At 45.6% G+C, this 71,472-nt stretch overlaps 2 protein-coding genes across 3 annotated transcripts; both read right to left on the minus strand.

Annotated features, from left to right (window-relative positions):
- Positions 1-22,659: 22,659 nt before the first annotated feature.
- On the minus strand, positions 22,660-49,872 carry TMEM268 (transmembrane protein 268). Of its 2 annotated transcripts, XM_082631295.1 has the most exons (10): positions 49,772-49,872; positions 46,325-46,511; positions 40,587-40,696; positions 37,673-37,780; positions 36,481-36,630; positions 32,013-32,123; positions 31,119-31,199; positions 29,452-29,637; positions 26,045-26,263; positions 22,664-25,915 (listed from the first exon to the last, which is right to left on the minus strand). In XM_082631295.1, exons 2-9 carry the CDS (start codon positions 46,431-46,433, stop codon positions 26,084-26,086), a joined length of 1,035 nt encoding a protein of 344 aa, XP_082487421.1. In that variant the 5' UTR covers positions 46,434-46,511; positions 49,772-49,872; the 3' UTR covers positions 22,664-25,915; positions 26,045-26,083. The 2 variants fall into 2 exon arrangements, with proteins under 2 accessions (XP_082487422.1, XP_082487421.1); XM_082631296.1 differs by lacking the exon at positions 29,452-29,637 and having other exon boundaries at positions 22,660-25,915.
- A 7,299-nt stretch (positions 49,873-57,171) lies between these two features.
- ATP6V1G1 (ATPase H+ transporting V1 subunit G1) lies at positions 57,172-64,447 on the minus strand. Its single transcript, XM_082628870.1, has 3 exons — positions 64,285-64,447; positions 60,763-60,863; positions 57,172-58,040 (listed from the first exon to the last, which is right to left on the minus strand). Exons 1-3 carry the CDS (start codon positions 64,364-64,366, stop codon positions 57,867-57,869), a joined length of 357 nt encoding a protein of 118 aa, XP_082484996.1. The 5' UTR covers positions 64,367-64,447; the 3' UTR covers positions 57,172-57,866.
- Positions 64,448-71,472: the final 7,025 nt, after the last annotated feature.

The raw sequence follows: 71,472 nt of genomic DNA on the forward strand, positions 1-71,472 counted from the left end.
CTTACATTTATGGTCAACTGATTCTTGACAACAGTGCCAAGACCAAGGCCATTCAATGCGGAAAGAATAGTCTTTTAAACAAATGGTGCTGGGACCACTAGACATCCACATGCAAAACAATGAAGGTGGGACTCCCACTTTAATTCTAACTCAAAATGGACCAAAGACCTACATGTAAGAGTTAAAACTATAAAATCTTAGAAGAAAATATGGTAGTAAATCTTCATGACCTTGGGTTAGGTGGTTGATTTGTTAGATACAACATCAAAAACACAAGCAACAAAAGAAAAAAGGGTTAAGTGAATTTCATCAAAATTAAAAACTTTTGTGCTTCAAAGGACACCAGCAAGAACGTGAAAAGACATATTCAGAATGCAAGAAAAACAGAATGCAAGAAATATTTGCAAACCATATATCTGATAATGGTCTAATATCCAGAATATATAAAGAACTCTTAAAATTCAACCATAAAAAGACAATCCGGGCCTCCCTGGTGGCGCAGTGGTTGAGAGTCCGCCTGCCGATGCAGGGGATACGGGTTCGTGCCCCGGTCTGGGAGGATCCCATATGCCGCGGAGCGGCTGGGCCCGTGAGCCATGGCCGCTGGGCCTGCGCGTCCGGAGCCTGTGCTCCGCAACGGGGGAGGCCACAGCAGTGAGAGGCCCGCATACCGCAAAAAAAAAAAAAAAAAAAAAAAAAGAAAAAAAAAAAAAAGACAATCCAATTTTTAAATGGGCAAAGGAGCTTAACAGACATTTCTCCAAACAAGGTATACAAATGGCCAATAAATACAAGAAAGGATGTTCAATATCATTAGTCATTAGGAAAATACAGATCAAAACCACAATGAGATACTATTCACACTCACTAAGATGGTTAAAGTAAAAAAGACAGACAATAACAAGTGTTGTTGAGGATATAAAGCGAATGAAACCCTCATACGTTGCTGAGGGTAGTGCCACCTTGGAAACAGTCTGGCAATTTCTGAAAAGTTAAAACTGAGTTACTATCTGACTCAGCAAATTCATTTCCAGGTATATATACCCAAGAGAAAAGAAAACACACGTCCATAAGAAAACTTGCATACAAATATTCATAGCAGTATTTTTTGAGCCAAAAAGTGAAGAGAACCTAAATGTCCATCAATAGATGAATAGATGAACAAAATGTGGTATGTCCATACAATGGAATATTATTTGGCAACACAAAGAAATGAAGAACTCATATATGGTACAACCTGGAGGTACCTTGAAAAGGTAAATCATATTGTATGATTTAATTTATATGAAATGTCCAGAATAGGCAAATCCATAGAGACGGAAAGCAGATTAGTGGTTGCCAGGGGCTGGAAGGAAGGGGGAATGGAGAGTGACTGCTAATGGACATGGAGTTTCCTTTTGGGGTGATGCAAATATTCAGGAATTACACAGTGTTGCACAATTCTATGAATATACTAAAAACTACCGACTTGTACACCTTAGAAGTATAAATTTTATGGCATATGAATTATATTTCAATAAGCTATCATTTTAAAAACTGAATGTTCAAAACAATCCAATTCGAAAGTGGGCAAAAGACATGAAGAGACATTTCACCAAAGAGGATGTATGAGTGACTAATAAGCATGTAAAAAAGATGGTCAGGGCTTCCCTGGTGGCGCAGTGGTTGAGAATCTGCCTGCCAATACAGGGGACACGGGTTCGAGCCCTGGTCTGGGAGGATCCCACATGCCCCGGAGCAACTACGCCCGTAAACCACGACTACTGAGCCTGCGCGTCTGGAGCCTGTGCTCCGCAACAAGAGAGGCCGTGATAGTGAGAGGCCTGCGCACCGCGATGAAGAGTGGCCTCCGCTCGCCGCAACTAGAGAAAGCCCTCGCAAAGAAACAAAGACCCAACACAGCAAAAGTAAATTAATTAATAAACTCCTACCCCCAACATCTTCTTAAAAAAAAAAAATGTCCAACATTAGTAGCTGTTAGGAAAATGCACATTAAAATCACAATGAGATACCAAGACACACCTATTAGAATGACTAAAATAAAAAACAGTGAAAAAAACACTGGAGAAGAGGAGAGTTGCTGGTGGAAATCTAAAATGGCGCAGTCCCTCTGAAAAATAACTTGTTCAACAGCAGAGCCCATTCACAATTCCCGAGAAATAAAAATAGAATCTGGGTAATAAAATAAAGTCTAACCTTTTTTTTCTTTTTCTTTGTGTCTCGTCTAGCTTCACTTTCTCACACGATACCATGGGCAGAGAACTCCAGCCGGCACTTCAGAGTTCCTAGTGCGAAAGGGCTTTGCCCGACACTGCAGCTCGGGGCCGTGCAGAAGCGCTGCACACGACACTGCAATTCCAGATGGCTGCGGCAGGCCGAGTGCGGAGAGGCTGCACCCGGCACTGTGATCTGGCGCGTGAGGAGCGTAACCGCGCGAGACGCAGGAGAACTCCGGCCCCTCCCCCCGCTGAAGAGACCTCTACAAAGCAGCCCCGCCCTGATGGCCTGGGGAGTGGGAGTGGGCGGAGCGCAGACTGTAGAGCTGGAGCTGGCAGCTCTGCATTGTTTGATCAAAGAGTAAAACTGGGGCTTCCTTGGTGGCGCAGTGATTGGGAGTCCGCCTGCTAATGCGGGGGACGCGGTTCGTGCCCCGGGCTGGAAGGATCCCGCATGCCGCGGAGTGGCTGGGCCCGTGAGCCATGGCCGCTGAGCCTGCGCGTTTGGAGCCTGTGCTCCGCAGCGGGAGAGGCCGCAGCAGTGAGAGGCCGCAGCGGTGATAGGCCCGCGTACCGCAAAAAAAAAAAAGAAAAAAAAAAAGAAAAAAACTTTCCTTTGCTTCTGAACCCAGGTCAGTCTAGTTATATTGGCGCGAGCGACACTAGGCAGGAAGACCCCTGTTGGGGACCAACTTGGAAGGGCTGGTAACAGTTTGGCACTTTTTTTTTGAACTAAAAGTGGGTTTACCATACAATCTAGAAATTGTACTCTTGGGCATTTACCCCACAGAAGTGAAAACTTATCTTCACCCAGAAACTAGTACATGAATGTTCAGAGTAGCTTTATTTTTTTTCCATAAATTTATTTATTTTACCTTTGGCTGCGTTGGGTCTTTGTTGCTGCGCACTGGCTTTTCTGTAGCTGCAGCGAGCGAGGGCTACTCTTCGTTGCGGTGCACGGGCTTCTCATTGCGGTGGCTTCTCGTTGCGGAGCACGGGCTCTAGGCGCGTGGGGTTCAGTAGCTGTGGCTCGCGGGCTGTAGAGCACAGGCTCAGTAGTTGTGGTGCACAGGCTTGGTTGCTCCGCGGCATGGGGGATCTTCCCGGACCAGGGCTCGAACCTGTGTCCCCTGCATTGTCAGGTGGATTCTTAACTACTGTGCCCCCAGGGAAGCCCCCAGGGAAGCCCCCAGAGTAGCTTTCTTTGTAATGGCCCAAAACTAGAAACCATTCAAATATCTTTCACTGGATGACTGGTTAAACAAACTGTGGTACATCCATACTGTGGATTATGAGTCAGCAATGAAAAGGAATAAACTATTGATACATGCTAGAACTTGAATGAATCTCAAGGAAATTATGCTGAGTGAAAAAAAAACTCAAAAAGATACATGTACATTGTGTGTTTCCATTTGTGAACATTCATGAAATGACATAATTATGGAAATGGGGAACAGATTAGTGGTTTCCAGGAGTTAGAGATGGTGGGGAGAGGGGGTGGTGTGGCTATAAAGAAGTAGCACATGAGGAACTTTGTGGTGATTGTAGTTAAGTGTCTTGGTTGTGGTGGCAGTTACATGAAGCCACATGTGATAAAAATGCAGCTACACACATACATATGAGTACATACGAAACTGGTGAACGGTCGAATGAGTTTAGTGGATTGCACCAATGTTAATTTTCCGGTTGTGATATCATTAGTGATACAAGATGCTAACATTGGGGGAGACCGGGTAAAGGGTTCATAGAAACTCTCTGCACTTGAAGTTGAGACACAGATGTAGAGAACAAACATATGGACACCAAGGGGGGAAAGCCACGGCCGGGTGGTGGTGGTGGTGTGATGAATTGGGCGATTGGGATTGACATGTATACACTGATGTGTATAAAACTGATGACTAATAAGAACCTGCTGTATAAAAAAATAAAATTTAAAAATTAAAAAAAAGAAACTGCACATTTCTTTGCAACTTACTGTGAATTTGTAATTATTTCAAAATAAAGTTGTTTTAAAACCTAAATTTATCCTTATCCAAAATGTACTCTTCCTGAATTCTCCTATTTCACATCCACAGGTGTGAAAGCATCAGCCCAGACTCACCCTTCACTCTCAGTATCAAATAATAATAGTAACAGGCCACATTTATTGAATGCTTCTTCTCTACCAGGTACTACAGTCAGCCCTCCATATCCGAGGGCTTCACATCCACAGATTCGACCAACCACAAAAGAAAATACTCGGAGAAAAAAAAAAATTCCAGAAAGTTCCAAAAAGCAAAACTTGAATTTGCACCTCTCCAGCAACTATTTACATGGCATTTACATTGTATTAGGTATTATAAGTAATCTAGAGATGATTTAAAGTATACAGGAGGATGTGCTTAGGTTACGTGCAAATACTATACCATTTTATATAAGCGACTTGAGCATCCTCAGGTTTGGTATCCTTGGGGGTCCAATTCCCCCTGCAGATACTGAGGGACAACTATATACTTATAACATTCCATGGCTGGTCTGATGTATTCCTCACATCAACGCTATTATAATTCCCATTTTAAAGGCAAGGAAACTGAGGATTAGAGGGGTAAATGACCTTGGCCAATGTCATACAGCAAGTTACCACAGCAGGTTTCTCATGCAGGCAGCCCAACTCCAGAGGCCATACCCTCTGGAATCACCAGATTCAAAATCCACCCACTTATCTTAGGCCAGTGCCTTAGTTCATTATTCTCTACCTGGACCAGGGATTAGTGCAGGAACATGCTAACTAGACTCCTACCCCAGATCTAAGCTTGAATGGTAAACCACCCCAAACAGAAGACTATCTCCTAATTTCCCCATGCAAAGATTTTTTTTTACGTATTTTGGCCAACCTGAATATATAAATGTTTTGTGCTATAGGTGAAATAACCAAACATCTATTTACAAGGATTCAATACAGGATGTGTGTATACAATGGCATATTATAGATTATAAAATATATTAATTACAAATACTGCTATCCTCATTCTCCCATCTTCTGAAACAATTTCATTCAAATGCTTCTCACATATCTCTAACATAAGTATCTTTACAATTTTCACCTAACACAGGTTTCCAGAGTATATTTTCATTTCTAAGTTATTTGAAAAATAGTCCTATTGAATCCATATATAATACTGTCCCTGAAAAGCTAAAAAATACATTTATACAGCATCAAGAAAAGTTAGGTTTTTAAAATTTGTTCTGTAGGTCAGTAATTTTCAATGCTGGCTGCAAGTTAAAAATCATACTGTATTATAAACTTCAAAGTTGCCAAGAGACCACATCTTAATTGTTCTCAACCCAAAAAAGAAATAATTATGTGACGCAATAAAGGTGTTAGCTAACACTACTATTGCATAGTAATCATATTGCAATATATAAATGTATCATACCAACACGTACATCTCAAACTTATACAACGTTATATGTCAATTATATCTCAAATTTTAAAAAGTGTGATGGGGGGAAATCATCTGGGGAGCTTTCCAAAACTATCAATGCCCAGAAATAGTGATTTTACTGGCCTATAAAGTGGGCACTGAGAGGGGCATTTTTAAATGTTCCTCCCTCAGGGCAGCCTTTGCAGAGAATCACTGCTTATGTGTGTAATTAGCCATCGCCACAATTAACTTAGTAGTTCTGTCTTGATTACATATAAGAATCACCTGGAAAGCTTTATAAAAAATACTGATGCCCAGGCTTCACCCATCACTATCCCCAAGGATTCTAATTTATCTGGAGTTAGGCCTGAGGGTATTCCTATGTTTTAAAAAACATCTCAGATGAATCTCACTTGCAGCCAGAATTGAGAACCTTCAATATTACCACTTAGGTGTACTTCTTTACAACTGAGGTTTAAAAGACTGTTTTAACCACCAAAGAATACTTAGTATGGCTTAGGTCACATAGACCAATTGCTCTGTAACCATGGTAACAGATAATCACCAGAACTTGTTTAAACACATTTCATCTGTTAATAAACTTTTATCTTGATGACCATTCTCCTGAAAGTAACCACCTGAACCCCAATCCACCCCTCCAACAGCACATCCAAAATTGTGCTGAAGTTTTGCTGGCTTCTGTTCCTTTTGTATCAGGTGATCTCTAGAAGCATCCAAAGATAGCACTGATTGAGAACATTTTAACCTAATTTGACTTCCCCAAATAGAAATTGGTTGTCCTAAATAAAGGAACTGAGAGTTCCCCAAAGGTGAGAGATTTTGTCAGGATCAAATATAAAATAATTCTTTTCCAGAAAGATAGATTGGGAAGAGAATGTCACTTTATAGATGCACATATCATTAATAACAACCATTTCTTGAATGTTTACTATACCTAGGCACCATGTTAAAAGTTTACCTGACCTCATTTAATTCTAAAAATATCATTTAAAATTAAATAATTATTATTCCCACTTTTTAAAAATAAATTTATTTATTTTTAATTTCGGCTGCATTGGGTCTTCGTTGCAGCGAGTGGGGGCTCCTCTTGTTGCGGAGCACAGGCTCTAGGCGCGCGGGCTTTAGTTGTGGCATGTGGGCTCAGTAGCTGTGGCTCGTGGGCTGCAGAGTGCAGGCTCCCATAGCTGTGGCACCCGGGCTTAGCTGCTCCGCAGCATGTAGGATCTTCCTGGCCCAGGGCTTGAACCCGTGTTCCCTGCATTGGCAGGTGGATTCTTAACCACTGTGCCACCAGGGAAGTCCTATTATTCCCACTTTAAAGAGGAAGAAACCAAGACATGACGTCTATTTGCCTAAGGTTACCACCCTGCTGGGTACGGACACAGAATGTGGACCCAGGTCTTCTGCATCCAGTGCTATACCGCCCCCTTCTGGCCCAGCCATCCTCAAGATGCTTTCACCAGAGGCACCAAGATTTCTATTCCAGGGCCCCAAAGGACAGCATGGCACTGTGGACAGCGGGAAGGACCACTAGAGAGAGGATCAGCAGACATCCTCCCTCCTCCCTGCATTTGCAGTCAGTCCAAACCCCTCTGCCGCCAACATTCTGTGGTTCCCAGGCCCTGTGACATCACAGATAGTTCCATCTCTGCTCTGCCAGCCGCAGGTGAGTGAGGCTCAAAAGTTAGACCTGAGAGCAGGAGGGATATTTTTTCATACTTAAAGGGACAATGTCTCCATCACTCCTGGGCACCTTTTCACTTTGCTCCAGGAAGCAGATGCCATCCCTCTTACCATGACCCCACTGTTTCTCTCTCTGGGTCCCAGTCTCCCCACCTGTGCTAAATGACCTCTAAGGGCTCCTCCAGCTCCAGAAGCCTTCCTGTTTGACCTCATTGATCTTTCTTGTTCTGGTCGAAGTTCTGTGGGATCACTGAAGACCTGAAGTTCACAGCCCACTGGGGGTAACCCAAGGGCCCTTTTCTTTGGCTCCTGCTTCCACCTAGAGGAGGGCTCTGGTAGTGCAGGAAACACCACACCCACCCTGCCCTAACCAAAATCAACTCCACATTTTCATCAGCATCGGCATTTACATTTATTGAGCCTTTACAATGTGCCAGACAGCTGTGCTAAGCACTTTCCATCATTATTTATGTGAGGATTATTTAATCCTCACAACCACATTCTAGGGTAGATACTATTATCATTCCCATTTTACAGATAAGAAAACAGAAGTTCAGGAAAGTTAAATTCTTTTAAATTTCATAGCTAATAAATTGTAAATCCTTAACGCGCTTGTAATTGCTACAGTGTTAAGATCCTTTCCATTTCTGAAAGCATTCAAAAGTTCAAAACTCTTGGCTACCAACACTTAGAGGAGAAAATGGTTCTACTCCCCTCTCTTTCTCAGGAAATTGCTGGGGAGTAAAGATATGAAAAGCATCAGCGCTAGATTCAGATAAACTTATATTTGAAAATATCTGCTGAGCTGCTACTACAGAATGATCTCCAAGATGCTATGTACGTATAAGCTGCTTTAGCAGAAGAGACCTCCACTCAACGTGTGGAACAAAAACTGAATTTATTTCTCATTAAACAAGAGAGAACTATGCTCTGATGACAAAGTCTCTGAACAAAGCTAATGGCTAATATTTAAGGGGTTTGTGGAGGCACTGAGTTCGTGGACAGGTGGTGTTTCAGAGGCAGGAGGTACTGTCTGTGGATGTTACTTTCAGGAGAATGGTCATCAAGATAAAAGTTTATTAACAGATTAAATGGGTTTAAACAGGTTCTGGTGATTATCTGTTACCATGGTTACAGAGCAATCCGTCTTCACTTAGGAGTGTGGGAACTCCTTTTTTATTCTCAGTCTCCCCCTTTCGGCCCTCCCTCAACCAAAGCCTCAGGAGAGACCCTCAGGGATTGTCCAGATCTTCACCACTGTTGTCGACTTTCCTTGAAGACACAGTTACTGTTTTCCACTTACAGAGATCTGATGTTCAGTTTGAGCATCAGCCAGCCTGATGTCTTTTTGTTTCTGTCTTTCAATCCTCTGTGGAGCCAGAAGTTGAAACAGTTGCCGCATAAAAGTATTCAACTCTCTGGATGACAGCCAATGAATGACTGTGAGACAAACAATAATAATTTAAAGTATTTTTAAGAGAGTGTGGAAGGCAGTCTAGAATCATACCCTATATTTCCCAGGCATGACAGAAGAAGATAAATTTCAAATGATACCCTGTGTCTACCTCAAATAGCCAGGTTGCCTTTTCTTTGGGCTTAGATATAGATTAACCTCACCTGTGGTATTAATCAAGGTACAGCATGAAGCGAAAGCAATGGTGCATAATCCCCCGATTAGCCAAAATAAAATTCAAAGGTATTCTATTATCCATTATTACCTGAGCTAAGAATTTTCAATTGCTCAGTTGTGCCCTAGGATGTGGGCTGTGTTGCGTACTGTGTCAGTCAAGGTGAAGGAAAATGAGCCCCTTGTGTTGTCCGCCTCCTTTGGAGGCTCACTGTTCTCAGAAGTCTGGGATATTGATAACGCCATGAAGGATGTTTTTCCCTTCCAACACTGTGTAAGAAACATTGTCCACTGAGGGTGCCCGGGAGTTGCACACTTGGAAAGGTACACATAGTCATCACAAAGAACAGTAGATCTTAGTCCCGGTTGGCATTGAAGAGTCTGATTTCCCAGTAAGAAATAAACCATGTCAACAATCAAGCAGTACTGGGCTTCCCTGGTGGTGCAGTGGTTGAGAGTCCGCCTGCCGATGCAGGGGACACGGGTTCGTGCCCCGGTCCGGGAAGATCCCACATGCCACGGAGCGGCTGGGCCTGTGAGCCATGGCCGCTGAGCCTGCGCGTCTGGAGCCTGTGCTCCGCAACGGGAGAGGCCACAACAGTGAGAGGCCCGCGTACTACAAAAAAAAAAAAAAAAAAAAATCAAGCAATATTACTGTCCACCTCTATTTATTAATTTTCCTTGGGAGTTTAGAGGAAGAACAGGAGAGTGCTGAGCGCTAAGGTCTCCTTAGAGTGGTATCACTGGACAGATTTGGACAGTTGTCCTTTGGCCATTATGGAACATGAGTTCTTCCAATGGTCTTTCTGCTCAAAGTATACACACACACACACACACACACACACACACACACACACACACACACACACGTGTCCTCATCCACAGGCTCCGTATTCTTTAAGAACAGAGGAACTTTTGGTCCAAGAGGGCTTAAAGTTATTTTGATTTCTAATTAATTTTTAGGACTATTTGAAAATAATCGGGAGATCAAAGTGAACATTTCTCATTCCAATTTATTGTATCTAAGTTCACTATTTCAGGTATGAGTCCTTTGCAAGAAAAGAAGAAAAGGTTCCCTTAAGCTGTTGGTATACCTCAGAATGTTCTGAAGTTTATTCAGTCTCCTACTGATTCATCTTGATTTTGTTTTCAATTCTGAATCTTTGCCCAATCTACCCTTAAGAAAGGTTTTACCTTTTGAAATAACTTTTGAAATAATTTTATGTGGTGCATTTTCTGTGCTTCTTAACTTCTCAAGCCCTTAATTTTTTGGAATTATGCGTAGATGGGTTATTGAAATCTTCTGGTCTTTTCCATCCTGCTGCTTTTAAACATTTTGCTCCATTGTTGAAGGTTAACAAGTAAGTTAATTGATACAAATGTGGTAGTCTAGGGCAATACGTAACTGAATAACAGAATCCTGAACTAGACAGCAACTTTCTGTTGTTCCAAAATTTGAGATGATTTTAAATATTTCTCCTCAATTCAGCTCTCACCCAGGTTCTAAATTCAACCTCTCTGGATCCACCTTCTGGTACAGGAGTTTTAGGGGAATATTGTGCAATGTTTTGTTCTCTTTTCTAGAGAAATGCCGCATGAAGAAAGTTTATTTAGGTAGTTAGGGAAAGGAACAAGAGAAGTTTAAGTGGGTGGTAGAGGTAAAGCTAGGTGGAGAGAGGGAGACATGCAATGCAAGTAGGTTTCAGGTTTGAGTAGTAGTAAGATTTTTTTTTCTTCTTTCTGGAGCGACAGCATATCAATCAAAGAAGCCCTCTACTGAGTGGTTGGTGTTTTTATCTTCTCTCTTTTCTACCGCCCCTCTTAAATCTATTATTTTTGACACTGAAAGTTTGCCATAATGGCCATTGTAATTTTAAGTCATCTAGCAAAATTTTGCCATTAATTAAGATAAGCACATCAGAGTACATTCAGTGAGAGTATATATACAAAGCAAGAGTTTTTCCAGGAAGAGGAAGCAACTTTAATGCAGCTGAGACCATGACAAACAGGAAAGAATGCACTACAGTTAGTCAAAACTTTGTACTATGCATGACATCTTGAATTCCTTGGCCAAGGAGAACCTAAAAGGCTTCATATGATCAATGCCCTGGAAATCACTAACTCCAAAATATAGGCTGAGAAAAGTGACTTTTCATTGCTTTACCAAGACAGACGTGCTCATGAAGGTTTGGAGAGACCCAAGGCAAAGTTTTAGCAATTTCCTTTATACAAACTGACCACCAATCTAACAGACCTCCAACCATTAGTTCCCAGGGCTGCCTGGTGGTGGAGGTAGGTCAGACTTATGTTTTCATTTCTTCCTTATGAAGCACTTCCTTCTACACTCAACGTACATAAGGCAATCTAGAACAAAACAAAAGCCCATGAAGCAAGAGTTTATATAAGTAGATGAAGATTGAAACTATAGCAAGCAGCAGAGGAATCAGCGTATTAACGGCAAGCATATTTGCTAAATGGTGCATCTCCAAAACAAAAGATCTAATTGCCTTATATTAACTTCCATTTGTTTATAAATCCTAAGAAAATAGATTCATTAAAGAGAGCTCAGCGAAATATGTCACAGCTCAAATTATGATGAAAAACTCACTTGACAGCAGATCCATAGGACTATTGGAGATTGAAGCTAAATGGGCCCAGAAAGTGCCCCTCTTGGTCCAAGGATCCCACACAATGGGGACATCATATGTGTCTAGTCTGCTGGCTGTATCGAGCCACAGTATATAAATTGTGCTATATTGAATAGCTTATGTGCAGGAAGTTAGAGATTTTGTATTAATTATTAAGAAGTCAAGGGTAAAAGAAACAGGAAGATCAGTTCAAAATCTATCGCCATAATTCAGGCAAGAGCTGATGGTGGCTTGGATGGTATGAGAGTAGAGAAAATGAGAAGCAAATGTCCATGAGTGAGACAACTCACATAGTGAGTGAGTTGGGTATTTTGAGAAGAATTTCCTACAAGGGGGTTTGCCACAGAAAGGGAAGGGAGAACAGGAAGCATTCAGAGACCTGGAGAAGTTGATACACAGTGAAAGGAGTTTGGGATAAAAACAAGGCCTTGTAATTCTGGACCACCCAAACTAGGAAGGTCCTTGAAGAGATCATCTAACCTAACTTCCTCTTATTACTGAGGAGGGGCCTGAGACACAGAGATAAGCATGGACTTACTCAAAGCCATACAGCAAGTTGGTGGCAGAACCAGGACCTACATCTACAAGACTGTGCTTCATCACCATGTTCTCATGGGACCTGGACCAGCTAGAATAGTTTGGAGCCAATGAGCTACATGAAGGGAAGGGAAAGGAAATGCAATGACCACTGACTGGGCCCTTTGTGTACCCATCACCACAGGGGTCACTTTTCATATGTTTAAACCTTTACTTTTTGCAAAGTAGGCACTGCTTTTCCCATTTTCCACATGATAAAAGTGAGGCTCGGGAAGGTTAAGGAACCTATGCCTAGAAACGGGAATACAGATCTCTTTAAAAGCCAAGCATGTTTATGTGGATTTCTGCATGGGCTGGGATTCTGCTGTAGTGGGATCCTACCTGGAGTGTGAGCACAGGTAAAGGACTGGCACTTTTCATCCACAGTCTTATGTTTATTTAGGAAACAGCCCTGCCCAGGGAACTGGGCTCAAATCCAAGATCGGTTAATTCAGTAAGGCACCCCTGCAAGCAAAGCTGGAAGAATAGAGGCTTCAACTCCTTTCCATGGGTAAGAAAATTTTGTATAAAATAGGGATAGTGGCCTTAAGAGAGAGCAACCTAGGCTGAAGGGCTGGGGACTGCTGGCTGTGGGGAGCTACAAGAGATCTGGGAGAGGGAAGGGTTATTATACCTTGGGAGAAGCTGACCCTGTATGACCCCCAACACAGTAAATTTCCAACAGGGCATCTGGAATTCAGGACCCAGAACCCAAGGTCCCATTCCTTTCTTTCATACAGCAGCCCACCAAAACCTGGCCTCGAAGATCTTCTGTTTGTGCTGCAAATGCTGTGAGGAACCCAGTGCCACAGATGACTCCAAGGTCCCCAGTCAAACCCAAGAGCTTCAGCCATCAAAGCGTGGTAGGTACCAGGCAAAAACACCCTGCCTGGCCTCTCGAGGCCTCATTTTGCTCATCCCCCTTCCTGCTGAGATACCCTCATATTTCCTTCAGCTTTTGATTGAATAATTCCAACCTAAAATGAGGTGAAGGTTGGGTGGCTAAGTACCCAAATCAATAAACAATAGAGCTTAAAAATCTTGAAACTTAAAGTGCGATTCATGAACCAGCAACATTGGCATCACCTGGGAGCTTGTTACAGCTGCACTTTCAGACCCTACTCCAGTCCTACCGAATCAGAACCTACGTTTTAACATGACCCACAGGGAAACCTGAACATACATCATAGTCTGAGAATCACTTGTCTAAAGACTATAAAGATAGTAGTTAAGAACACTGCCTTTGGGGCTGGGGTTAGATCCAATCAGCTCTGCCACAGAATTGGGCAAGTCACTTACCCTTTCACTCTGAGCTTCAGTGTCCCTACCTGTAAAATGGGGATATTCACACTGTATTATTACTTTTCAGAATCACTGGGAGGATTAAATGAGGGAATATATAGAAGCACCAAGCACAGGGCTTGCACTAGGTAGGCATTCAACAAAGGTCAACAAATGGAAACTATAGTATATAGGTATTGGCCAGGATAGGATAGGCTCTGCTGCTAAAACAAGTATGCCTTTAAATCTCAATCACTTACAAAACGAAAGTGTATTTCTTGCTCATGCAAAGTCTATTACACATCTTTTTTCATCTTTAGTCAGAGCATCTGGAACACACAGTTTCCAAGGCCACCATGTATAAGAGGAGAGAGAGAGAGAGAGAGGGCATCCTCACCTTCAGTTAGTAATTACATCCTTCTTGATGATCCAGGACAAAAGGTCATAGTGGAGAAGACTGGGGGTCAAAATCAGCAATTTCAGACAGAAAAAAAAAGCATTATTGTTAAGATCAGGCAAAGCTAGGACTGACAAACACACAGTTGGGTGGTGAGTGGTGGGGTCAGGGAGGCTGGTCAGGCAGCTGGCACAATCCCACTAGGAGACAGGACAGTTCAATGGCAGGAAAAAAAATCCTCATGGCATATTTTGCCAGAAATCCATAGCAGGGGCCTTTAAAATACTTCCCCTGAAAATAATTTCACGATAAAAGCCAAGAAACTTAAAAACGTCAGTCCCTTTTTCCAAGATGATAATAATGATAATTACTGAGCCCCAATTACATGCAAGGCACTGTCTAGGCACAAGGGACCCAGCTGTGATCAGATAAGTCCCCTACTGTTTCAGAGCTTACACACTAGAAAAGTGATCTTATTTAATCTCTGTAATAACCCTAAGAAGTGGACCTGATGATCCAGAATGGATATATCATTTTGCAGGTCTGAAAACACAGACAGAGAGAGGTGAAGCAATTTGTTCAAGGTATGCGGCTAGAAAAGGACAGTCATTTATTACAGAATACAGCTTAGTCTGTTGACAAGATTGTATGTTATTCTTTTAAGAATCTAGGAGTATGTCAAAACAAAGCCTTATATACAACAGTGTCATCACAATGGTATTTACGGTAGTGAAATTTGAAAGCAGTCTGAACACCCAACAATAGAACATTGGTTAAATAAATCCTGAATTATCCATAAAATTCTTAAAATTTAGTGACATGAGAAAAATGTTTATGAAATGTACAAAGTAAAATACATGCATAATATACAGGATGTGATGGACTATGTAAAAATATACATAGGCAAACACTGGAACTGTGATCATATCTGAGGGGAGGGGTGTTTGGGGTATTTTTTCCTACTTCATATTCTTCAATATTTCCTAGCTTTTCTATAATGGGTATGCATTATATTTATAAACAGGAAAAAAGTAAACTTTATATTTTAAAAAGAACACATATTTTGAATCCAGTGCCTGTTTATGAGGCAGATAACTTAGAAGACTAGAGGACGCAGACTCAGGTACTCCCCACCCCACAATCATCACCACTGGTTCATGTGCCCTGCTCCAGTTGTCAAAACGCCTTCACCTCTGGTACCTCCTCTGAGCCTCCCCACATGACCACATGGAACTACCACTGCCAGGTCTGCAGAAGGATGAGCTTGACAGACAAAATCTCAAGCAAGATAATGAAGCGTCCCGCGTAATTTTGGGAAAATGCCTGCTCCATCCAGAAAAGAGAACATCCTATTTCAGCAGCAGTGAGTTTGAGGGTGAGTTCCAAACTGGGGTCCTAACACTGACCAGGAACCTCTGGGGGAGGGGGTCTTGTCCTAACGACCAAACCCCAATTTGATACTGAGCTAAGTGGGGTGACAGGAGTGGCAGGACTGCTCCCTTCAGGAAGCTGCAGTCACATTCTAGGACACACTGGACGGAGTCCAGGGGTCTAAGACCTGGCTGCAGGACCCTCTGAGCTGGGAATTACATGAGGAGCAGGAGGTCTGGGAAGAAAGAACACATATCTATACTTTCCTTCTAAGCCCCTGTGGCACTGTCTTACATGTGTATCGCATGTGTTTGTTTGCTTAATGTCTGCTTTGGCCACCAGACGGTAAGTTCCAGGAAGGCAGGGCCTACATCACTTTTGTTCCTCCAAACTCAACCATGTACATGGCAAATAAACATGCCAGAAAATGCTTGTGGATTGAGCGTAGTCCAGCGGGGGGAGAAATGCCTCTGGTTCCTGGACTGTAGCCACATCCAGGAAGAAGAAATGCAGCCCATTGATGGGCACTCACACTGTACCCAGGTGATCTCACATAGCTCACAACCACCCTTAGGCTGGCTGTTAAGAGGTAAGCGTCGTCCAGCCCAGTCACTTCAGAATTCTTGTACCAGCTAAACCCTCCTGGCAAACAAAATTTCAAAGTCCAATTTCTATAAAAAATCAAAGGGGTCCTGCTCTACTCGAATTGGGGGTGAGGGTCTGGGAGCCCCCCTAGCTCCCCTTCCCCCCACAGGGCTCCATGGAGCATAGTTTAAAAAACCCCCTCTCGATGGACTTGAGGACATGGGGAGGGGGAAGGGGGTAAGCTGGGACGAAGTGAGAGAGTGGCATGGACATATATCCACTACCAAATGTAAAATAGATAGCTAGTGGGAAGCAGCCGCATAGCACAGGGGGATCAGCTCGGTGCTTTGTGACCACCTAGAGGGGTGGGATAGGGAGGGAGGGAGGGAGACGCAAGAGGGAGGAGATATGGGGATATATGTATATGTATAGCTGATTCACTTTGCTGTACAGCAGAAACTAACACAACACTGTAAAGCAATTATACTCCAATAAAGATGTTAAAAAAAAAAAAAAAAAAAAAAACCCACCTCTCACTGTATAGAGAAGGCTTTGGCCCACAGTGGGAAGGGAGTTTCCAAAGGCTCAGCAGAGAGTGGTGTTAACGTCAGAACCATGATGGGCCCAATTCTTCTATTTTCCAGGCCACTGCACTTTGCAAGACACCCTGCTGTCACTGAATGCTCCAGTGGGGTACCAATGCGTCCCAGGCCAGGATCCACGTGGCTCACACAGTATTCCAGAATCTGACAATGACCAGGGCGACCAGAACAGTCCACCCAGGCCCAGAGCAAAGGCTTCATTCAGTGTGATTTTTCCCTTTCTTCTTTCAGATGTGAATTCACATGTTTCCAAAAGAGGATTTCACAAGAGAAACCTAAGCCGCTACTCCCAGGATCGCTGGCCGTACCAGCCATGCCTCATTGGGAGACCCTGAACATTCTAGACAGCAGCCCCCTCGCAGGTCTCCGAGGCTGCACAGCTGCTGAAGGGTCTCCGGCAGGAAGGGGGCGGTGAACAGGGGCCATGAAGACTGATTCGGAAACTCCCCAGAGGAGGAGAAGACGTCTGAGCCATCCCTGTGCCGCCAGCAAGAGTCACTTCAGCTCCCGGAGAAGCCACTGCGGAGGAGCTGCCTCCAATTAAAGTCCTTAGTTGCATCTTAGGCCTGGGTCCCTCCTCTTTTCCCCTCTCCCAGCCCTACTTCTGAGATTCCCTTGAATATAGAACAATTAGAATTAGGCATCTCTTATTAAGAGATGAGGTCTGATTCTAAAACACTTTCAGTCACTCCTTACCAACCTAACGAAGTACTTAGGAGAGGCTGGTCAGCAATGGGCAGCTATAAATAGATGCTGGAATAACTGTCTAGAGCTTGAGGGCACAATACCGCTCGCCGACTGTGGACTCAATTTGGTGCTCAGGGTCATAGTGAACACTGGGGCAGGTAGTGCACAACTCTGCAACAAGCAGCCCTATAGTGATGCGATGCACAGCCCATGCAGTTGTAGAAAGCTGTTTGTGCTAAAACGCAGAGCATGCAAACGTAACATGCCGGACACCCCAAGAGGCTTCAACTTTAGCCAGGGAGCCAGGCACAGAAGCATATCACTTCACCTTAGAGACAACAGTTGGGAAACAATAACAATGGGGAATTTTGCAACCAACTTGGGGATTTGGGGAAGGCTTCCTGGAAGAGATGGTGCTTGAGTTTTTTGAAAGTTGAAAGGGAATTAGCCAAGCAAAGAGGAGAGGGGAATGGTATTCCAGAAGGAGGGAACAGAATAAGCAAATGTGGAAAACAGAGACACAAGCTGGCAAGAGTATAAAGTAGTGAACTTCGATGCTTGGAAAGACGAGAGCGAAAACCTAAGCCAGGGTGTTGGGAGAGGTGAGGGGGACAGAGCTTTAAGAGCCTCGTATCCAGAAAAAGAAAGTTGGACTCTATCCAGAAGGTAATGGGGAGCCAGGGAAGGTAATGTTTATGCAACAAAGTGACATAGCCATATTTCTGGGTTTTGCAATATGAACATAGTGAGTTGTTAAGACAACACATTAGCACTCCCTGGGTCTGTCCCCAGCACTGAAGAGGAGAATAAAGGAAGATGATGTCTTATACCACAATAGTATAGATTAAGATTCATACCTACAATGGAAAGCCCATCCTGGCTGCAAGTTGAAGGCTGTGCAATTTGAAGAAGTGTGAGCAATAACGATAACAGCAGTGTATAAATCTGGTATATTTCTCTTCTCAATGCTTTATAAATATCAACTCACTTAGCATAATATCCCAACAAGGATAGTACTGTTACTACTCTGGTTTTACAAATTAGGAAACTGAGACACAGAGAACTTAAATAAGTCTCTGAAGATTACACTAATAGTAAATGGCAGAGCTGAGACTTGAACCCAGGACACCTGATTCCAGAACTGATACTCTTAACCAACCAGTTACACTGCCCTTCACAATGACGGTAGAATGACATTCAGTGATTGCTTTTGGCTCCAAATTGACAGTTCATTGCCTGTTCTTCAAAACTGGAGTTGGGCCCTTTAAATCTTTTTCCCTTGGCAGCTAGTGCAATGTTAGGCTTCGTCAGTAGGGGGTGCTGGAGATACTGGAAGAGGAAAGGCTTTCCTTCTGTTCTGGGGAGCTCACTTAGCAGGGAGCAGCACATGCAGCTCCTTGGGTATCTGGCTCTGGCAGTTCACGTGGATTCTCCAGCACCCAGATCCTGCTGTATTTGGTGGGGGGCAGCACTTAGCAGCCAGCAGCTTCTCCCAGTGACTTACCCCCAACAAATGGGGTAGTGCATCCATCTCTCTGTGATAGCTTTCCCTAGCACCTTTGAGGGCAGATTTCTAGAACATTCTGTCAACATGGCATCTCAGAGACTTCTGTGTCCAACGGGCCACAGCCATGTCCTTCCCAAAGTCCGTATCTCAGCTGGAGATGGGCGAGGGGGGCTCTTCCTTGGGGGCTCTATCTCAGCCCTGTGGTGGTGGCGATGCCTTAGACCTGTTATTTCTATATTCTTTACAGGATCTTACTTCTTATTCACCAATCCATTATTTCAACCCCGTTAAAGTTAATAATTCTTTATATTAAACTTCTTATATTCAAATTACTGTGTGTTTTCTGCCTTCTGACTGGCCCCTAACTGATACAGACATCCAAAAAGAGGCTGCCTAGGCAATCAGGACAGACAGTGATACAGGTATGAACTAGGTCAGCATCCCCAAGATGGAGACGAGAGCCCCAAGTTACAAAATATATCTCAGGTAAAGCTGGCCAATTCAAACTCAGAACCATACAGGGAAGAAGATTCTGCAAAATGAAGTTCTTGACTTCTTTTGCAATGCAGAGAACTGCGAAGGGGGTGGTAGTGAGGCCAAGTTCACCACACACAGGAGATCGTTTCATCTTGCGCTATGTCAAGCTAAATGAGTCTATGGGACATCCAGGTGGCCACATCCAGAAGGAGGTTAGAAATATGTGGCAGGTAAAGTTAAAAGAACAATGGCTGAAAGGAAACAAGGGAACCTCCAGAAAACTCTATGTTCCTTATGTCTTGGAACTGATTCAGCAGGTGCTTTGCACATAAAAGATGCTCCTTAAATGTCACCTCCTGCATTTAGAAGCCACTTCACAGAAAGATGGGGGGAGGCTCACATCCTATGAACTTGTCAAAGGGCTCTTGGCCTCAGGGTGATATCTTTCTTTAGAGGATTTTCAAATAGTAACAATAAAAATAATATTGGAAGCCACAGCTGGACCTTACCTCTGACTATGGCAAACTAGCTGGTATCAGACCAATCCTCCTACTGAGAGCAGTTTAAAAGGCTGTAGTTTCTTTTTTTTTTTGCGGTACGCGGGCCTCTCACTGTTGTGGCCTCTCCCGTTATGGAGCACAGGCTCCGAACGCACAGGCTTGGCGGCCATGGCTCATGGGCCTAGCCACTCCGCGGCATGTGGGATCCTCCTGGACCGGGGCACGAGCCCCTGTCCCCTGCAACGGCAGGCGGACTCTCAACCACTGCGCCACCAGGGAAGCCCCAAGGCTGTAGTTTCTTTTTCTTAAATCTGTTCGAATATGTCAAAGAGCTACCAATGCAGTGAGGACTTGAGGGGCCAAGATCCTCAAGAGAAAGAAAATGCAGAGAGATGAAATGGACATCAAAGTCTTCTGACCTCCTCAAGGCACCTGCCAACTCCTAAAAAGAGTCTAAAAGGCTGAAAAACTGGGCAGAGCTTTCAGTAGACTCACAGCTTAGAGGCTGAGGGCTCACCCTGGAGGAAGAGGATTAGCTGTTAAAAGTTTTTAAAAATACATTTCCAGTTAAAATCTCTGAAGAGCTAGAACCTGCAAATCAGTGCTAACCAGAAATATACAAAGTCTTACTAGGACTAAAACCCAGAGTCAAACTAACCCAACTTTACTTTTCTCAGAAGCAAAAGTAAATCCTTTCTGAAGGAATATCCACCAGAGTCTTGTACATCTCTTCAATGTTTCATTTTTTAAAAGTGTCTAGCATTCAATAAAAAATTACCAGGAATACCAGAAGATAGGACCAACTGACCAAAAAAGCAAAAGGAACATATTTACAGAAGAGCCAGATATTGGAGTCAGCAGATGTGGACTTTAAAATATTGAAGAAAACAGATGACAAGATGGATAATTTCATCTGAGAACTGTACACTATTTTAAAAAATCAATTAAAAATTATAGGACTGAATATTACAATAGCTTACATTAAGAACTCAATTCAAAGGATTAACAACTGAGTAAACATAACTGGGGGTAAGAGCAATGAAGTGGCAGATAAGTCAGTAAAAAATATTCAGACTGAATCATGAAGAACCAAAAGAACAGAAAACACAGAGAGTCTTAGAGATACAGTGACAAGGTCTTAACACACATATCCTTAGAGTCCCAGAAGGAGATGAGAAAAAAGAGGGCAGAAGCTATGATGAAAAATACTGTATCACAGATTCAAGATGTGCTACGAATCCCAAACAGGATAAATATTAAAAAAGTTAGACCTAGGCACATCAAAATACAATTACTGAAACCCAAAGCAAAGAGAAAATTTTAAGAACAGCAACAAGACTGATAATTGACTTCACAAATAATGAAAGCCAATGACATCTTCCAAAGGTTGAAAAGAACCCAAAAAACCTGTAGTACTCTAGAATTCTTGACTTACCAAAAACTTCTTTCAAAAATGAAAACAAAATAGAGACCTCTCAGCAAACAAAAACTCAATCTGTCACTAGAAGATCTGTACTGGAAGGAAGATACTAAAGGTACTTCTAAATATAAATACTATTCTAAAGAAAAATTCCAAAGGTAGTTTCAGGAGTAGGTGAATGATTCTAGACAAATGTGTGGAAATGCAGGAAGGGATAAAGAGTAACAAAAAAGTAATAAATGAAGAATAATAAAAAGTAAACATGTGGATAAACCTAAATGAACACTGACTATACAAAGCATTAATAATAATGTCTGTTGTGGTCTAAAATATAGTAAGAATTGAAATCCATGATAACAAGACCACCACAGACAGAAAGGTGAAAGAGTTCTAAGGCCTTTGGATTGTCCAGAAAGTGATAGAAGCATCCTCTTATAATAGAATTGAATAAGTGCAGGATGCACGTTGTAATCTAGGGTAACCACTAAGAGAAAAGAATACATACCTCACAAGCTACTAGAAGAGAAATTATACAAATCACAAAAACTTAATGCAAAAGAAGGCAAAAATAGTACCGAAAAAAGAACACAGAAGGGGAGGACCAATAGAAAGTAAACAGTAAGATGGAACATTTAAGCCCAAAACTATCTAATATATCAGGAAACACACTGGACATACCATAGTAAATACTCCAGTTAAAAAACGGACTGAATTTTTTTAATCCCACACGTTCACAAGAGGAGCACCCTAAATATAAGGATGCAGATAAGTTGAAGGTAAAAGGATGAACAGATATACTATGTAATCACCAATCAAAAGAAAGCTAATGTATCAGACAAAGTAGATTTTAAGGCAAAAACCAACTAAAGAGGGATATTTCATAAAGATAAAAGGGTCAAACCATCAGGCAGTTCTAATCATTCTAAATTTGTATGCATGGAATAACAGAGCAAAACTTGTCAGAAGTGAATTAAAATATACGTTCAGACAAAAACTTGTACACAGTTGTTCATAGCAGCATTATTCATAATAGCCAAAAAGTAGATTTAATGAATAACCCAGCTGGATGAATGGATAGACAAAATCTGCTCTATCCGTGCAATGGAATATTATCCAACCATTAAAAAGTGATAAAGTATTGATACACGCTACAATATGGATGATTCTTGAAAACATTATGTTATGTGAAAAAGCCAGTCATAAAAGGCCACAAACTGCATGATTCCATTTATGAAATGTCCAGAATGGGAAAATCCAGAGAGATAAAGTAGACCAGTGATTGTCAGGGGCTGAGGAGAGGGAGTAACGGGGTGACTACAAATGGGTAGGGGGATTTTGTGGGGGGAAGATGTGATGAAAATGTTCTAGAATTAAATAGTGGTGATGTTTGTGCAATCTTGTGAATACACTAAAAACCACTGAATTTTATACTTTAAAATGGTGGACTTTATGGTATGTTAATTACATCTCAATTTTTTTAACTAGGTAATTAAAAAAAAAATACTTTGTCAAAAGTAAAAGGAGAAACAGAAAATCTACAATCCTAGCTGGAGAGTTTCCTCCCTTGGTCACTGATAGAACCAACCAACCAAAATCAGTAAGGATATAGATTTGAATAAGGTAAGTAAAAACTCACACAAATAGACACAGGTAGAAAACAGTATGCAGCAGCTGAAGAAAAGTCATCATCAGATGATGGAGCCCTTACTATGGACCACACTATGAACCAGGCCTTGTGCTTTGCATGCATCACCTCAATTCATTCCCCTATTATCACATGCCCCCTTAATAGATGAGGAGGAACAGAGAGGGTGAGCATCTGGCCCAAAGTCACCAACCAGCTTGTGCGTAACTTCCCTGCTACGGAAGCAGAATCTTCCCTAGATTAGAGAATAAAGACTAGAATCGTTATTCACATAAATACACCCCATGGTGCTGGAGTAACTGAGGTCTGATGCAGAATGAATAAACATTAACTGTTAATGAACTACATCATCCACAAAAGCATAAGTCGGGCACCTACAGCATTTACGACACAGTGAGAGATAAAAATAATAATAATAGCAACAATTTCTTGAGCGCTTACTCAAGTTTGCAACGCACAGTTGTAAGCACTTTACATTTTTTATATCATTTAATCTTCACAATCACCTGCCAGGTAGGCACACTTATCTCCATTCCACACTTGAGGACTGAGACCCAAGGATGGGCAGGGGGCAGGACGCGGCTCCTAGGTGGCAGACCTTGGATTTGAATACATGTGACTCTAGAATCCAAGCCCTCCGCTCCCACTTCACGACATGGCACCATCTTCACCAGCTCCATGCCTGTCATCAACACAGAGCTTTGAAACGGCACACATGTTCCTTTGTGGAATCTCATCTTCACAGCAACCCTGTGAAGCAGGCAAGACAGGATCACAGAATTTTCTAAAAGAGGAAACTGAGGCTCAAATGCGAAGAAATGTACCTCATGGGCACACCTCAATGCCCTACCCACTGGGTGAGACCACCAGAAACTCTAAAGAGAGGAAAAGGCAGGAAACAACACATCAAGGGTCCTTTCAGGAAGCTGTAAAATGGAAAAACTGCTGTTTTGTTAAAACACACACATTTTTATTCTCTGTTATTATACTTACCAGGGTTTTATGGTTGGATGATAAATATGGGCTACTATTGATCACATTCACAGCCCACACTTCCGCTGTGGCAGGTGAGAAAAACAATGATCGCCTTCATGAATAATTCTCATTGAGCAAAGCGGGCCACAGCATTTGTTGGCTGAAGAGAAATGCCTAAAAGAGCCATTTCCAAGGGGTGGTTTATGTACATGATTTCTCTTCTCTGGCCCAGAGAAAGTGAATAGTCAGATTCATCTCTTACATGGTAAGTCATCCACATAATTACATTTCATGTTCACCAGATTCATTTATAGAGTGAACTGACATTCAGTGAGGTTAACCTAACCAAGGTCATACTGCTAAGAAGTAGCAGATCTGAAATGAGAATACAGCTCTCCTGCTGGCTCGGCCAGTGTTCCATCCAAAGGGGTATCAGGTCTGGGACACCTCACCTGTGTGGGTCTATAGAACCTTTCTGCGTGTAGATAAAGGCATAACAGAGAGAAAGGCCAAGGGTTAAAATGGAACAGAAGAAGATGGAAATTCCCAGATCTTTGGCTTTGAAAGGGCCAATAAGAATCATCCAATCTACCCACTATACAGATGTGTAGACTGAGGACCAGCCTAAAGTTACATAGCTAAAAGTGGCAGTTCAGGACCAGAACCCCAGTCTGTGACAACTTCATCATTCAACTGAGTACAGAGAGCAATTTGCAAAAGCTACTATAGAGATGACAAAGCACTCAGTCCACAGGATTTTTTTCCTTAGCAAGTCCAGGTCATGCACAAAAAGTACAAGGTGCAGGCTTTGTCCTTGAGGAGCTTATAGTCTAGCTAGAAGAATAGGTATATGCACAGGAAAACAGAATCAATAACATAAGACATCAGTAAAGGCAGCAACTACATCAAGAATTTAAAGGCCGCAGTCAGGAATTCCCTGGCGGTCCAGTGGTTAGGACTAGGTGTTTTCACTACGGTGGCCTGGGTTCAATCCAAGGTCGGGGAACTACGATCCCACAAGCCACGTGGCATGGAAAAAAAAAAAAAGTGAGATGATTTGGATTAATGGATTAAGAGGTAATTTTTTAAAAATAAAAATAAAAAAATAAAGGAAGCAGAGAGTGGCAGGTCTGGCTATGTTGAAAGGCTTCCTGAAGGAGGGGTAAGGCAAGCTGAGCTTTAAAGCATGCATAGGATGGGGAGGGGCAAGATAGGGGGAGGGTATAAGAGGTACAAACTACCATGTATAAAATAAATAAGCTACAAAGATATATTGTACAACACAGGGAATACAGTCAACATTTTATAATAACTATAAGTGGAGTATAACATTTAAAAATGGTGAATCACTATGTTGTACACCTGAACCTTGTATATATCTTACATCAACCATACCTCAATTAAAAAAAAATTTTTTTTTTACAAAAGCATGCATAGGGGTCCAGCAGATACAAAGGAACCGGTATGTCAGTCCAGGAAAAGTGTTTCAACCTATGAAGGATTTTTATGGGCGATGAAGCCAAAATTGCAGATGAAGGCCTGGTCTTAGGTGCTGGGGAGCCTTTAAGTGCCAGGCTAGGGCTTTTGGATTTGGGCCTAGGGAACAACGGGTCTTCAAACTTGTTCAGAAGCCGAGCACCTGGCAGCCTCTGAGCTCTTCATGGAATTCCACAAGTGACAGATTACGCTTCACTCCAGGACAGAGTTAGTGTTAAGGAACCAACGGCCATTCTCCATCTGCAGTATGAAACCATACCCACAAGCAAGCATGCCTTTGAACAAAATATGTCCTCCAATCAGACAGGATCAGTCTCTTCCAAATGTTCCCATTAGCAGTTACAGGTCGTTTGTTTCCTACTCCTGAAGGCCTGTGTGCTAGCGTACAAGCCCAAGTGCCATCGTTTTTCAGAAAATGTAGGGAAAAAACAACTTAAAAATGGAGAACATTCTGAGAATTTACTTCTTCACTTCAGATTGGGAAGAGGCTTCTTATAATCTAAGGGGCCCAAGGCAATGCCACAAAGAGCAGTGTCCTCCCTGAGTCTCCATCTGACAAGGAGCGCGTGGGGACAGGAGCATCACCTGAGACCAAGCTTTGGACACACATTCAGTCCGGTCTGGTCATCTTCACATTTCCTGGGCTCTCCAGATGATGAAAGGCATGTGCGGGTGGCCCTTTCATCCATGCCCACAGTTCTAAGCAGCACAGAAAGTACCTCAGAGTGGGACCGTCGGCTTCTGCAAAGGCCAGGGGTCAGTGTGGGATGCTGACAAACCATTCTTGTGCAGGGTCCTGGAGGGAGCACAATATTTCACAGTGCTGACATGACTGACAGCCTCAGAGCGCCCCCAGATGCTGCTCTCCTAGCCCAGGGCTCACCGTTGGCCACCTTGGGCTCCTGAGGCCTCCCTGACTTCTCACCTTCAGCCTTGGAAGAAGATGTGTACCTTCGTCCCTAGGTCACCTGGCCAGGAATGGGCAGCACCCTGTACCCAGGATGTGGGCTTCTATGAGCTGGCAGGGGCATGGAATCCTTGGAGAGTCTGTGTGTCGTGTGCCCAATGCCTGGGGGAGCTGAGAGGTCACCAGGAGCCGGATGTAGTAGCCACCAAACACTGCCAGCAGCTGCTGGGCCATTTCCTGGAAGAGGTAGGGAAGCAGAGTGAGGGCCACAGAAAAGTGTCTAAAGCATGAGGGCTACGCCAAGTGGTCCTTACACCCCGGACCAGCAGTAATGCTCACTAGGAAGAACCCGGCAAGGCCCTCACCCGGGACAACTGCAAGATGCCTGAATCTGGTCTGGAACTCCAGCTCTCAAGCTCTGTGGGGCTCCTACAGCCTCAGTTTCCTCATCTCTGAGGTGGTAACCTAACTGCTAATAGGTGATAGTAATATGCACAAAAAAGCTAGGGAGCCTCAGAGCACTAGAGGAATTACCATTGGTTTACACCAGCCAATTGTGCACACACACACACACACACACACACACACACACATTTTTCCAGTTTCAAGTGTCTGTGATTTTGTAAAGTACATGAGGTCAAGGTAATACACTTGAAGAAAATCACCAGTAAATGGAGGCAGGGTTGGGGGAATACCCCTCTGACGGCAGGATTCTTCAAGTCATACACAGCAGTACCTGCTGAATTGCTTCAGACAGTACTCCTATATTAAAAGTGCTTATCAAAACTGGATTTATGGGCTTCCCTGGTGGCGCAGTGGTTGAGAGTCCGCTTGCCGATGCAGGGGACACGGGTTCGTGCCCCGGTCCGGGAAGATCCCACATGCCGTGGAGCGGCTGGGCCCGTGAGCCATGGCCGCTGAGCCTGCGCGTCTGGAGCCTGTGCTCCGCAACGGGAGAGGCCACAACAGTGAGAGGCCCATGTACCGCACACACAAAAAAAAAAACTGGAGAAAGACAAATATGGTATGATTCCACTTATATGAGGCAAAGAGAGGAATAAATTCATAAAGACAGAATAGAATGGTGGTTTTCAGGGGCCGGGTGAGGTAAAAGAATTTGTATTTAATGGGTATGTTGTTTCAATTTGGGAAGATGAAAAAGTTCTGGAGGAGGATGTGGTGATGGTTGCACTACAATGTGAATGCGCCTACTGCTACTGAATCGTACACTTAAAAATAGTTAAGGCGGTGAATTTTATACTACGTATATTTTACTGCAGTGAAAACAATTAAAAAGTGAGAAAGAGGAAAAAAATTTTTTTAATTGTATTTAATGCATGCTCTTAACACATTTGGTCTCTAAAGTTCCATCCACCTGTCTGGCAGTTGGGATTCCAGCAAAGATGCTCCAGTTTCTTTTGTGTGGCATGGAAGTCTTTCACAGTACTTGTGTCCAGTCGGAATGTAATGGAGTAAAGTGTGGGTTACACCCAGCCTGTTTATGTCAGTACAGTTAGGGATCAAGCATAGGCTTTCAGGGCTTCCCTGGTGGCGCAGTGGTTGACAGTCCGCCTGCCGATGCAGGAAACATGGGTTCGTGCCCCGGTCCGGGAAGATCCCACATGCCGCGGAGCGGCAGGGCCCGTGAGCCATGGCCGCTGCGCCTGCGCGTCCGGAGCCTGTGCTCCGCAACGGGAGAGGCCACAGCAGTGAGAGGTCCGCGTACCACAAAAAAAAAAAAAAGAATAGGCTTTCGAATCAAAAGGGCCAAATGGGAATGTCAGCTCAGCCACCCTGGGATGGACCCTGAGCAAAGTCACTTCACCTTGCTTAGCCTACTTCCTCATCAGTAAAAGACAGAAAATCACAGCACTTTTCTGGTTGAGCTGGAGTGAGGACTAAAGGCACTAATGGATAGAAAGCCCAATACCTAATGCGCAATAAACGCCATCAGTATCACTACCATTATCATTATTCAAAAAGCAGAAACTCCACCTAGCTCTGTAGGATCTGTGTTTCCTTGGAGTTACCCTTTGTGCTAGAAAAATGTTGAAAACTTCAAACAGTCTACCACTTACTAACTCAGATTGGTCTTCCCGCCCATTTATTCTAAAATTGATAACATAAGAAGCAAAGAACTGTGATAAGAAATTGGCCTCCTGAGGATCATAGGACTGGTTTCTGCCTTGGACTCTGCCACATTCTCCCTTGTCCTGCGACCTTGGGTGAGTCAGCTGACCTCTTGGAGGCTTATTTCACCCATCAAGGAAGAAGGGAAAATAATCTATACTTCAGAGGATATGCTAAAGAATTTTATGCCTGATAAAAAACCTGTAAAAATGTAAGAGGTCATTATAACTATTTCTCCGCCTTTTGCACACACTGGGTTCCTCCTGAAATATGACAGTCTGGCCCAGGTTGAGACTTGGGCATTGCTTGTATTTTCCTTTGCTATTTTATAAGGGCAGCTACTTTAAAAACATGTGCACACACACTGAGACTTGATATTCATGACAGGAAATTGTATTACTATTGGTTTGAATGAATTTGAAAAAATAATTTAAAAGACCCATCATAGTTAATAAGCTATTTCACATAAACCCAGACATGCATGCACAAGAAAGAACGTGATCTTATCAATCTTTTCAGCTCTTTGAAGGGATTAATATATTTATCATTTTCTCTCATAATGGTCCTATTTGCAGGTCCCCCCACTCCCCATCCATGCAAAAGGGAAAGTCTGGGCTGGTTTGGACCTTTAATCCCCAAATCTATTGGCTAAAAAAAAATGCAAGTGCTCTCCTGTATCACACCCTGCCGGAGGTCGCCCCTTGCTGCATGTCTCCCAGACAGTGGGTCTGTCCTCACGGTGAGAAGAGGGTTGCATAAGCCGCAAACCACATTACCAGACTTCTGGTCTACCAGCTCTTGACCATACCCAACAGACAGCTTGGGTGGCAGGACCCAACAGAACTCTGGAGCAGGAGGAAATGGAATTCAACAGAGATGCATACAAGATTTAAATATCCAACTGCAATTTAAGGAGATGGATGGAGAGATGATAGATTGATGGATAGATTTAAAAATGACCCAAATATTCATCAACATGTCCATGGTTAGGTAGGCTATGATCCATCAATATGCAACTACATATCCAATAGAACTACACAAAAGAATACCAAGATATTTTTTAAATGGGGTGCGGGGGCACCCAATAAGTATAAAATGATTCCTCTAAGCTATCTTTTAAAGTGCTGGGGTGAGGAAAAGAATATTGAAAACTAGTAGGCTAGAAGACGTGTATGGTCCCTACCAACCCAGTAAAGGCATGTCCCCAGGAATCTAGAGCTTAAGAGCCCCACACAGACTCTATGCAAACACCTGGTGGGGGAGGAGGGGGCCTGACTGGCCCAGGTGCCTGTTACCTCCGGCTCAGCCTCAGGAATAAGCTGGCGAAGCTCAGTCTGCATGAGTGGCCTCTCTGTGGGACCAGGACTGCTGGGCAGGAGAGGAGCCTCCTCCAGCAGGTTCTCCGGCCCCTCAGCCACCGTGGGGTTCACCCCAGTCTCCATGACAACACACAGCTGGCTCAATCTGCTTCTCAGCAAGGACTGCAAAGGAAACAGAGAGGGGCTCAGTGGTGTCCTAAGTTAGGTGGATGTAGGATGCCGGGTGGTTCCCTGAGCCGCAGACCCACATGGGACGGATAGACCGTCTACAGACTCAGATGCTGACCTCAGGAGGCTCTGGAGAGATCAGATAATTCCTGCAAAAGTATGGTCAGAAGCACTTTTCCTTCCATGCTCTCATCTGTTCCTCAAAGCAGCCTGGGATGTGGGAATCTATACCCATATGTTGCAGATGAGCAAACTGGAGCTCAAAGGAATTGCCCAAAGCCACACAGGAACCAATGGGTCCGGATCAGGGCTAAGCCACAATCCTGACTTCAAAGCCAACTACAGCACTTGCGGGGGCCTGAAAATGGATCCCAGGGAAGAAGCACAGGGCTCGAGGACAGGCGAGCTGGGCTCCAAACTTGGCATCACCAACCAGCTCTGAGGCTTCTCAGAGCCTCAGTTTCCTCCTCTGTGGAACTGGAGCAAACTCTCCCCGTTCTTTCTCAAAACATTCAGGATTTCAAACAAGTGAAAGTCATCTAAATATAAGGTATTTTCCTCTGCCAGAATCTTTATTATTGTTGTTGTTATAAATGAAATATATTCTCACTGCTATTTATTATTATTATTATAGATAAAATTTATATTCACTGTAGAAAATGTGGAAAATGTGACTAGTTAAAAAGGAAAAGAGGGGGCTTCCCTGGTGGTCCAGTGGTTGAGAGTCCACCTGCCGATGCAGGGGACACGAGTTCGTGCCCCGGTCCAGGAAGATCCCACATGCTGTGGAGCGGCTAGGCCCGTGAGCCATGGCCACTGAGCCTGCGCATCCGGACCCTGTGCTCCGCAACGGGAGAGGCCACAACAGTGAGAGGCCCGCGTACCGCAAAAAAAAAAAAAAAAAAAAAAAAAGGAAAAGAGGACTTCCCTGGTGGCGCAGAAAAGAGGGGGCTTCCCTGGTCGTCCAGTGGTTGAGAGCCCGCCTGCCAATGCAAGGGACATGGGTTCGAGCCCTGGTCCAGGAAGATCCCACATGCCGTGGAGCAACTAAGCCCGTGTGCCACAACTACTGAGCCTGCGCGCTAGAGCCTGCAAGCCACAACTACTGAGCCCACGTGCCACAACTACTGAAGTCCAAGCGCCTAGAGCCCGTGCTCCTCAACAAGAGAAGCCACCGCAATGAGAAGCCCGTGCACCACAACAAAGAGTAGCCCCCGCTCGCTGCAACAAAGATCCAACGCAGCCAAAAATTAAATATAAATAAATAAATAATTCTATTTTTAAAAAATTCTTTAAAAAGGAAGAGAAAAACAGCCATAATTCCGTAGGCAAAAACAACCATGATTCCACAGAGGTATTCTTCCTTCCAAGTAACTTTTCCTTAGACACTTGTTCCAACACTGAGGTAATGCAATCTATACAATTTAGCCTCCTGGTTTATTTCTTTGCTTTGTTTTTCACTTAAGGTATCTCACCTCTTGGCTCGTCTTCATTTCTCGAACATGGTCAGACAAAAACTGCACACAGGTCTCCAGGTCGAAGTAGACAAACCAGAGCTGGGGAGAGAAGCAACCATGACCGCTGAGGCCAAAGTCCACCAGACCTTGAACTCTCCATCTCTGAGACGGGCCTCACCTCCTGCCTCCTCGCTGGAGGCTTGCCCTTCTGGGGGTGACCAGATTCACCCTGGTCTCCAGCATGAGCACGCCATTCTGCTCTCTCCGAGGCCCCCCACACGATAGGGTCTCCTTTGGATGGCTGGTAGGCAAGTGGCTTCGTGTGCAGATTTGGAAAATGCCAAACCCTGTGCCCGCTGGGGGCCCACCCGTACCCACACCCTGGGCCCCTCACCAGCTAAGAATGCAGACATGGTGCTGAGGAGATTCATCAACCCTCCCAGGCAGAGCCCAGCCAGGCTCAGGCGCCCTGGGCCTCAACCAGCCCAGCTGTGTCCCAGACCCACTGTGTGACCTCTTTCTAGTCACTTCAGGTCTCCCCATTGCCTTGGGGCCAAGAAAACAACCATGCCAGGAGGACAAGGCCCTCAGGGTCTGACCTGCCTCCCCAGGGACCTTGTCTGGGTACTGAGGGCTCAAAATAGAGGAGGCCCCATCTCTTTGCTGAATAAATGTTGAATGAGGAATGTGGCTTGGATGGTCTCCGAGCTTCCCTTCCAGCCCCGCCTCGTGGAGGTTCTAGGCTGCTGGTTACCTCCCAGAGAGAAGCCTCCAGAAAGAAACACTGGAGCAGAGATGAAGGAAGGGCTGCTGACGCCATCTCCGTTAGCAGACTCCGGGGGACACTGCGCAGACTGGGAGAGCCCAGCCCCAAAGTGGGCCCACTGGAGAGGTCACTCCGAGTCACAGTACCTGAATCACACTCTGGCAGCCTTCTACCGTGTCTGTCACCCCCAACAGCACCCGGTGTCTCAGGAGGGCTCCGTTGGCAGCCGCCAGCCTCAGATCCGTGTTGGCGTTGGCCTGTAAGACAAACGCCAGCACCATGGCCCAACCTTCATGCTGCCGGGGAGCTCTTGGGCCTGGGCAATAACCACACACTGTCCCTCCCCGAGACACCACGGGACAATCCTGGTCTCCAAGACACATCCATTGTCTCCCCTATAAAACAGACCGTGGCATTGTTGGGACAATAAATTCAATAGTGTCAGAGAGCTTCGGGTGAAGCCCAGCTCTGCTACTTCCCGGCGGTGTGGCCCTGAACAAATGTGTCCCTTCTGAGTCTTGCTTTCTTCAGTTGTTGAAGAAGACTAAAAAGCATCTCTGGCCCTTAGGAACATGGTGAGATTGAACTGAGATTGTGTGTGTGACGCACTTAACCCGGTGCCTGGGACACAGTCAGGGGCCACACATATCTGCAGGAGGAGGGGGCTGGAGAGCTCTGAGCATCGATTGTGGAAATAAAGCACCTGCTTTCCATACTACCTAACCCAGTGACTGGCCCTCGGAGGGGGGCTCTGGGAATCCATCTTCTTCTTTTCCCACCAGAACCAACTGACGCCATGGATGACAAAGTAGGTGCTAAGCAGACCAGGGAGGAGAGGACAGGAAGGGTGAGAGGACCCAAAGCTCTAAAAGACCCTACAAGGACTTTCAGATGCAATTAGAAGGCAACCCAATGGAGGACAACGGTCTCCAAAACAGGAAGGACCCCTGTAGGGAGCTTTTGAATGTGTGAGAAGGCCCTTAACAGTTGTCACAGGACAGGCGATGCTGGCATTTAGGGGCAAGGACCAGGGATGCTAAACACATGCCTTCCACTGTAGGCCACGTCCCATGACAGAGAATCTTGCACGTGGAAGAACTGTCCCCCAGCCTACCTGAACCCCAAATGTCCCACTGGGCACAAGCACATGTGAAAAAATCTATTCATAATTCTCTGACAGGCCAACCTAATTCCATTTTACATATAAACCTAAAGTGTTTTGTGAATAGGTTTTAAAATACATTGAATTTTCCAGGAATGCCACTGAAGGCACACCTCGTTTATTGCGTTTCACTTTATTGCGCTTTACAGATACTGCCTTTTTTTGTTTTGTTTTGTTTTACAAACTGAATGTTTGTGACGATTCTGAGTCGAGCAAGTCTATCGACGCCATTTTTCCACCAGCGTTATTTTTTAACTAAGGTATGTGCGTTGCTTTTTTTAGACATAGTGCTTTTACACACTTAATAGACTACAGTATAGTGTAAACATAACTTTTATATGCCAAAAAATTCGTGTAACTCACTTTATTGTTATATACGCTTTATAGCGGTGGTCTGGAACCAAACCCACAGTATCTCCAAGGTCTGCCTGTATTATGAAAATCAAGGGATGATTATATTTTGTTTTGCCTAGAACTTTAGCAAGGGTGTTCACCCTTTCAGAAACCCCTGTCACCAAGATTTCATGTCCTGACTCCATCTCTTAACTACCTATATAACCCTGGGCAAATTAGTCACCATCTCTCTGCCTCCACACCCTCACGTCCAAACTGGAGATAACACCCCCTAATAATAAGGGTTAGAATAGGATGAAATGAGTTAATTCACGTAGGACACCTGGAAGAATGAACGCTCGATATATGTCACCTAGTAATATCTTTATGATGACAATACTGAACTGAAGACACCATGTTTTCCACTGTACCACGTTGGCCACAAACGAATATTTTTAGGAATGTTCAACATACCCTAGTGATGTGTTTTACTCTACAGGGGATAAAAGACAGAGTCTTGCCTGCCTTCATAAGCCTCTGATCTTGAAAAAGGCTAATAATGACCCAAACAAGGGGAAAACAAGGCAGTGTGTACAAATGCTGAGGCTCTCAAGGATGCTATGTGATGCGGGTAGGACACAAACAGTAAGAGTGACAGTGGTCAGGAAGGGGGATCTGCATGGTCCTGAGAGATGAGGGATCCGAGGATAAAGAAGTCCTTGAGCTGAGGCTCAGAGGAAGACCTGAGCGAGGCTGTGTGACTACAGACTAGTTACTTAACCTCTCTGAGCTTTGGTTTCACCACTAGTGAAGAGTAAATAATCATAACAGTTGATACATAGTGAGCCTTTATGTAACACCAAGTAAGATTATAAGCACGTTGCGTCATTTAGTATTAAGTCATTTAGTTCTCCCAACAATCCTATAAGGGAGCTAAAATTATTATCCCATTGTACAGATGAGAAAACTAAGGCCCTGAGAGGTTAAATAATAAATCACCCCAGGTTTCAGGGCTAGCAAATGGCAGAGGTACCCTGCCTTCCTGTGAGGTTGTTGTTGGGCATGCATATCAGGCCCCAAACACAGAACACATAATAAGTGCTCATTAAACGATGGTCCTATGAGAAAGTAAAGGATCCTGGAGGGGATCAACAAACAGTGATGACAGAGGGGCTATTATGTACCTGGGGCCTCCATGCTGCACCTACACGTAAAGATCCAGGGTCTTGTTTGTCTCTGTGCCCTGTGCCTAGCACATCCCCTGGCACTTGTGGAGGCTTCATAAATGCCAGCTGAATAAGGAAGAAAGGGAGGAAGGAGGCAGAGAGCCCCAGCAGGCATTCCCTGAACTGCCTCCCTGAAGCACCTGCCAGGTGCCAGATATTTTGCTTGCTCCTGATAAAGCAGGGCACTTTGCTTCTTACCCCTCCCCAAGAGAAGGTTCTTGCTGCAGAAGCAGCCAGCTCCACTGATTTTTTTACAGGCCAAACACAGGGGCCATGAGAGCTTCAGCAGAGCCCAAGGGCAGCATTATTCTGTCACCCTCATCGCAAAGCCCGACAAAGATCCTTTCAGAATGATTAAGCCATGAAGTTCCTATATGTCCCTGTGAGCACAGACACTAAATGGAATTCATACCCCCAAACCCTGACCACATTTCCCAACATCCCACCCTCTCCTCTGGAGTGAGGCAAGAGTGAAGTGTTTGCTAAAGATCTCAAAGTCCAGCTCTGTGCTAGGTGCTGGGGGAGCTTTTGAAGCAGCTGGAAAGACAGTGGAGGGGTGGTTGCCAGAATAAGAGTCCCCCAAGGATGCGTAAATCCTACTTCCCAGAACCTGTGAATTTATGTTACTTGGCACAGAAAAATTAAGGGTGTAGATGGAATTAATGTTGCTAATTAGTTAGCCTTAAAATAGGAAGATTGTCCCAGATTATCTAGACAGCCCAATGTAATCACAGGGGGCCTTGAAAGTAGAAGAGGGAGACAGAAGACTCAGAGTCAAGAATGCAAGAAGGACTCAACCCACCACTGCTGGCTTTGAAGATGGAGGAGGGGGCCATGAGCCAAGGAACGCAGGTGGCCTCCAGGAGCTGGAAAAGACAAGGAAATAGATTCCCCCCCTAGAGGCTCCAGAAAGGAGGCAGCCCAGCCCTGTCAAACTTTTAAACTACAGAACTGTAACACAACACATTTCTGTTGTTTTAAGCCACTACGTTTATGGTTATCTGTTACAGCCACAGAACACCAATACAGTTGGGTATTGACTGAGGATATGGCTTGGAATCTGAGCGTCCTGGCCTTGAATTCCAGCTCTGCCATTTATTAGCAGCATGACCTTGGACTACTTCTTGGGCCTTTCGGAGCCTTGGGTTCCTCACCTGCAAAATGAACGTAAAAGCCTCTACCCAGAGATTTACTGGGGGGTTTAATGAGTTAATGCATGTAAAGCATTTAGTAGATGACCTACCACATATGAAGTGCTCAACAGTAACAAAAGACAGATGTTAAAGAAGCAGAAGACAATTAGCAAACCATACATTAAGCCAGGGGGTATCGATCGCCTTTGTGAATGAGATCAGGAATCAGAGGGTTCAGGCTTTGAACCTCCACTCTGCCACTCAGAGTGGGATTGGGACAAGTTACCTAAACTCCCTGATCACCCACCCACTCTCTGCCTCAGAGGTGGTTACTGGGGTTAAATGAGACACAACTGTCAACCAAGCACCAGGTAGAGTCCATCCACCTCTCTCCAGGTACCTTGTGCTGTGAGGTGGGTCCAGGAAGCACCCTCGCTCACAGGGCTGTGGCGCGCACCCAGGCAGAGGGGGTGCATGGAAGGGCTCAGTCACCTCAAAGTGCCATCCTCCCCGCTCCCAGACTCTCTCAAAACACAGCCTGCTTCCAGCAAAACAACCCACAGGCATTAGAGAGAAAAACAGAAAGGATTTAATCACATGTGTGATTTGATTTCTTTTAGTCACTGGGCACATGGGTCAGGGTGAATTTTCATGGTTGGGGAAATTCTTTGAAGCAGGTAAAAGAAAAATCTGACTTGGGATTCTCCTGTCCACACAGCCTTTCTGGAGGGAGCGTGGCTGGAGTCCCCGGATGTCTTACCTTCCTCTGGTGTCTCTCGAAAATGAGCACAAGAGTCAGGGTCAGGCTCATGGCAGCCAGGGTCACGAGCAGCACACCCAACCAGTGGTTCCCCAGGGCGAACATCTGGCTGGTGGAGTAGATGTTGGCCCATACCACCACGTAGAACACCTGCAAGAAGCCAGAGAAAGGGCACGGTCAGGAACACCAGTCCTCAAACGAAGCAGCTCCATTCCAAGGGACACCCTCTGCCCACTTCTGACACCCTCCATGGATGCGAGAGCTCACAAGGCCAGTCAGAGACTGATGGGGGCGGGAGATTGGGGTGGTCTGTGAGAATGGGCCCTGTTCTTTGTTCAAAAGCAAAGGGAGAGGCAAGGGGTTAGAATAGCTACTCCAAATCCTTCCTTACTCTGAATTCAAATAAAACAGAAAAGGGCAGGGGGCTTGGGAGTGAGATAAATTTGAATCAGAAGCCCACGTTGATCTTTCAACAGCTAGGTGGCCTTAGACAAGTTGTAACAACTCTCTGGGCCTCAGTTTCCTCATCCGTAAAATGGGGATGATAATACCTACTTCACATGTTGTTATAAGGGTTAATAAGATAACCTATGTAACAGTCTAGCACTTCTTAGGAAATCAGTAACTGCCAGTTGCCATTCCTTCCCCTCCTAGAAGCAGGACATGGGAGTCAAGAGTGCTTTTTGACCATTTATACATACAGAGGAGTGGCAGGTCACAGTGGTTAAGAGCACAGATGCAGAAACCAGAGTGCCTGGGTTCCAACACTGGCTGTGCCATATTCTGTATGCCTGTGTGTGTTTATGTATATATACAGGTGTATACATATGTTTATATGTGTACACACACATATATGATTAGAGCTGAAATAGACCACTCTGTTGAACAGATAGGGAAACCAAGTCCCAGAGAGGAGGAAAGTCTTGACAAAGCCAGACACTGAGTCCAGAGCCTCAGTGGTGGGTCTACAGATTCCCAATCCCCCAGCTCTGCCCTTAATAAACCCTGCCTCCCATCCTCTACATGGGGAGCTGGTTACAACTCTCCCCCATGAATCTCCTCTTACACCAAACCCAGGTCCAGGTGTACTGCTCTCTCCCAGGCAGCCCAGCCACCAGCCCCCAAACCCGTGACCCACACCAGGGCACTATGCCGAATTCAGCAGTGCCTCAGAGGCCTCCCTCGCTCTTACCACAGCGAAGGCCAGCCGCATAGGCCTCGAGTTGTAGATGATGTATCTTCTCACTTGGGGCTCCAAGAGGGCACTCTCAGCCAGGCTCCTGTACTGCTCAGCCGGGACCTGCTTGGCCACCCAAGGGAAAGACACCCGTCAGCCACGGAGAACCACGCCCCACTCCTTCCCACCAGCAGGGGTGTTGTGGCCAGTTCACGTGGCTGTCATGTGGAAGGGGGATGAGGTGCATTCCTGGCTGCCCCCAAAGCCAGAATGAGGAGCATGGAGCACTGAGTGGCAATCACAGGGTGCAGCTTCCAGCTCAGAGAAGGACAGGCACCACTGGGGAGGTGGGACAGCTCGAGATCCAGAAGGACATCCAGGAGAGGGATCCCTGTAGCCCAAGGCTCAGCACCTCACGGCAGACCCAGGATAGCCTAATGGTTAAGGTGCAGGCTGTGGAGTCAGTCAGCCCTGGGTCTCCAAACCTTGGCCCTGCCCCTCGTGTGCTGTGTGACCTGGAGCAAGTAACCCCACTTCTCCTCAGTTTCCTCCTCTTTAAAATGAGGATAGGGACTTCCCTGGTGGTGCAGTGGTTGGGAGTCCACCTGCCACTGCAGGGGATACGTGTTTGCGCCCTGGTCCGGGAGGATCCCACATGCCGCAGAGCGGCTAAGCCCGTGCGCCACAACTACTGAACCTGCGCTCTAGAACCCGTGCTCTGCAACAAAAAGAAGCCACCACAATGAGAAGCTCCCGCACCACAACGAAGAGGAGTCCCCGCTCGCCGCAACTAGAGAAAGCCTGGGCACAGCAACGAGAACCCAATGCAGCCATAAATAAATAAATAAATAAAAATTTTAAAATAAATAAGTAAAATAAAATGAGGATAATCAAAGTACACCTTGTAGAGGTGATAGGCATATTAAATAAGATAATACATATAAAATATTTACAATAAATACAATAAATACACATAGTATGTATATACATATTATCTGGACATCTTTGGGGGCCTCTGTTCTCTTACTTAGACAGATATGTGTGTCTAAGTGTATGTGTACACAAGTCTGGTGCTGGTTCCATAGTGAACACTTGATACACAAGTGTTATTCTCAAACTGTACCATCAATAACTATTAATACAGTCCAAGATACTGAAAATTCACATCTTCCTGCCCAAACAAAAAATGTCATAGAGCAAAGGTCCTATGAGAATGGATTGCCTAAGAACACAGAATTTAATCATTAGAGGTGATATTTAGGAACATGGTAGAACAAGATGTAAACTGTTCATCAGTTAAGAAAACCCAATCTGAAGACAACTGTTTAAGAAAAATGTTCTTTTGTACAAAGGCTGAAAGGAAGCGTGGGAAGTAAAACCAGCTCATGTGCTGATGTGGGGCTAGTACTGTCAACTTGGAAAGTTTCCCTTTAATGGTGATAAAATGTTGTTTTAAACCATAATGCAATTCTGTTTTAAAGGAGTACTCTCAAGTCTTCAGGGTAAAATTAGCAATGTAGCTTCCTCATCCATAAATAATCCTCCCTGGGCAGTGAAGATGAAGGCCTAATCATGCTGGAGGATTTGAGAAGAGCAAGAACCACACCTGTGGGAACTTAATAGCAATACCACAATTTATTGAACATTTACTACGTGCCAGGGCCAGTGCAAGTGTTCCTTGAGCACTACTTCTCTTAATCCACACAAAAACCCTGCGTAATAGGTATTAATATTGCCCTCGTTTTACAGATGATGAGACTGTGGCTCAGAGAGATTAAGTCACCTGCCTAAAGTCACCCAGGCAGTAAGCAGCTGAGCTGGATCTGCATCCAGATCTATGAACCCCCATGAAGCCTATGCCTCGAATCGCTATGCTTGAAGGTACTGCATTATCATCTAATGAATTCATGTACCCTTCCCTTTGCAGAAGCAGTTCCTTCTCCTAAAATGCCTTTCCTCCTGTCCACCCAGCAAACTCCTGTTTTTTCCTTCAAGAGCCCAGATCAAGTATCTGCTCCTTTGCAAAGCTTTTGTTAGAATGAATAAAGGAAACCTCATTTATACTGGAGTTGGGAAGGCCAGAAGGAGGTGCTCTCATGCCCTACCACTCATTGTCATCTGCAGACTCCAAACAGGAAGAGAATCACCTTGCATCTCCAACAGGAAGAAGGTCGGTTTCTGCCTTTTACTCCCTCAGCAGGAGGAAGGAAGATTTTCTCCTCGCCTGGCAATAGCCCAGCCAACAAGAGGCTGTCACAACTCAGCCAATGAAAAGCCACTACACTTCGAACCCCCCGTTTCCCCCACTGGCCTCCTTGTTTATAAGAGCCCCTCCCAACTTCTCTTTTACCTCTATAAAAGAACAGTCCTTTCCTTTGTTTCTCCAGACTTGCCCAGTTTTTACTATAGCGTGCTTGTCCCGAATTGCAACTTTCTGCTATTACCGAAGAAACCCATTTTGCCAGTATAGTAACTGGCTGCTTTAGTTTTAAGGCAGACACTTTCATAACCACTGCTCCCCGAGCTGAGTTTATCACTTTCTCCCGTGAATGTCTTCAATGCCTTGTGCATCCCTCTACTGCAGCATTTATACCATACTGTTCTGCTTTACCTGACGCATGTCTATCTCACCCACTGGGCTCTGTGAGCAGTGTGACGCCAGACACAGGGACCTAGTCACCTCTGTAGTACTCAGTGACCGCCTAAGTGGCCAGCACAGGGTGGACACCCCAAAACACACATCTGTTAAGTGAATTAATTGGAAGGAGAGGACATCTTCCTTATGTCCCCTACCTTGTTGAGCACAGGATAGGTGTTTAATAAAACTGTTGTGAATAATTGGATGATAGAATAGATAGACGGACAGACAGGTGGATGGACGGATGGATGGAAGAAAAAGTACTAAGGACTCAATAAAATCAGCACTCACCTGAATGCCCCATGTCTGCAGTTGTTCCTCGGCGGCTCCCAGATCGAAGGAGATGGGTGCACAGGTATTGTCAATCCGGAGAACTGTGAGGACCTGGCCATTGTGGAGCTCTGAAAGCAGACCAGAAGCTTCATGTGGCTGAGCAATAAGGACTTTGGGTGAGCCCAGACCTTGATGGCATCACCTCCTCTGGCCTTGAGAACATTCTCATAGCAAGGAGGGACTTGCCATCCTCAAACCCCTACAGGAAAAGGACTGGACTTGACTGGAAAGCTCCCAGGAGACAGAACTGAGGCCGGAGGCTATTAGGACATTATTTGAGACCATAAAAGGAAGAACTTCTCAAGAATGTGAGCTGTCCACACACAGTCTGGGAGGTAGTGGGCTCCCCCTCACAAGGGATATTTAAACAGAGATTGAGCAACTAATTGCACTGAGGAGATGATCCAGCAGACGTTTATTCGAGGATGGCAAAGGAAGCGCAACCAAACAACTTACATCCCTAGTGGGCTCGGAGTCTAAGTAAGAGGTAACAATGTGGTAGGCACAACAGTGAACCCCCAAGGATGTCCCCACCCTAACCCCCAGAACCTGCGAATACGTTATCTTACATGGCAAAGGAGAATGGGGGTTGCAGGTGAACTTAATGGTATTAATCAGCCGGCCTGAAATAGGGAGATTATCCTAGATTATCTGGGTGGGCCCACTGTAATCACAAGGATCCTCAAAAGTGGAAGACAGGGAATTCCCTGGCGGTCCAGTGGTTAGGACTCCATGCTTTCACTGCTGAGGGCACAGGTTCGATCCCTGGTTAGGGAACTAAGATTCCGCATGCCATGCAGCGCAGCAAAAAAAAAAAAAAGTGGAAGAGGGAGGCAGTAGAAGAGCCAGCAGGGATGTGACTACGGAAGAAAGGTACAGAGAGATGGAACATTACTGGCTTTAAAATGGCGGAAGGGGACTTCCCTGGTGGTCCAATATTTAAGAATCCGCCTGCCAATGCAGGGGACGCGGGTTCGATCCCTGGTCGGGGAACTAAGATCCCACAGGCCACGGGGCAACTAAGCCCAAGTGCTCTAGAGCCCACGCGCCATGACTAGAGAGAAGCCCGTGTGCCGCCCGCATGCCGCAACTAAAACCCGACGCAGCCAAGTAAATAAATAAATATAAAATAAAATTTAAAAAAATGGTGGAAGGCTTCAGGAGCCAAGGACTGTGGGTGGCCTTTAGATACTGGAAAAGAAAAGGAAACAGATTCTCCGCTGGAGCTTCCTCAAGGAATGCAGCCTTGCTGACCAGGGCTGTCAGGCTGTGAGCCGACAGTCTGGCCAGTGGCAGACTTCTAACCTACAGAACTGTAAGAGAAGAACTGCATTTGCTAAGCCACCGTTAGTGGCACCTGTTACAACAGTCACAGAAAACTAATCCGCTGACTTACGGGCCAGCCCTCCCCAGCGTCTCTGCACTCGCTCAACATTTTAAAAGCATATATCGAGTGAAGTCATCCCTCAAAAACACACATCATCTCAGGCTTGTCACAACGGCTATCAAAACTCTTGCCCTGCAGGGCTGCAATGAAGCCAGACCAGGAGACCCGAGGGAGGCCAGCTACAGTGAAATCCCCTCGGGTCCAGGGAGGAAGAGCAGCAGAGAGAAGCCAAACCAACTTCCCTTCTGAGCAGAGAAACTCTGAACAAAAGGACCGAGATCTCCTTCCATCACGTACGAGGCCCAGGGAGCCACCAGACAGCAGCCAGGGCAGCTGCTGCGGGGTAGTCCAGCCCTGAGACTCTACGATCCCAGCGTTCAGCCACGCAGGGCTGGGAGCTGAATATTTCAGCACATTTTCTGTAGCTGTTACTCAGAAAAGGAGGCAGGACTGAAGGGATTAAACCATGAACATGTTACCTGCTGGCTCAGGGCCCAGCTCGGGGCAATCCCTGAGTCTTAAAGCAAAATGACTAGCTCTAGGGCTTCCCTGGTGGTGCAGTGGTTGAAAATCTGCCTGCCAATGCAGGGGACATGGGTTCGAGTCCTGGTCTGGGAAGATCCCACATGCCACGGAGCAACTAGGCCCGTGAGCCACAACTACTGAGCCTGCGCGTCTGGAGCCTGTGCTCCGCCACAAGAGAAGCCCGTGCACCGCGATGAAGAGTGGCCCCCGCTCGCCGCAACTAGAGAAAGCCCTCACACAGAAACGAAGACCCAACACAGCCAAAAATAAATAAATAAATTTATTTTTTTTAAAAATGACTAGCTCTGGGGCTTCCCTGGTGGCGCAGTGGTTGAGAGTCCACCTGCCGATGCAGGGGACATGGGTTCGTGCCCCGGTCTGGGAGGATCCCGCGTGCCGCGGAGCGGCTGGGCCCGTGGGCCATGGCCGCTGAGCCTGCGCGTCCGGAGCCTGTGCTCCGCAACAGGAGAGGCCACAACAGTGAGAGGCCCGCAAACCGCAAATAAAAAAAAGAAAAAAAAAGAAAAAGAAAAAAAAAATGACTAGCTCTACCTTCCTGGGAAGCCCTGGCCCACCCATATGCTCCTCTAACCCCTCACCCTGTCCATCCCTGGGCCCTGCCACCTGGGCCAACAAAATCTCTCCCAGCTCCGGGCATCCCTTGGTATCTTCACCACAACCCTAGGCCAGGCTCCCTTCACCTCTCCCTGTACCTGCCGTAGTCTCCTAACTGGTTTCTCCAACCTGCTCTTCCTCTTACAGTGCATTCACACAGCAGCCAGAGCACAAATCAGATAATACAAATTCTCTGAGTAAAACTTTCAGTAGCTTCCCAGTCCTCTGGCAAAAACCAACCTCCTCACCAAGCTCCCCTGGCCCTTCGAAGAACTAGCCTCCTGCCAAACTCACCTTGAAGGCTCAGCCTCATTCTGTGTCTTGCCACCCCAGCCTCCTTAGCTCCCTGGACATGTAGTGTTCTCTCCCACCCCAGGGCCTTTGTGCATGCTCTTCCGGCTCTCTCCCTACAACACATCCACCTAGCCTCACACCGTTATATCTAAGTCATCATTTGTGTTCCAGCTCATTAATCCCTTGCCCAGGGAGTCTTCCCTGACATTCTAAACTCGTGGCAGATCAAATCCGATAAACCTGCCCATAACTACATGCTCTTCTCCTTTATGCGTATCAAAGACGAGCACACGTGTATGCAATTACTTGATTAAAGTCCATTGTCTCCATCAGACTATATACTCCCACATTGGTTTTGCACATCACTGAATCCCCTGAGCTGGGTTCAGTGCCAGGTGTACAGTAGGCACTAAATACATGCTTCATGTATAAATGAGGTGGGGAAAGCACAAGCTAGATGGTTTGGGGTTCAAATGGTAACTCAGCCTCTCACTAACAGAGCACCTTGAAGAAACAATTTAATCCCTGGCCATCCCCTTAGAGGATGATCATATCCACCACAGAGGATTTTGCAAATAATTAAGATGATGAAAATTAAGCGCTTGGTGCAAAATGGGTACTGAATGACTGGTTGCTACTGTTGTCATAATTTAAAAGCCAGCTTGTCAAAGCTCCTAAGTTACCATAAAGGCACACCAGTTTAGCTGTGTTGGTTTTTACCTTCCCACACCTTGTTCCAGAAAGGATTTAAGGCGGCTTCATAAAATAAAATATGAAAAGATAAAATTATAAAATTAGATTTAAAAATAAGCAAATGAGGGAAAACAAACAAAAAGAAGATCAAGACCAAAATAAAACAGAACAATAAAATACGATAAGAATAGCTTCCAGGAACTGAGCCTGTCTGATGCACCAGGCACGGGCTTAGACTCACAGTCGTGATTCTGTTTAATCCTCCAAGACTCCTAGAAGGTGGAAAACCATTACAATGGAAAAGGAAACTGAACCTCTGAAAGGAGAACCAGCTTGCCTGGTGGTACCAGGGGAAATGAAAGTAAGAAGAGAAGTGAAGAGAAAGGGTAGCATACAAAATGCAGGCAGTCGTGCTGTGTGGAGCCTCAGACTAGCCCTCCACTGCACAGCACAGAGCAGACAACCCACGCTAAGCTGGATCCCAGGCATGGAGGTTGTGAACTGCTCCCCTAGCATTGCTCTTTACACTATGAGGACAGTGTTTGCCTGAGCAATATGAGGACTTTTCATAGTGTCTCTGTTTCCCTTTCAAACCATGAGTTCCTGGATTCTTGGCAATAACTCTCTCATCTGTTCCTCAAAGTGAGAACTGCAAGTCCTCCACTTAGAAATACTTGTTTTTACACCTAGGCTAAGAAAAAGGATCTGAAAAGCTACCAAAGAAGCGTGTGTGTGTGTGTGTGTGTGTGTGTGTGTGTGTGTGTGAGTGTGTGTGAGTGTACAGGGAGCTATTTCCTATAGTGGGACAAGAAATGGCTTGCCAAAAACCAGTAGAGCAATATCTTCAAAGAGCTGAAGGCAAATTATTCCATTCCATTTCATTCTACTGGTGTGTGTGTGTATGTGAACTGCTTTCCTAATAACAGTAGTCATAAAAGGAACCCTTGTTTTTAAGTTTTAAATCATCTAAGAAACAAGCCACAATGCAAAATGCCATCTCCCCTTGCCTACGCCCAGCCACTCATTCATTCATTCATTCAACAAAATACTTATTGAGCATCTACTATGGGCCAAGGGCTTCCCTGGTGGTGCAGCAGTTAAGAATCCACCTGCCAATGCAGGGGACACGGGTTCAAGCCCTGGTCTGGGAAGATCCCACATGCCGCGGAGCAACTAAGTCCATGTGCCGCAACTACTGAGCCGGCGCTCCAGAGCCCGTGAGCCACAACTCCTGAAGCCCGGGTGCAGAGAGTCCGTGCTCTGCAACAAGAGAAGCCACTGCAATGAGAAGCCCATGCACCGCAACAAAGAGTAGCCCCCGCTCACCGCAACTAGAGAAAGCCTGCGCATAGCAACAAAGACCCAATGCAGCGAAAAATAAATAAATAAAATAAATAATAATAAAATTTAAAAATAATAGTACTATGGGCCAAGCCATGTGCTAAGTACTATAGACACAGTGATGAACAAAGCAAAGCAGGGCCCCTGCACTCGTGGAGCTTACATTCTAGTGAGGAAACTGGACATTCAACACTTTATTACACAGGTAATTATTTAATTACAGACTGGTAATTGCTATAGGGAGAAACAGGAATATATCAGAGGGTCCCGGCTTAGGCTGGGTCATCAGGAAAGGATTCCCCATGGAAGGGATACCTGAACTTAGCTCTGAAGGATGGATGGAAATTAAGCAGGTAAAAGGAGGCAGGGAAAGGGCATAACACACAGAAGGGACAGCAGGTGCAAAGGTCCTGGGGCAGGGCAGCATGGCAGGAACAGAGACCAGGGGCACCAAGAGCCATTTAGGCAGGCCTGGCAAGCTGGCGAATGATAGATCTTCATGCTAAGCCTAATGGGAAACACGGAAACACAAAGTGCTTTGGTTGGCTGTGCATTTTTAAAAATCTCTCTGAGACACCATGCAGAGAACAGAAGAGGCAAGGAGGAGAGGTGCTAGGAAGCTATAGCAGGGATCCTGGCAGAGGGCAATCTAATGAGTTGGTGACAGAAAGAATAGGTAGAAATGACAGAAACTGGCCTGGGAACACATCCCCAAATGCCCACCCTTATCTAAAGATACTTCTGTGCCCCTCCACTCCCTCCCCTCAATCATACATAGTATGAGTCCAGTTCAGCATCCTGGGGGGATAGGGGAGGAAGGAATTAAGGGTCATGATCCTACCTTGCCCCCAGCCAGGAGGGCTCCCGCCAGGCAGGGCGCTCCACCCAGGGGAGGAGGTGGGCAAGGGGCCGGCCGCACCGCCGGGGTCCATCTGCGGTTCACACGCCATAGCAGAGCCAACAGGACTTCTGCTTCCCCTTCTCAGAGCTGTGGTACATCCTGGAGCAGCCAGCCCAGCTTCGCCTGCCTTCAGAAAAAAACATCACGAGAAAGAACTTCAGGCCTGGTCCTGGGCAGGCCAGGCTCCTCAGGCTCTCAAGGCCAAAGCCATCACCAGACCAGTGAGAGCCACCCAGAGTCTTCCCTTGGACTGTGGTCTTGCTGATCATGCTGAGGAACGTTCTCAGAGGGGGTGAGGGGGAAGGGCTAAAACCCTCCAAGGCCTTGGCTGAGACTTCCCTCTGCTCTTGGATCTTCTCCAGCTCAGGCACATCGAGGGACCCACAGAGAACTCACGAGCTGACCAGGCCCCACTCCCAGGCATCTGGGATTTCCCTTCCTGCCTGAGTACAGGGCAGGTATATTCATCATGGGGAGCCTTGTTTATACAAAGCAGCAAATGTTATGAAAAGAAAAGAGCAAGGACTTTAGCACCAAAAGACCTAGATTTGAACCTTCACTCAGCCCTCACATGCTCTGGGACATTCACTGTCAAGGCACTTAACTCCCTGAGCCTTTCTGACCTCATCTATAAAATGGGTTCAGGGAGGCCTATCTGGCATAGCTGCTGTGGGGGTAACACAAGGAGACATAAGTATGGCATCCAGTACCCTGCTCATCATAAGGCCTATTTCCTCACAGGTTTTTCCCATTTCACAGGAGAGAAAACAGAGGGTCAAAGATGTGACATGACCTGCCCAAGGTGGGATGGCTGGGAGCTGTGGAGACAGGAGATGGACCAGGCCATCCAGCTGCAAAATCCAAGCCCATCATTCCCGTGCCCCTGAACCTCAGCACCCAGGTCTGGCTATCGCTGAGCCTCCTCCTTAAACTGCCTTAAAAAAGACTGGGTCGGGCTTCCCTGGTGGCACAGTGGTTGAGAGTCCGCCTGCCGATGCAGGGGACGCGGGTTCGTGCCCCGGTCCAGGAAGATCCCACATGCCACTGAGCGGCTAGGCCCGTGAGCCATGGCTGCTGGGCCTGCGCGTCTGGAGCCTGTGCTCCGCAACGGGAGAGACCACAACGGTGAGAGGCCCGCGTACCGCAAAAAAAAAAAGACTGGGTCGAGGGAGACTGCATTTCCCAGGTGTGATCTAGTAACAAGCTCCAGTTGGCATCTGAGCTGCCAAGCTGTGGGAGGGCAGGGACCATCTCCCCTCACCTAGCCCAAGCCTGGCGCACAGCAGGCACTCCTAAATATCACTGAGTACCGGTCAGTCATATCACCCTTTACTTCCTCCCTTTTATCTTGTACCCCCCCAAGAGGCATGAAAGCAACAACAACAGCCCAAGGGTGTCTGCCCCGCACTTGGCAATAACTGAGGCCCTTTCCTGCATCACCTGATTATATCCTAGACCCAGGAGACAAACAGAATCCTTGGATCCATTTTCCAGACCAGGAACCCAGGGACATCATAGCTAGGAACCTGATGCCTGGAGGAGCTGTACTGGAATCTCAGAAAGGTCCTTGAGCCCATCCTCACTCCTCCAGGCAGGAGGGACCACCCACAAGCTGGAGCTGCACAGACATCCTTCCAGACTACATGGAAGGTTCATTAGCTGCAAAATCCCACAAGCAGACATTGTCTTTGGGAAGAAGAAATCCCAGCACCCCAGTTGGCCCAATTAGCCTCCACAAAGTCCCAACCAGAAGAATTCATTCACCTGAAGGCCATTTAGCGTAATGGATAAAAGCAACCTGCACCGTCCTGCCACTTCCCACGTGTACGACCTGGAGCAAGTGACTTGTATCTGCCTCCGTTTCTACACATGTAAATGGGAATGATGTAACGAGGCTATTGTGAGGCTTAAGGAATTCATACTTGAATCACTTGAGAGCAGCACGGGGCAAAAAGGAATATAGCAATCATTATTTTTACTCCACAGACACTCCCTAAGAACCTTCTAGTGCCAGGCCCTGTGCTTTCTAAACTATAAAACCAGAAATAAAATCTTAAGTCCCTCCCCGTTCAGCCCTCCCTGCTGGGTACCACCATCTGATGGGAAAGAGAAACTCAGAGAAAGAGAAATAACAGACAATGACCAAAGAAGGCAGTCAGAGGGAGCCGGCAGCACCTTGGAATGAGGGAAGAGTTCTTCAGGAAGCTTCTTGGAGCAGGGAAAGAGGCTCCTGGCTTGGCAAAGGTAGAGCAAGGGGAGGGACTACCAAGTAGGGAGAGGTACAAACCAGAGGCCAGGATGGGCCCAATGAGGGCAGCCTCTGCACTCACCCTGCAGCCCCTCATCCAACCTGGAGGCTGCAGAGGGCAGGAGGAGTGTTGGCAAGACTGGCCAAGGGCAGGTGCTGACCCATCACCCATCAGTGTGTCCTGACCTGCCACCCCACTCAGCCCTGCACTAGCCCTAGGGGGCAAGGGAGGGAGGGAGAGGCACCGGGGTGGAGTCAGAGCCAGGGAGCGAGCACAGCCCTGAGGTTCCTGTATCTAACGGGTCATCCACTCCCCAGCTTCCTTAACTCCCACCGCTGATTCCCCTTAACCAGACCTTCCAGTTATCCATCTTTTTGAGCTGAGTGGCAAGCCTCTGCAAAGGAAGATATCCTAAAAGTCCCGCTGAGCAAAGGTCTCCACTTCTGCAGGCACTGAGTGCCCAGCTTCCCCAGGAGGCCCTGTACCTCACTGAGGGGTGTGCGTGTGTGCCTTCGTGTGTGTTGGGGGAGAAGGGGAATCCTACAGTTTTCACAAGTCAGGTTTTGTTTTGTTAAACTGGCAAGTCCCAACAAGGGACCACAGAGGGTCTGTCACAGAAGTTTTGGGGTGGAAAAGCCTTGAGAGACAATGGCTCCAAGCTCTCCACTTTCCACATGAGAAAATTAAGACCCAGAAACGGAAGTGAACTATCCAAGGTCAAGGAGCCAGGTGGGGGATGGAGCCACAACGGAACCGAGCTCATTCGGGCAAGGGATGTTCCGCCGCATCTGGCCTTGGCCTTGGGCAGCTGAGTCTAGCTTCAGGTTCTGCCCTCAAGTCTCCTCCCGGGTCTGCTGTCTCTGGGCCTCCCTCACCCTGAAATCAGTGGGAGCACTGTCCCAAGCCCACCGGCTCCCAGGAGCCGCCCGAGAGCAGCTCCCACGCACGACAGAGGGAAATGGGGCCCAAAGGCGCAGGAAGAACGCGGACGCGGCCCGCGGCGCCCACCCCAGACCAAGACACGGGCGCCCAGGCGGCAGCACGGGACCCGCGCGGCTCAAATCGGGGCTCGCGGCCGCCCGCGCCCGGCCCCGCGCGCAAACACAGGGGCGCGCACCCCGGGCCCGCGCACACTCACCCGTCCGCGCCGCCGTCGCCGCCCTCACCGCCTCCCGGGGGGCCCGGGGACGCGGAAGGTCAGGGGGCGCCGCCTCCCCACAACGCCGCAGCCTCGGGGCACCGCTGCCCGCGCTCCGCCCGCCGCCCGCGCCACGCGCCGCCCTCCCAGGTCCCGCCCCCGGGCCGGGCCGGCCCCGCGCGGTCACCCCAGCGGGAGGAGCCGGCCGCCGGGCTCGCCTCGGGGCCCAGAGGGAAGCCGGCTCCCGGGCCCGCTTCGGAACCGAGCTGGGAGCTGCCTTTCATCAGCTGGGCTCCCTCCCGGGACGCCGGGAAGCGCCTCGGCGCTCGCCGACCACGTGCGTCGCTTCTGGAGCTCGGGTGTCGGGGGTGGGGGGTGGGGGGCGGCGGGGGGGGGCCCGCGCCCCGGACGGAATGAGTTCCAGCCCCCCTCGGAGCCTCGGTCTCCCCGTCGTGAGAGCAGCGGCTTACCTTTGAGGTCCAGCCCATGTCTGACAGTCACGGGACCCGGTGGATGAAGAAATATTTGGACCAGAAATTTCTTAGGGACTTGTTTTTTTAATGAAAAATTATATGTGGACTGTGTTAACAGCATCGGTTGGGGGATCAGGCTCCCTGAGCTCTAAGCCAGGTGCCTCCGATTTTTTAGGTCATCTTCGCTATAGTGTTTAACCTCTCTGTGCCTTAGTTTTCTGTAAACAACAGATGATACTGTTTCATGGGATTGTGTAAAGCTCTAATCAGATAATCGGTGTGAAGTGTACACAACTGCAGGACACGTGACGGCCGCTCACTAGACGTTGACTGCCACCCCAGCACCATCACTCAAGACTTCAGGGGTGTCTACAGTGACAACTAATCCCTTCCCTGAGAAAAGCACTAACCTTGCGTACGTTTTCATAGAAAGGTACGGACAGATGTGTACACTGTGCATTTACACAAAAGGGAACCTGTTCTATTCTGTTGGACACCCTGCTTTTTCATTCAGCAAAGTTCCTTGGCATTCACCTCATGCCAGAACACTCCCCTCTGTCTGGTTTCTTTTTAAGGGGTGCGTACACCTCCATGTATTGTAATAGGAAGGCTCTTTTTTTCCTTTGCCTCTCTCCACTCGTGGACATGTAAGGGGAATTCCCACTCTTGCTCACAGGCCTTGCTGGGATGGTCATAGCCACAGTGCCGGGTATATGCCACAGCCTGCCTATCTACAAGTGGACTTGCCGAGTCAGAATATGGGTGCAATTTTAATTTCAGCAGATATAGTTGTCTTCATGCTCTGCCAGAGGCAGAGGTGGAGTGCTTGGGGGCACGAGCAGAGCAGTGATTGAGGAATAAGCAGCTGATGCTGCCCAGGCAGCATCCTCATTCATCAGACAAGTGAGCATCCAGGAAGCAGGCTACTAAAATTATTCATTTATTCATCAAAAGATCGACATCGAGTGCCTGCTGAGTGCCAGGCATTGTTCTGGGTACCACTGAGCAAGACACACAAGATCTCTATTTAGTTTGCCTAATTTCCCAAAACACAATCTGGGGGCATGGGAGCAAGATTCATGGGCTGTTGGGAGTTTTCCTACCTGCTGACTAGATGTTGAAAGGGATCCTGGGACAGGTGTGTGAACTGGTCACCATCTAAATCCTGCTCCCGGGCTTCCCTGGTGGCGCAGTGGTTGAGAGTCTGCCTGCTAGTGCAGGGGACACGGGTTCGAGCCCTGGTCTGGGAGGATCCCACGTGCCGCAGAGCAACTAGGCCCGTGAGCCACAGCTGCTGAGCCTGCGCATCTGGAGCCTGTGCTCTGCAACGAGAGAGGCCGCGATAGTGGGAGGCCCGCACACTGCGATGAAGAGTGGCCCCCGCTTGCCACAACTGGAGAGGGCCCTCGCACAGAAATAAAGACCCAACACAGCAAAAATAAATTAAAATAGGTTTAATTTAAAATAAATAAATCCTGCCTCCCCAGCAAGGCCTACGTCCAACATGAAGCCGGATGTCATACTCCTGCCCTTTCTGCCGAGCTACCTTCACTCTGCATTCTCACTGCCTGTCACTCTAGCTTGAACGTTGACACATCAGCCTCCTTTGCTAAGGAGGCACAGAAGATGTGGACCTTTGGAACTGGCTGACCAGGCTCCACCACTCACTGGCATGTGAACTTGCACAAGCCGGTTCCCCTCTCTGAGTTTCAATTCCCTCATTTATAAAAGGATAAGAATATCTGCTAAACTGAGAGATCTTAAGAATTAAATGAGATGATGAAGTGCTTGGCAGAAAGTGCTAAGTAAAAGTGAACTGCAGGCTTCTCATTGTGGTGGGTTCTCGTTGCGGAGCATCGGCTCTAGGCGCACGGGCTTCAGTAGTTGTGGCACGAGGGCTCAGCAGTTGTGGCTCGCAAGAAGCCCGTGCACCGCAGCGAAGGGTAGCCCCCGCTCGCCGCAACTAGAGAAAGCCCTTACGCAGCAACGAAGACCCAACGCAGCCATAAATAAATTTTAAAAAAGAAAAAAGTGAACTGCATTTCTGGGCAATTCTTTTGCATCTCCGAAAATACAGCAAATGGCAAGGCCTAGCACTATGGTGTGAGGGAATGGGGGCTCCGTGGAGAATGGAGAAAGATGAATGAAATCTGATAAAAGGTGAGTAATGCCTAGTAAAGTCCACTGGAAAGCAGTCTTCAGTGGCGCTATCTTGATGGATTCACAAGGCTCTCTGTTGTAGGCCCAAGCCCCTCCCCACCCCGCAGCCTATCCTGTACTCATCTTTACCCACTGTCCCCCAACCTCTGAAAACCCTAAGCTCCAAGAGCACAAACCATCTCTCAGTTCCTCCTACACCGGTGCTCTCACTTCCAGTTCTCAGTGGTTGCCATCCTCCTCCATCTGGAAGGTAACCCTCAAACCTCATCCTCACTCATTGCCCAGATAACTGACACGTTCTCAGATCTCAGCTGAAAGGGCCCTTCTTCTAGGAGCCCTCTCCTGTCCTGAGCCCAGGCCAGTCCCCCATTCTCATAGTTACCCTTCCTTAACCTATGGCCACACCTAGCACTCGCTATGGTCATTGTTCAGTGTCCCCTTTCCCAAAAGGAGAATAAACCTTTGGGGCACAGGGCTGTTCCTGCCCATGCTCAGAGCTGGCCCCCAGCTATTGTTACACACATCTGAATTAGCGAATGAATAGCTATGAATGAAATGATCAGGGCCTCAACTACAGATAAATCCAAATAACCACAAACCCCAGCCAAAGCCACCCTTACTCAGCATTTGCCCCTTCGTCCTGTCATGTTTGCAAGGGTTACAGGCCCATGTCTGAGGGCTAGCTGCCAACTAGCTGGCAACCTTGGTGAAGCAAGAGGGAAAGAACTTCTTCCTGGCCTGGAAGAATCTTCAAGTGTGGCAGCAAACAGGACAGGAGAGAGCCTCAGAACCATGGGATGAGTAAGTGAAAAGGCAAAGGTCAAAAATTAGATCTTGGGCCTCCCTGGTGGCGCAGTGGTTGAGAGTCCGCGCGCCAATGCAGGGGACACGGGTTCGTGCCCCGGTCTGGGAAGATCCCACATGCCGCGGAGCGGCTGGGCCCGTGAGCCATGGCCGCTGAGCCTGAGCGTCCGGAGCCTGTGCTCCACAACGGGAGAGGCCACAACAGTGAGAGGCCCGCGTACCGCAAAAAGAAAAAAAAAAAAAAAAAAAAATTAGATCTTGTTTTTTGGAACTCATCTGCCAGTTGTAGAGTCACTGACTTTCTCTTTTAGAAACACACTGCTTGAAACATTGCCATAGAATAAATTGAACTAAGTCATACAGCAACCCAGGCTGCAAAGTCAGGCAGACCTGGGTTCAAATCTAGGCTTGGCCACTAATTAGAGCCATCTTAAAAAGTATTTCCAAAAGCACATCCCACAGTACGTTCCATTGCTCCTGGCTCCATTACATTGATTCGAAATCCTGGGAGTCACATCACACAGTGAGTACTCCCCTATAAGATATGCACGTGAGAGCTTGGGCCTAGACACACCACTGTCCTTGGCAGGAATGTGCAAGGAGTTAGACAAGTCACATGCTATTTGTCAGGAAACTGGGTCAAAACCAGAAGAAATACTTTGGTTTTTTTAAATTTTTATTTATTTTTGGCTGCGCTGCGCAGCTTGCGGAATCTTAGATCCCCAACCTGGGATCGATCCCCGGGCCCCTACAGTGGAAGCTCAGAGTCCTAACCACTAGACCACCAGGGAAATCCCTGGTGAAAGTTTTTAGTGGTCTGGATAGAAGATCAAACCAGCCACAATATTCCCTAAAACCAAAGCCTAATCCAGGGCAAGGCCTTAACTCTATAATTCTGTGAAGGCTGAGAGAGGTGAGGAAGCTGCAGAGAAAAGTTTGAAGCTAGCGGAGATTGGCTCATGAGGTTTAAGGAAGGAAGCCATCTCCATGATTCAGTAATTGTTGATGTAGAAGCTGCAGCAAGTTACTCAGAAGATCCAGCTAAGATAATGAATGAAGGTGGCTACACTAAACAACAGGTTTTCAATGTAGACAAAACAGTCTTATGTTGGAAGATGATGCCATCTAGGACTTTCATAGCTAGAGAGAAGTCAGTGCCTGGCTTCAAAGCTTCAAAGGACAGTCTCTTTTATTAGGGGCTAATGCAGCTGGTGACTTGAAGTTGAAGCCAATGTTCACTGACCACTCTGAAAATCCTAGGGCCCTTAAGAACTGTGCTACATCTACTCTGCCTGTGCTCTATAAATAGAACAAAGCCTAGATGACAGCACATTTGTTTACAACATGGTTTACTGAACATTTGAAACCCACTGTTGAGACCCACTACTCGGGAAAATGATGCCTTTCAAAATATTATTGCTCAGGGCTTCCCTGGTGGCGCAGTGGTTGGGAGTCCGCCTGCCGATGCAGGGGACACGGGTTCGTGCCCCAGTTCGGGAAGATCCCACATGCTGCGGAGCGGCTGGGCCCGTGAGCCATGGCCGCTGAGCCTGCGCATCCGGAGCCTGTGCTCCCCAACGGGAGAGGCCACAGCAGTGAGAAGCCCACGTACCGCAAAAAAAAAAAAATATATATATATATATTATTGCTCGTGAACAATGCACGTGGTCACTAGCTGGCATGGAGAAAGCTACTGTTGGCAATTATAGCAGAGATATTTTTTACTCACCAAATAACCACAGGATCTGCCTTATTTCTTAGCCTCCCTTGCAGTCAGATTGGCTCATGTGACACACGAGGGTCAATGAGCTGAGGACAAGTGTCATTTATTTCAGGACGTAAGCATAGACGAGCTGGTGCACGTTTGCCAACTTTTTCTTCCCTTGCCTCTGGAATCATGGGAACCATGTGCTAAAATGGTAGAGCCACAAAGTGGAAGTGATCTGAATCACTGCATCACCACATGGAGAACAGCTGCCTTGGTCACCCAACATGTATCAAACATTGTAAGAAATCTTTGTTGTATTAAGCCACTGAGACTTCAGAGTATATCCTATACCAACAAATAAGAGCTATTATTAGACATATAATCAAGGATGATTAGGATGAGCAAAGGAGAAACAAATTTTGGAAAATTAGGAAACATTTTTTGAGTACCTAGAATGTTCCAGGGATCGTGTGGTACTTTCAATAATTTTGTTGTTGCTTTAACAGTGGTTGTCAACTGGGTGGTTTTGGTCCCCAGGGGACATTTGACCACGTCTGGGGACATTTTTGGTTGTCACAACTGACAGGTTACTACTGGCATCCAGTGGGTAGAGGTCCAGGACACTGCTGACCGTGGTCTGGATACACTTAGCAATACCAGGAGTAAAGTCCTAACAAAACCAGGTATAGTTTGGGACATATTAGGATCAAGATGCTTATTAGATAACCAGATGAAAACATCAAATAAGCAATCTGAGAATTCTAGAGTTCAGGAGAGTTGGAGATACAAATTTGGGTCTTCAATATAGATGGTATCAAAGCCATGAAATGTAGACGGTCTCAAAAGGGGATGTAGATGGTCTCAAAAGGGGATGTAGAGACATACAAGAACAAAACCACAGGAAAAGACAGGGAACCAGCAAGAGACTGGAGAGGCAAGGCAGCACACGGCTGCAGAAGGGAGGCTAAGAAAGTAGCTCAAGAAGGAATAGCCAACCCTGTCTAATGATACTGAAGGTCAAGCAGGCAAAGGATTGGACCCCAACTAGGTCATCATTGCTGACCCTTACGAGCAGTTTCAATGGCATGGCAAGCCTTACTGGAGTGCTTAAACAGTAAAAAATGGAAAAGCTCGTATAGAAAATTCTTATGAGGAATTCTGTAAGAGGGAACAGCAACTAGAGACGCAAGTGGCCTGAGATCCACCCATCCTCAGTCACATAAGATACAATTTTTTAAAAGGCCGTCTAATTCCCCCAGTTTCAGCACGTTCTTTCAATTGTTTTCTACGTACCAGAAGTTATCTTGCAGCCGAAGACTTTCAGCTTCTAGTGGGTCAGAGGGCATTTTTTTTCATATAAATTTATTTATTTTTGGCTGCGTTGGATCCTCGTTGCTGCGCGGGCTTTCTCTAGTTATGGCGAGCAGGGACTACTCTTTGTTGCAGTGCGTGGGCTTCTCGTTGTGGTGGCTTCGCTTGCTTCAGAGCATGGGCTCCAAGCGCGTGGGCTTCAGTAGTTGTAGCAGGGAGGCTCTAGAGCGCAGGCTCAGTAGCTCCGCGGCACGTGGGATCTTCCCAGATCAGGGCTCGAACCCGTGTACCCTGCATTGACAAGCGGATTCTTAACCACTGTGCCACCAGGGAAGTCCAGAGGGCATTTAATTCTTAAGTGCTAGAGTGAAGTTACTATAGGTACTGCACTGAGCATTTAGCCCACCAGGAAGGAAATATGCTTGATAACCTGTCCAAGGCTGCCCCAGGACAGGGTGCTCTAGAGAAAAGGCAAACTTCAGGTCTACTAGTTGCTTCCTGTTTTGTGTGTGTGTGTGTGTGTGGTTTTTTTTTAAAATTTTTTGGCTGCGATGAGTCTTCGTTGTGGCGAGCAGGCTCCAGAGCACACAGGCTCGGTAGCTGCGGAGTGAAGGCTGAGTTGCTCCGCGGCACATGGGATCTTAGTTCCCTGACCAGGGATCGAACCCTTGTCCCCTGCATTGGAAGGTGGATTCTTAACCACTGGACCACCAGGGGAGTCCCCTGCTTGCTGTTTTTCAAAACAGTTGTTGGGTGAAATCACAAGTGATTTCCTTCCTGCTAAGATACGTACCATGAATATTTTCTAAGTATGTATGTGAATGTGTGTGATACATGTGCTAATTTAATTTCCTTAGTGAAATTCTGCAGAACATCTGGGTCAAAGTGCATTTTGCATTATCAAAGAGGATGAAGCAGAGGGGAAAAATATGCATGACAGAGTCTTGACTTTTAAATGATTATTAGTACAGTATCAGTACACCAAGTAGTGACATGCAACAAGTTCCTGAATTCTATCATCTAGTAATTTTAAATAAGAGAAACCAAAAGCAGCCCAATACTAGTACCCACTGTTCTCTTAGCCGGAAAGGACTATTTTAAGGCTGGCTGTTTACATAGGTTACAAGTAACTATTTACTACTTTTTCATAGATAAAGCCCCTGACCTTCAAGAAAGATTTAGGGAAAAAAAAAATTTAATCCCTTTCTTTCTTAAGAAAATTTTTTAAAAACTATATCTAAGGTCATAGGAAGGAACCTTCATGATCTAACTTTTGAACAAGTAGAGTTGCAGCATAAAGCTATGACTTAAAATTAAAAAAAAAAAACTATATCTAAGAAAGAAAAAGTCAGTGTTCGTAATATGCCACTTGAGCGAAAAGGCATAGGAAAGCAGACAACATATACCCATTAAGTTTCTAAGAAATATGAGGTAAAAAGATAAAATCTTTGGATAGGCTATAAGTTTGTACAAAGAAGCTACGACTGCTATTCTGCAAAAAGTGAAGGGACCTATTATATAATATACAGAAATAATTTAATGCCTTTTCACAAGAATATAACCCAAGCCTTGTTAAAGCCTCATATTCTATGAAGGCATCTAAAATGCCAATCCACGGCACAGCGCTTTTGCTCTTCCCCTATCCGTTTATGCGGTAATTCTCATGGATTTCTGGCCGGATGTCACAGACAAAGGCCAAGAGGTTATCCAGGACTTCATCCCTGTTCTGCCGGAAGTAGGTCTGAAGGATGGTCATCTTCTCCCGGGTGTCCTTCTCCACTTCAGTGCTGCAACTGCCGTGGGATCCCAGAGCCTGGAGTCGGGGAGCAATGACAGAGGGAACGTCAGGACGATGCTCCAGCTGAGCAGGAACAACATTTAATAAGCAATGTTCTGACTTTTGAAGAAACCCAGTCTCATAATGAATATAAATAATCAGCAGCATGACTGAAGAGCATGAGAGAAGTCAGGGTTCCCGTGGTTATTGAGAGAAGTTGATACAATCACTTGGGTGGCCGACCTTTCAACATCTATCAAAAGGTAAACAAACTGCAGAGCATTTCCACTGCCAGGAAATTATCCTGGAGAATGACACAGTCACATCCCTCTACAGTCTCATGTGCAGCCTTAACCAGAGACTGGAATGAACCTAAAGACCTAACAACTGAGGCCTGGTGGTTAGTAATATGTCTCCTTGTGCGGTTTTAAAGGGGGTAGATACATGGTGGTTTTTTTGTTGTTGTTGTTTTGTGGTACGCGGGCCTCTCACTGTTGTGGCCTCTCCCGTTGCGGAGCACAGGCTCCGGACGCGCAGGCTCAGCGGCCATGGCTCACGGGCCCAGCCGCTCCGCGGCATGTGGGATCTTTCTGGACCAGGGCACGAACCTGTATCCCCTGCATTGGCAGGCGGACTCTCAACCACTGCGCCACCAGGGAAGCCCCATGGTGTTTTGTTTTGTTTTTTTTTAAAAAAAAAAGCTCTTAAAAAATAACAAACACAAGGGCAATACAATTTAGGAGGAATATACAGTTTCACCATTACTGGTTAATGTTTTAGCTCTTAAGTTCAACAGTGGTTTCACCAGTATTAAGAATACGTGACATCTGTTCTTTCAAACAGAAATATTCTACAAGAATACACAAGAAACTGTTAACAGTGGTTATCTCTAAAGAGGACTGTGGGTCTGGGTGAGAGGGAAACTATCCCTTCATTGTTGCCCTGTTTTATTGCTTGAAATTTTTAGTGCATGGATGTCTCACCTCTTCAGTTTCCATTTACAACTTAACACACACTGATGGACAAGTTTTCTTTTACTGTCCACTGTCTTCTCATTGTTAACTGTTATGCCTACTTTATTAGAATGTGACCTATCAGGTTCTTAAGGTATCACTTTTTTGTGCCTGACTCTCTTCATCACCTAAACTGCTGCTGCCTCATTACGAAGGTTTACAACTATATCCCTTCATATTCGTGTAACACATTAGTGTACAGAGCATCCTCTCATGTGACCTGTTACCTATTCCTCCATAACCTATGAGGAGGCTATCACTCTCCTTTGTACAGTTGAGGAAACCAGGGCTCAAAGAGGTCCAAGTGGGGCTTCCCTGGTTGCACAGTGGTTGAGAGTCCGCCTGCCGATGCAGGGGACGCGGGTTCGTGCCCCGGTCCGGGAGGATCGCACATGCCGCAGAGTGGCTGGGCCCGTGAGCCATGGCTGCTGGGCCTGCGCGTCCGGAGCCTGTGCTCCGCAACGGGAGAGGCCACAGCAGTGAGAGGCCCGCGTACCGCAAAAAAAAAAAGTGAAGAGGTTACAATGAAACACTGCTAGAAAAATTCAGAGCTCATCCTTATAGTGCAACACGGATACTGTCTCTATAAGCAACTGCAGCATGATACAAAAATAAGATGACAAGACGGCTGCCCTGTCCAGAGTATTTCTACTCTGTCTTGTGGGCAGTCGGACAACTTACAGCACCAATCTGCCCTGGTTCACGAATCAGAGACCCATTTTAAGTCTGAATAGTACTGTCATCGCCCACTGCAAAGATGAACGAATCTTTTCCTACTTAATGCTAACAGGGAGGCATGAGCCTTTAATCACTGGACTTGCACCTGGGAGGGTGTGTACCTGGAACTAGTGGAGGCCACAATGTATCAGTAGAACTAGAGAATGAAAACCACAAAGCCAAAGGCAGAGATGAGAGATGGAAATAGTCTTGAGAGCATTATTTAAGCTCCTAGATCAAAATAACCTTAGCCTTTACCTGGGCTTCCAATCATATAGGTCAATAAATTCCATTTTGCTTAAACCAGTTTGAACTGTTTTCTGCTGCCTGTATCCAGGAGTCCTGATAAAGGTTCTTTTCTCTACGAAGCCTCCTCCATCCTTTCCCTTTTCCAGAATTTTCCCTACTTTCTCTGTACTTTCTGTATCTGTTTTTGTATTATTATATGCATCTTACACATTGTGGTCTAGCCTATATTACTGATAAGTGACTATACTAAAGTGGGGCTCCATGTGGTTTATGTTTATGACCATTACAGCCCTCTTCAGTCGTCGGTTTGCATGACTTACATTTTATTACTAAGTGTCCTTGACCACCAGACATTTTATTACTAAGTGTCCCTGACCACCAGACTGTACGCTTAACTCCATGAGGGCCATGTCTATTCCTGTTCACAGCTGATCCTCCAGCATCCGGCATACATTAACTGTTCAAAAGATATTTAATAATATCTATATTCAATATAGATATTAAATAACATATCTCTATAAATTATCTATATCTAATATCTAATTATATCTATTAATAATTCAATAATTTAACTGAATAAATGAAGACTAGGATTCAAATGTTAGTTAAAAATTAATCACCTTAAGAGATTCAGCCTAAGCATCCAATAACCAAATTTTCAAATTTCTACCAGAATCAGAATCGCTGACCTACGCTGGATATTTTGAGAGCCTAAGGGGAAGAGGAGGAGAAGGAAGCTTCAGGAAACTAAGGCAGTGATGAAAATAAACTGAGCCCACCGCAGCTTCCTTGGCCTTGAACTCCTTCTCCCTCTGCAGGCGGTACTGTTCAATTTCAGCCTGGGCTTCTTCTTTGGCCTGCTTCAGCCTCCGGTTCTTTCCTGTTTTCAAAGGAAGTGGTTAAGAGACAAGCAGAAGAGGAAGCAGAGACTGAGATGGTAAATTCTAATAAACAAGCACAAAAGTTTAAAGATAGTCTCAAGAGACATGCATGGGGAAGAGGGAGGGAATTCAGAGCTAACTAATAGTACAAGCTCCTGCCTCCTGTACTTAACTAGACTGTACTTAAGGAAGTGACTAGATAAAAGGGACCGCCTTCTATACCTACAGTAGACCGTAAAAATGAGGCAAAAAATTTTGGAATGCGTCAGAATATTCTCTCAATCTCAACTACTAAGAACCAACATAAAATGGGCGACATTAGCCATCCAAGGAATTCTTTCTCTTCCTGAGAAGTAAACACCTAAGTATGCTGATTACAATTGGAGCTCGGCTTAGAAGCTTAGCAGGGAGGCTAATACACTCCCAAGGGACACCAACCTAAACTGTAACTAATGAAACAGATGATGTAATATTGGAAACTAAAACCCATGCCTGTGCACAAGGAAATAAGTAAAAGTGGTTCTGGGAAGGAATTCTGAACGGGGAGCACTGGACATAAGACTGCACAAACATCTAAGAAGTGAGGAGACACAGGGGCTCTGGTTTTTAGAAGAGCATAGTTTAACATAAAGCTGGAAAAACTCTCTAGGTTCTATCAGAGGCTTTATGAAAACAGGCCACAAGATCAACCAAGTTTCCCTGTTCACCAAACTTCTAAGACACCCAAATGGGATGGTGGGGGAGGGGGGCAGGTCCTAGAAAATCAATTGAGGATTTATTTAATTCAGAGTAAAAGACATCCTGCATCTAAAAGCAAGCTGTTATAATTCATTGTATAGCAACTGCCGAAATCCCAGTCAGCCCATGTAGATGAATGAAACTGAATTTAACCTTCCACCTCCTGATTAACAACAGGATTTTGAACTGGTGATGACCCCATGACATCAATCCTCCATGAGGCTAGTCTAAAACAATCAATAGGTGTCTAAGCCCCACAAGGACTATTTCTCCAAGTATATATTTACTCCAGTACTATTTAGTGCCTACTATTTAAGGTCTGCTGGAGCCAACTTCTATCCCAATGCCCCACATGCTGTCCTCCTCATCTGCTATAAATTCAAAGCCATATTCCAAAGGCAAGGTTCTTTTCCAAACCAACGAATTTTAACATAACCTGAGCATTATGCAGTAGCTCCACATGATTTCACAATACCACTGTGATCACTCCCAACAACTATGGCTCCCTGAATTAATTACTTAAGGTAAACCATTCTCCGCCTGTCAGCAAACATCTTCAAAGTCAAATTTGATTGGCTTCTCTGAAAACCTAAAAATATCTGAGGAGGAAATCATTTCTTTTAAATCTCGTTTTTTTTGTGGGCCTTACATGTGGAGGCCAGCATTTTGTTTCACTCCCAATGACAAATCACATACAAAATTTTTAAAAAGTTTATGATCCAAGCAATGATTTCATGAAAAACTGGGGTTGGACCATTTTACCACATCATGCACTGCCTCTTCCCAATTCCTAACTGGGTGTGTCAACCATAATTACAGATCAAGAAAGAGAGTAACTTCTTCAAATTATAGGTCTTCTCAATACTTCTGCTCCTAACCACTGAAAATTCTGAGAAGTATATTAGCCATAAACTCACTCCTTTAAAACAAGTTCTTTCAGTCACTATGTAATAGCTACCTGAGATATACAAGTCCCTGCACCAGGCCTGAGTGGATAAAGGAAGATGTATAATATGGCCCCTACCTCCAAGGCACTCAGAATCATTCTTACTATATGCCAAGTACCTGTTCTTGCACTTCCCCCAAATATTCTCACATGTTTCCCAACAGATACAACTTCCGCTGCTGATGAGCCATCACAGGACAAACTCTGAGAAGTTATTCTGGAAATACTGCATCAAGGTCATGATCAGAAATACTCCGTGAGGAACACAGAACTTCCCAGTCACCAGAGCAAGAATAGAAGTCTTGTTCCCATCTCCAGCTCTCTCAAAGAAAGCTTTTCCAATGAAATACAGAGTACCACACAACCCCTAATTGAGAAAGTAAAAGAGCCATGCTTGAAATCTACTTGGGTATGGGATAAGAGTATAAATCCTATTCTGGGGGAAAAAACACCAAGAAATTACTAAGATTAATAGTTTTGGGTATTTTACCCCAGCTATGTTGTTTCCCAGGGTATGGTCATACCATTTTTCTCTGAGCCTCATTTTTCCCATCTGTCAAATAGGAATAGAAACATCTATCTCACCAGATGGGAAACTGAAGATATAAAAGTTAAATTAGACATAGTCCCTATTCTCCAGGAGCTTAGTCTAGTGACTGAGCCATATAAAGAAACAGCTTACTGCACAGTGATGACGGGAATAGGTACTTGGGGAGGACTCCTAGCCTAGTCTGAGGGGAAAAGATGAAGTCAGGGAAGGCTTCCTGCAAGAACTACTGCCTAAATTTTAATATCGGAAGAAGCCTAAGTGTTAGAGGGTGAAGAGTAACCTAGGAAAAGGCTCTTCCAATCAGGAACCAGCTGTGCAAAGGCTTGCAGGTGAAATCAACCAAGGTGCCTTTGAGGAATCACTATGTCTGGAGCGAGTACCTAAAAGGGAGATTAGAGAAGAAAGCCACAGCCTGATGCAAAAGCACCTCCTACACCCTCTTAAGGAATTTAGGCTTTACTCTGCAAGCACTAAACATTTGTTAACTATAGGGGCGGTGGGGAAGTCATATTTGCAATTGAGAGGTATGACTGACTGCAATGAGGAGAACCAAATGGAAGGGAGGAGGAAGCCTCCCACTCACCAATCTAGATTCGATCCACCTGTTAAGTTCTTGAGCAACCTCACACTTCTCAACTCTAGCCCTCCTCTCACCTGCAATTAATCTACCCCAAACCTGCTTCCTTCACTGGGGCTTTGAATACCGCAATAAAGACCACAGATGTCCCAGGTACTGTGTTTGGCACGTATTAACAGCATTGAAAAAACAAATGAAAGGAATTAACGAATTAGGCTACTACGGGAGAAGTTAAGAACTTGATGCCCTGAACTAAGATGCTGGCTGCAGGGATGGAGAAAAAGTTAACAAATAAACCTTGGCAACTGACTAAACATGGCGAACGAGGGAGGGTCTGAGACGTGGCAAAAAGGACTGTTTCCAGACTGAGCAAAAGTGTAGATGGTGGCTCCCTACAGTGAGACGGAGGACCCCAAAGGAGTAAGTGAGAAGGGGGAGAACGCGTTCCGTATGGATAATCCACTTTACACACACCCCCAGACCCTAAGAAGGACATCCACTTTGTCTCCACGCCCTATCTACTAGCCTACCCACCTACCACCACCTCCCGCGGCCTGCCCGCAACTCTTGGACTCGCGCCACGCCTGGCTGCCCCAACCCCAAACTCACGCTTGCGGGCCTCGGACACCTTCTCGGCGGCCCGCTTCTCGGCCTGGAGCAGCTGCTGGATGCCCTGCGACTGACTGGCCATAGCTGCAGCGGCGTCTCCGAGACGCCACAGACAGGCCTAAATCGGCGCGTTCGCCCCCTCGGGTCAGCTGACCCAGCCGCCCAAGATCTGCGCCTGCGCCCGCCGCCCCGCCCACCATCACGTGACCCTCGCAACGCCGCGTCAGCTGACTTCACTTGGCGTCTTGTGACTCGGAGGGGAAGAGGCAAGGTGAGGCGGGGCGGGACGGGGGCGGGACGGGGGCGAGGCGGGGCGGGGCGGCGCGAGGCGGGGCGAGGCGGGGCGGGACGGAGGCGGGAGACCAGAGCTCCTTGACTGCGCCTGCGCAGGATCTGCTGTTGCTGTCTTCCTTTCTCACACGCAGCTCAAGGCCCTTTCAAGGTCTGTCTTTTCTCTGGTTCCATCTTTGTGGCCGCTGTGCGACGTCGTTATTGCAGTAATCCCTCCCTTTACAGTAAGCTCACATCGAGATCCAGAGAGGAGGGGCCAAGTCAAATCACTTTCCCCTATTTTGCCCACTGCTGTACTCCCGCCCCTTTCTGGAGTTTTCTTTGGCACTCGGAATATATTTGGGGACAGGCTAAAATTCTTGCCAGGCTCTTGGGTTGGAATCTGAATTGGGAATAGGGAGACTTGGGGTGAAGTCTGCCGCTAATCTGTGTGATTTGAGGAAGGGTGTTTTCCCTTTCTTAACCGAAGTTCAGGAAAGGATTAGTGTTTTCTGTAAGTATTTGATGAATGCCTGCTGCGACCCTAGACCGCTGTTGGTACTGGGGATACAGCAGAGAGCAAGACCAACAAGGTCCCTGGTGGAGCACGCAGTTTATGGGCAAAACCAGATTAAACTAAAGGGAAAATTACAAACTGTGGTAAAGCAATGCAGGAAAAACGCAGGTTGCTCTAAGAAGGAATAAGGAAGAGGGGGTGTGGAGGTGGCTGTGAAGACTCTCCCAAAGAAGTGGTATTTAAAATGATATCAGAAGAATGAGAAGTTAGCCAGGAAAGGATAGTGGGAGACAGTGGGGGTGGAGCGTGATTAGGGGAAAACGACATGCATATGTGGATTTGGGGGGAGCAACATGGCACAGAGAAGTCTCCCACCACAAATAGGGAGGTAGGAAGCCAATGGTTGAGTTTACAATATGACAAGCAGTGTCCTAAACGCTTGACAACTCCTTATGGTAACTTAGAAGTAGTGTTTGTTATTAACCCCATTTTGTAGCTGACCAAACTGCAGCTCACAGAGGTTAAGTAACGTGCCCGAAGTCAAATCCCTGTTAACTGTGAGATAAGGTGTATGAATCTAGCCAGGGCGGCAGGGTGGAATATCTGACCCATTGTGCTCTTCTCTGAGAATCTTGTGGGCTGTGGAAAGGACCAGGTGATCTAGAATTCACCAAGCACGACGAGCATAGAATGATGCCCGAACTTTTAGATAGAAGTATCTCTGTACTTCAGAAGGAGCTGGATTCCTGCCTCAGGACATTTTCATTTGATGAGGTTAGGAGTGGGGTTGAAAAGGAGGCTAAAATCAGAAACTCCTTTCCCGATTCAAGAACTGTTACTTGACTGATCTCTGGAACTTTTAATTCCAGTCGATGATTTCCTGGGAAATTTTGTCATTTTTGGTATTTCAAGAAAACATAATTCATTCAGTCAATGGAGGACAGTACACAGTTCTAATGGTGTGATGAGGATCAAAAGAGCTGGGTATCACCTCCTAGAGAAATGGAAATAAAAACAAAAATAAACAAATGGGACCTAATGAAACTTAAAAGCTTTTGCACAGCAAAGGAAAACATAAACAAGATGAAAAGACAACCCTCAGAATGGGAGAAAATATTTGCAAATGAAGCAACTGACAAAGGATTACTCTCCAAAATACACAAGCAGCTCATGAAGCTCAATATCAAAAAAACAAACAACCCAATCCAAAAATGGGCAGAAGACCTAAATAGACATATCTCCAAAGAAGATATACAGATTGCCAATAAACACATGAAAGGATGCTCAACATCACTAATCATGAGAGAAATGCAAATCATAACTACAATGAGGTATCACCTCACACCAGTCAGAATGGCCACCATCAAAAAATCTACAAACAGTAAATGCTGGAGAGGGTGTGGAGAAAAGGGAACCCTCTTGCACTGTTGGTGGGAATGTAAATTGATACAGCCACTATGGAGAACAGTATGGAGGTTCCTTAAAAAACTAAAAATAGAACTACCATATGATCCAGCAATCCCACTCCTGGGCATATACCCTGAGAAAACCATAATTCAAAAAGAGTCATGTACCAAAATGTTCATTGCAGCTCTATTTACAATAGCCAGGACATGGAAGCAACCTAAGTGTCCATCAACAGATGAATGGATAAAGAAGATATGGCACATATATACAGTGGAACATTACTCAGCCATAAAAAGAAACGAAACTGAGTTATTTGTAGTGAGGTGGATGGACCTAGAGTCTGTCATATAGAGTGAAGTAAGTCAGAAAGAGAAAAACAATTACCGTATGCTAACACATATATGTGGAATCTAAAAAAAAAAGGGTTATGAAGAACCTAGGGGCAGGACAGGAATAAAGACACATGTAGAGAATGGACTTGAGGACACGGGGAGGGGGAAGGGTAAGCTGGGACGAAGTGAGAGAGTGGCATGGACATATATACACTACCAAATGTAAAATAGATAGCTAGTGGGAAGCAGCCGCACAGCACAGGGAGATCAGCTCGGTGCTTTGTGTCCACCTAGAGGGGTGGGATAGGGAGGGTGGGAGGGAGACGCAAGAGAGAGGAGATATGGGGATATATGTATATGTATAGCTGATTCACTTTGTTATACAGCAGAAACTAACCGTTGTAAAGCAATTATACTCCAATAAAGATGTTTAAAAAAAAAAAGAGCTGGGTATATATCCAAAAAACCCAAAAAACACTAATGCAGAAAGATAAACGCACCCCAGTGTTTATGGCAACATTATTTACTATTGCCAAGATATGGAAGCAACCTAAATGCCCATCAACAGATGAATGGATAAAGAAGATGTGGTATATATATACAATGGAATACTATTCAACCATAAGAAAGAATGAAATTTTGCCACTGGCAACAACATGGATGGATTTGTAGAGTACTGTGCCTAATGAAATAAGTCAGACAGAAAAAGACAAATACTCTATGGTATTACTTATATGTGGAATCTAAAAAATAAAACGAACTAGTGAATGTAACAAAAAGGAAATGGATTCACAGATATAGAGAACAAACTAGTGGTTACCATTGCAGGGGAGGGGCAAGGTAGGGGTAGGGGATTAAGAGACACAAACTACTATTATAAAATAAGTTACAAAGATATATTGTACAATATAGGGAACATAGCTAATATTTTATAATAACTGTAAATCGAGTATAACCTTTAAAAATTGTGATTCACTATGTTGTATACCTGAAACATATAATATTGTACATCAACTCTACCTCCATTAAAAAATTAGAATTAAATATAAATATGGGACTTCCCTGGTGGTCTAGTGGTTAAGACTCCATGCTCCCAATGCAGGGGGCAGGGGTTTGATCCCTGATGGGGTAACTAAGATCCCACATGCCACATAGCGGGGCCAAAAAAGAAAAAAATTAAATAAATAAGAGATAATAGTAACCCCAAAGTGGAAACAACTCAAATGCGTATCATCTGATGAGTAGATAAACAGAATGTGTCATATCTATACAATGAATACTAGATGTTCATAAAAAGGAATGAAGTACTGGTACATGCTGCAGGATGATTGGACCTTGATAACACTATGTGAAAGAATCCAGGCACAAAAGACCACGTACTGTACAGTTCCATTTATGTGAAATGTTCACAATAGACAAATCTATAGAGACAGAAAGTAGGTAGTGGGTCAGGTAGGAAGAAAATTTTTCCGACCCTTCTAGGTTCTTCTGGCTGGTCTAAGAATTAAATTGACATGAGACAGATTTACAGGAGAAAGTCAAACAAAGCTTAATACATGTACGCATGGAGGGACCCAAGAAAACAGTAACTCACCAAAATGGCTGAAATCTTCACCTTAAATACTATCTTCAGCTGAAGACAAAAGAGGATATTTGGGGTAGGGGTTTGGGATTTCCAAGGGGAGGAAGGCAATTGACATAGCAAATGCTTGGTGAATAAATGTTTGCTGTGTCATGTAGGGTCAATGGGACTCACAGTGGACTCTGGTCTCTAAGAGTTTCCCCCAACACACTTAGCTCATATTCTTTGCAGACAACTCTGGCGATAGGTCTACTCCTGTAACAGGTCCTCTATCTGAATTTTTCAGGCAGTTAAGGGGAAGGTCAAAGTTTCTTCCTGAGTCTTTTTTGGGCCTTGATTATTTTCAGTTCAAAATAATCTGCATGCTAAAGTGACATTTTGGGGCGGCAAATTTTGCTCTCCTACATTCCCATTCTTGACACTTCTTTTAAGTTTCACAGTCCAGAAGCTGAGTTGGTAGATTGTTCCATCTCATTAAACCAGTTCTTTTAGTCCTGACACTAGGTCAGTCCAGTTAAATTCATTTCATGAAGCAGTGATGCAAGTGGGCTCTCAAAGTTAGGTCTGTAAAGTGGAAGCAATCAGGTATTTAATAAGCATTTCTATGGAGACAAAAGAAAAACAAAGGTTAATGATTGGAGCAAATTATAAACCCAGTGTCTAAGTCCTGAGAGCTGCCAGTCAAGAAGATTTCTAAATGTCAGCATCTAAGCATCTTTTGCAGTTTAAAATGTCTCTGATGATATCATCAGGTATTCAGGTAAACTTTCTGAGTGGCCCACACAGCAACAGGCACGAAGATTGTCTAAACATGAACTGATGGATATGATTATAATTTTACAACTTTTTGTCTGAAATATTACTGTTTTTTTTCCAGACATAAGGAAACTTTTCCTCTTATGCCAACTATGCCGTACAGCAATTTGGTAAATTATACCTTTGTAAGCAGAATTGAAACATTTATCTTTTTCTCCCTACCTAATCTCTCTAGAATCTTGAAACTCTTAGGGAATATTCTTATTTTCAGGCAATTATCATTATTTGCATAAGTTCACTAAGAATCTGTTCTCCTTATAACAGGGCACAATTGGAAACATTGGTTATATTACCAGGGCTTTGACTGGAATGTCATTATTTGAGAGATACATGCACAGACTCAGATATGACCAGATAGCTTATTGGCAAGAGTCTCTTGACTTTCCTCTCAGCTTCTTTTCATTCTCTTACTAATAAATCGAATGTTTTTACTAGCATCTGTAAGACTCATGAGAGGAAGCTGAGACACCAATCAGACTCCATAAGGCTTCCCAAACTGTTGTTGTAAGAATGCTTAAGGTTAGCTGTTATATTGTGTCTACCTTTTAAATTGCTCTTTTCACAGGTACCAATAAAACAGCTGTTTATGATGAGAGCTCTCTAAAAAATTTACCAATTTAGAAGTTTTTTCAATTTAAAGGATCCAACTTCTGGCCATTGACGAGTAGGGTCCTAATAGCGACTCAAACCAATAAGACGCAAGAGGCGTCTGCACAAGAGAGAGCAAAGGATGTGGCCCTTGCAAGGTCCAGAAAGGTCCAAAAACAGTCTTAAAAAGTGAAGACCTTGCAGACTTCCCTGGTGGCGCAGTGGATAAGGCTCCACACTCCCAATGCAGGGGGCCCAGCTTCCATCCCTGGTCAGGGAAGTAGATCCCACATGCATGCTGCACCTAAGAGTTTGCCTGCCACAACTGAGGAGGCCGCGTGCTGCAACTAAGACCTGGTGCAACCAAATAAATAAATATTTTTTAAGTGAAGAATTTATTGCATCAATAATAAAGCAACAAAGGTTGACATGACGAAGGCCTCTTATGGACTGGGACCCCTTATGACAAACTCCCCTGAGAGGTGGCACAGCTGGACAAAGGGACTGCTAGGAATCCCAGTCTATTTGACTGGCTGCCAAATGCACACCGGTGTGTGCACCTTCTGGATGGCAGAGACCAGAGAGACTATTCCAATGGGTTTATAAGCCAAGTTCTCAAGACATAGAGCAAGACAAAGGGAAAACCTAATCAGACCAATGGTTTTCCTCCTTATAACAAAGGACACAAAAGACAGAAACAAAGAGAAACAGAGATCATCTCTGGGAAGAAAAGGATCCACAAACCAAGAGTACTCAATCGAATTCCAAACCAAGAGTTGCTGAGTCCAAGGAGCTAGCCCTACAAATGTTTCTTCCTGCTAATCCAGTTTTAGAAAAGAGGAAAACTCTTTACCATTCTCATTTCCAACAAATCCTGCAGGCAGAGATCCAGGAGACTGACTGACATGGTAAGGATTCTCACCTTCCGTCAGGTTTTGTCAGCTGTCCCAGGGTCTCTTAAGTGCAGAAGCTTTGGGGTGAATTGTGTCCAGTTGTTAATGCAAGTTCATGTGCCCAATGCACAGTGAGGCCAAACAAACGGAAACATTGGAGTTTGGAGCAGAGAAAGGTTTATTGAAAGCCCACGAAAGGAGACCTGGTGGCTCATGCCCTGAAAAGCCTCCAGCTCCCCGAAGGGTTTCAGCAAAGCATTTTTAAAGGCCAGGAGGCAGGGTGGGGGGATTCACAGGGTACGTGATCAGCTTGTGCACAGTCCTCTGACTAGCTGATGGTGAGGCAGGTGGGTGGTGTCACAGGGGTTCATATTGTCAGTCCTTAGGCTCCAGGAGGCCTGGGGCTTCCATTTGGTGGTGGTGGCGGGGAAGGGTTCACCACTGCAAAACAACTCAGGAAACGTGCATCAAATACTGTTATCTAGGTGCTTCAGATAGGAGCTAAAGGAGAGGACATGGGGGACTGCCTCTCCCAGGAAGGCCCCACAGGGTCCTGCTCGGTTACACAGTCACTAAAGCTACATCCTATCCTCATCGCAAGCTGTTACGGAGGAAGAAAATTTCCTCTACCCTTCTAGGTTCTTCTGGCTCGTCTAAGAATTAACTTGACACGAAACAAATTAACAGGAGAAGATCAAGGAAAACTTAAAAACATGTATACATGGAGAGACCCAGGAAAACTGAGTAACTCACCAAAATGGCTGAAACCTTCACCTTAAATAC

Source organism: Mesoplodon mirus (assembly GCF_964341445.2).
Source record: "Mesoplodon mirus genome assembly, chromosome: 1".
NCBI lineage: Eukaryota > Metazoa > Chordata > Mammalia > Artiodactyla > Ziphiidae > Mesoplodon > Mesoplodon mirus.

What these genes read in the sequence shown, in the direction of transcription:
- TMEM268 (XM_082631295.1), bottom strand. Translation starts at nt 46,433, where the DNA reads ATGGCGTGTGAACCGCAGATGGACCCCGGCGGTGCGGCCGGCCCCTTG. An exon ending in TCGAGAGACACCAGAGGAAG is followed by an intron (nt 32,124 to 36,480) that starts GTAAGACATCCG and finishes TTTGTCTTACAG; the next exon opens with GCCAACGCCAACACGGATCT. An exon ending in AAATGAAGACGAGCCAAGAG is followed by an intron (nt 29,638 to 31,118) that starts GTGAGATACCTT and finishes TTTCCTTTGCAG; the next exon opens with TCCTTGCTGAGAAGCAGATT.
- ATP6V1G1 (XM_082628870.1), bottom strand. Translation starts at nt 64,366, where the DNA reads ATGGCCAGTCAGTCGCAGGGCATCCAGCAGCTGCTCCAGGCCGAGAAG. An exon ending in GGTGTCCGAGGCCCGCAAGC is followed by an intron (nt 60,864 to 64,284) that starts GTGAGTTTGGGG and finishes CTTTGAAAACAG; the next exon opens with GAAAGAACCGGAGGCTGAAG. An exon ending in TCAAGGCCAAGGAAGCTGCG is followed by an intron (nt 58,041 to 60,762) that starts GTGGGCTCAGTT and finishes CCCCGACTCCAG; the next exon opens with GCTCTGGGATCCCACGGCAG.